A 72,089-nucleotide genomic window follows, 5' to 3' on the forward strand; every position below is an offset into this window, starting at 1 on the left:
CAAGTTAAAAAAAAAAAGAACCCAGCCAAAATGAACCTCAAGGATAAGATTTATATAATACCAAAACAAACAAACAAACAAACAACAAACAAACAAAATACACAGAAACACTGACTGAAGAAAAAGATGGGAGGGTAGTTATAAATCCTCATTGTGGGCGAGGAAGGTTATATTGATTCTTTCTGGGTGTATCTTGTTAAAGGACTCAACTTTCCAGAGATAAAGGGAGATTAAAACTGGTTTATATAAAGGGGTAATATTGATTAGGGAAAGAGGATTACCTTGAAGTTTGTATCTATATGTATATTAAAAAAATAGGAAAGAAAAAGAAAAACACAGATATATGTATGAAAAAAGTTCAAGTTAAAAGGTTATTGGAATATGTTGTATTAAACCTCTAGTTGTAATGGTAAGTAGGTTTAAAAAATTAAAAAGATTAAGAATAGTGAGAATGAATTAAAAATAAAATTTGTATTTATGAAATATACAGGTTTTTGTTTTCCCCTGATACTGGGGTTTTACAGTTTTATGGGGACCCTGTGGTGGTTATCATCTGGTTCTTTTGGTTGGCTTTCTGAGGAAGGGGCCTGCTGCGTTGTTTTGAATTCAGTCAGTCTTACTTGGGTTGAGTCCTCCTGCCCCCTATTGAGGGGATGGGCTCTGTGCAAACTGGTTTTTCAGGCTTTTGTTCTCTGGAGGTTGTTGTTTTTTGTTTTTTGTTTGTTTGTTTTCCTTTGGTGACTTTTTGCGTTTTTTCAGAGGTTTAGTGGAAAGCAAACTGCACCCAGACCTCCATCTCAGAGAGAAGCTTCAATCTGCTCCCCTCTGGGTGGTCCAGAACACAGACTCCCTCTCTGCAAACTCCGCTGAGCTGTGCAACCTCCCACAGGCAGAGCATGTCCCCAGCCACCGTCTCAGGGGTCGCTCAAAGCTCCCACTTGTCTCTGCACCCCCGATTCACTAAAACCATGAGCAATATTGGTCCAGCGAGCCCGCTTCCGGTGACTGCCTTTGCCAGGACTGCAGTTGGGGTCCAAGTTGCCACTGCGGGATTGTGACTCGGCGGGTCCTAGGGATAGAAAGAATACCCCCAAGATCAACAAATCTAGAAAGATCTCGAGGCACTTGATTGTGAGACTGATGAATCATAATTTCAGAAAAGAGCTTTTGAGAGCATCAAGGGGGAAGAGATTCCTTATGCACAGAGGAAGGTCCATCAGAATAACATCAGACCTGTCTACAGAAACCTGGCAAGTCAGAAAAGGCTGGCAAGACATATTCAGGGCACTAAATGAGAAGAACATACAGCCAAGAATACTTTATCCAGCAAGGCTGACTTCAAAATGGATGGAGAGATAAAGAGCTTCCAAGACCAACAAGGTTTAAAAGAGTATGTGACCACCAAGCTGGCATTATAAGAAATATTAAGGTGTGTTATACAAAGGAAGAAAAAACCCAAGAGTGTCATAGAACAGAAAATTACAGAGACAATCTATAGAAACAAGAACTTCACAGGCAACATTGTGTTAATAAAAACATCTTTCAATAATCACTCTCAACGTGAATGGCCTAAACACTCCCATAAAACAGCACAGGGTTGCAGATTGGATAAAACGACAGTACCCATCCGTATGTTGTCTACCTATTTTAAACCTAAGGATATATTCAGACTGAAAGTGAAGGGATGGTGAAGCATCTTTCATGCCAATGGACCTCAAAATAAAGCTGGGGTAGCAATTCTCATATCATATAAATTAGATTTTAAACTAAAGACTGTAGTCAGAGATAAAGAAGGATACTACATCATTCTTAAAGGGTTTATCCACCAGGAAGATCAAAAAATTGTAAATATTTATGCCCCCAATATGGGACCACCAACTACATAAGACAACTGTTAACCAAGATAAAGAGTTGTATTGAGTATGGAGAGGGTGGTTGGGTTATGGACATTGGGGAGGGTATGTGCTATGGTAAGTGCTGTGAAGTGTGTAGGCCTGGCAATTCACTAACTTGTACCCCTGGGGCAAATAATACATTATATGTTAATATAAAAAAGTCATATTGATATGAAAACATTAATAATAGGGGATCTTAACATGCCACTCTCAGTTATAGACAGATCATCTAAACAGAAAATCAATAAAGAAACAAGAGCATTGAATGATACATTGGACCAGATGAACCTCATAGGTATATACAGAACATCCCTAAAATAACAGAATACTCATTCTTCTTGAGTGCACATGGAACTTTCTCCAGAATAGACCACATACTGGGTCACAAATCAAGGCTCAACCAATACCAAAAGATTGAGATTATTCCCTGCATATTCTCAGACCACAATGCTTTGAAACTGGAACTCAACCACAAGAAAAAGTTTGGAAGGAATTCAAACACTTGGAAGCTAAAGACCACCCTGCTTAAGATGTTTGGATCAACCAGGAAATCAAAGAAGAACTTAAAATTCATGGAAATCAATGAGAATGAAGACAGTTTGGTCCAAAACCTATAGGATACTGCAAAGGTGTCCTAAGGGAGAAATACATAGCCAACCAAGCCTCCCTCAAAAAAATTGAAAAATCCAGAATGCACCAGCTCTCTCTACACCTTAAATAACTGGAGAATCCACAACAAATTAAGGCAACCCCACACATAAGAAAGGAAATAATCAAGATTAGAGCAGATATCAATGAGATAGAAACTAGAGATACAGTATAACTCATCAACAAACCTACAAGCTGGTTTTTTTTTTAAAGAATCAATAAGATAGACAAACCATTGGCCAAACTAATCCAAAAGAAAGGATAAAGGACCCAACTTAATAAAATTATGAATGAAAAGGGAGAGATCTCTACTAACACCAAGGAAAGAGAAACAATCATCAGAAATTATTATCAATAGTTATATGCCAATAAGTTAAGCAACCTAGATGAAATTGATGCATTCCTGGAAACCTATAAACTTCCAAAACTGAATCAGGAAGAAATTGACAACCTGACAGACCAATATCTAGAAACGAGATTGAAGCAGTGGTCAAAAACCTCCCCAAAAACAAGAGCCCGGGGCTCGACAGATTCCCTGGAGAATTCTACCAATTATTCAAAGAAGAAATAATACTTATTGTCCTGAAGCTCTTTCAAAAATAGAAACAGAAGGAAAACTTCCAGACTCTTTTTATGAAGTCAGCATTACCCTGATCTCCAAACCAAGCAAAAACCCCACCAAAAAGGAGAATTTCAGACCAATATCCCTGATGAATATGGATGCCAAGATTCTAAACAAGATCCTAGCTAATAGGATCTAACAGCACATTAAAAAGATTATCCACCATGACCCAGTGGGATTTATCCATGGGATGCAAGGGTGGTTCAATATTTGCAAATCAACCAATGTGATAGAACAAATCAATAAGAGAAGAGAGAAGAACCACATGGTCCTCTCAATTGATGCAGAAAAAAAATTTGACAAGGTATGGCATCCGTTCCTGATTAACACAATTCAAAGTATAGGGATAGAGGGAACATTCCTCAACTTCATAATATCTATCTATGAAAAACCCACAGAGAATATCATCCTCAATGGAGAAAAGCTGACAGCTTTCCCTTTGAGATCAGGAATACGACGAGGACGTCCACTCTCACCACTGCTGTTCAACATAGTACAAGAAGTCCTAGCAACAGCAATGAGACAACAAAAAGAAATAAAATGTATTCAAACTGACAAAGAAGAAGTCAAACTCTCTCTCTTCACAGATGACATGATACTTTATATGGAAAACCCACAAGACTCCACCTCCAAACTACTAGAACCCATACAGCAATCAGCAGGATACAAAATCAATGTACAGAAATCAGTTACTTTCTTATAACTAACAATGAAAATATAGAAAGGGAAATTAGAGAATTGATTCCATTTACTATAGCACCAAGAACCATAAGATACCTGGGAATAAGCCTAACTAAAGAGGAAAAGGATCTGTACTCAAGAAACTTCAGAACACTCATGAAAGAAATTGAAGAACACACAAGAAGATGGAAGAGCATTCCATGCTCATGGTTCAGAAGAATAAATATTATTAAAATGTCTATACTGCCTAGAGCCATCTATAGTTTCAATACCATCTTGATCAAAATTCCACTGGCATTTTTCAAAGAGCTGGAACAAACAATCCTAAAATTTTATGGAACCAGAAGAGACACTGAATTGCTAAGGAAATGTTGAAAAAGTAAAACAAAGCTGGGGGCAGCACATTGCCTGATTTCAAACTTTAGTACAAAGCTGTGATCACCAAAACAGCATGGTATTGGCAAATAACAGACCCACAGATCCAGTGGAACAGAGTAGAGAGCTCAGATATAGACCCTCAACTCTATGGTCAAATAATCTTTGACAAAGCAGGAAAAAATATACAGAGGAAAAAAGATAGTCTCTTCAATAAATGGTGCTGGGAAAATTGGACAGGTATGTGTAGAAGAATGAAACTCAACCATTCTCTTACACTGTACAGAAAGATAAACTCAATGTGAGGCAGGAATCTATCAAAATCTAAGAGGAGAACATAGGCAGTAACCTCTTCGACATTGGCCACAGCCACTTCTTTTGAGACATGTCTCTCCAAAGGCAAAAGAAACAAAAGTGAAAATGAACTTTTGGGACTTCATCAACACCAAAAGCTTCTGCACAGCAAAGGAAACAGTCAACAAAACAAAGAGGCAAGCTACAGAATGGGAGATGATATTTGCAAATGACACTACAGATAAAGGGCTGATATCCAAGATCTATAAAGAACTCCTCAAACTCAACACACAAAAATAGATAATCATGTCAAAAAATGGACAGAAGACATGAACAGACACTTCTCTAAAGAAGATATGCAAATGGCTAACAGACACATGAAAAAAGGATCATCATTATTAGCCATCAGGGAGATTCAAATTATAACCACATTGAGATACCACCTCACACCAGATAGAATGGCCAAAATTAACAAGAGAGTAAACAACATGTGTTGGAGAGGATGTGGAGAAAGGGGAAAACTCTTACAATGTTGGTGAGAATGCAAGTTGGTGTAGCCACTTAGGAAAAGAGTGTGGAGACTCCCTAAGAAATTAAAAATAGAGCTTCCCTATGACCCTGCAATTGCACTACTGGGTATTTACCCCAAAGATACAGATATAGTGAAAAGAAGGGCCAGCAATGGCCACAGTCGCCAAACAGTGGAAAGAACCACCATGATGCCCTTCAATGGATGAATGGATAGAGAAGATATGGTCCATATATACAATAGAGTATTAAGCCTCCATCAGAAAGGGTGAATACCCAACTTTTGTATCAACATGGATGGGACTGGAAGAGATTATGCAGAGTGAAATAAGTCAAGCAGAGAGAGTCAGGTATCATATGGTTTCACTTACTTGTGGAGCATAAGAGTAACATGGAGGACATTGGCAGATGGAGAGGAGAAGTGAGTTAGAGGAAATTGGAGGGGGAGACAAACCATGAGAGACTGTGGACTCTGAGAAACAAACTGAGGGTTTTGGAAGGGAGGGGGTGGGGTGTTGGGTGAGCCTGGTGGTGGGTATTATGGAGGGTACATATTGCGTGGAGCACTGGGTGTGTTGCATAAACAAGAATTTTGGAACACTGAAAATCAAGTCAAATTAAATTAAATTTTTAAAAAAGCATTAGGATCAGAATGGGTCTGAAGCTCAGCTAATAGGAATTGGATACATGATATCTTCCTAGATTAGCAACTTGTCAGAATGTTAAAATATCAGGACAGAGTTTCTAAAATAATTCTAAATTTAGAAGTGGTCCTTGGGTATGAAATGGGTGGAACGTTACACATATGGGATGAAGCAGGAAACTGCTTTGGAGACAGTAAGATGAGAATATAAGAAGCCAAGCAAATTCTGAGTTCTCATGAGAAGAATTTAAATATCCATTTGTAGATATAAATAAAAATTTTTCTGTTATAGAAGTCAGTAAGGGGAAAGGAAGTATACTAGCTTAAAGGGTTAGGACTGGCTTTCCACATAAATGAGTACATAAGAGTCTTTTTCAACATGTATTGTCTTGACCAGGAGATATAATTTCATTGAAATATATGAACTGAATAGTGAACTATTTGATATTGAATGCAGATATAATTCAGTATGATTTTTGTTATTTTTTCCTTTTCATTAATATGGATGGCCTAATATAATTGATAACACTATTCGAGTCATACTAACTCAAAAGATTGAGAATCATCCTGGATTCACTCTCCTTCACCTCTTATATCATCAGTTACCAGATCTCACAAATTCTACCTAATATATTTCTAAAATGTCTATGGCCAAATGTCTTTTTCTAAATTACTATGTGCATTTATGCATCTTTATATGTTCCTGACCTATTTTAGTTATATTCTAGGTAAAGCCATTTATGACAGGTCCCGCATATTCTGATTACTTTTGGTCACAAGAAGAGAACTCATTTTACTAATTAAGTTCCAGCCAATATAATATATGACTTCTGATCTCTTACCATTTAAGTCTCCAGCTCTGGTTGGAAGCCTCAAATGGTGGTTTTAGGGTTAGGGAGGCATAGGGTTAGTATCTTCACTAGTCTTAGTCCATGACCTTCTCAGTTTCCTAAATTAGCCATAATCCCTGACCTGTCCCCGTTGGACCTGGGGTAGGGAAAGAGCAGTAAAAAGAAAAGATTCTACTTGACTGGTATACTTGTAATCTGATCCAGATGGCTTATGATGATTACAATTTCAGGCTCATTATATTAGGGGGCACTTTTTTAGGTTCCTTATAGAACCTTCTACTCGAAAACCTCAATGGACAATCATTTGCTATGAGTAAGGTCCTTCTTCTGGCTGTGCCCACTGTTGATTCCCCACACTCCCAGACTCAGGATGGTGTCTTCGCCTCTCCAGATAGTCCTCTTATGTGGGATTATTTTTTAGAAACACATCAGGCCAGTTGGCTCTGATGGAATTGGCCATCCCCATGCAATACTCTTTTTATTTCCTCTACCTCAAACTATTCTAGACTCTGCCATGCACCATTAGAATTTTCTTAGTAAAATTAGACCCTATTTTTTTGCCACCAAAGACCCTGTGCTCATGTTAAGTTCTCTAACTATTTTGGATGAAGACCCTCAACTTTAGCTTATGTTGGAAAGAAAGTACCCCCTATTCTTTCATTAGAGAACATAGAGCCTACTGACAACACTCTCCAAAGGAACACTACTTTTCATTTAGCTCAGCCTTTTTTTCAAACTTCAAAGGCAGATAAAGAGCTAATGATGGTATAACTATTTCCATAATCTTGTAGCATGTTCTATATAAGCAATCTGGCACTTTCCTCTATTTGTTGCATTGTTCTTGCACTTTGCTCAGAACTCATCAGAGAAATAATCTCATTTTAATATCTGACTACAAATATGTCTCTCTCGCTAAGTAGATTAAACACTTAAAGTAAAAAACCAAGGCAATATGGAGTGCTAGTTAGAGCACAAAGATTGGGGCCAGATGTGCTATGGTTGAGATCGCTGTTCCATTACTTATAAATGGGAGACCTTGACCACATTATTTACTTTCTCTTGGATGTGGTTTCTTCATCTGTAAAATGGGGCTGAGAAACCTACCTTATAGTAACAAATGTCCTTTATTGAGCTTTTGCTTTCATATCATTTATTTAGCCTTGTGTGAAAATCAAAACAAAATCAAGTATGCAGATTCCTTTACATCTATTGTCTCATTTTTATGAGATGGGATTTGTTATTTTCCCCCATTTATTGGATGAGGCATATATGTTAATTAACATGACAAATTTTTATAGTTATTAATTATTCAGAAATAACAGCTGGGAATCTAGAAATGCAGTAGATGCTCAGTTAATACTTAATAAAATAAATATTTCTTACCATTTTACAGATAAGGAAATTGCTGTACATAAATATTTAATTAATTACCATATTTCACAAATCCAGTAAATGTTGTTTCAGACTTGCACAGCTAGGTTTCTTAAAGTCTATTCTGTTTGAGTCAATGACTGACTCCAAACTCCATTGCACTTGCAAACTCATTAGCACATGTACACATTTAAATATATAATGAGTTACTTCCTAGGTTTTTGAAGCAGGAAATATAAATTCATTTATTCAGTTATTTTACTAATGTATGGGATAAAGTAAAGTTATAATACAGCCTTTATAATAAATTTTACATAGTTTTTAGAACAGGATGTAATAAAAACTAATATGGATGGTTGAGTTTACTTAGTTTACTCACAATGTCCATTAGTATCACATGGCCAATATTGTTTAGGGGGCATGCCCTGATAGAATGTTTTTGTATGGTTTAATTTATAATATTCTCAAAGAAAACAAAAACAGCCTCATATTTATCCTATTCAATTAACTTGTGTGGACTTATAAATTATGTCTTGTTAAGTTTCTGGCTTGAAGAATAGAGAGGCCAGGGGATTGATCTAAAAAAAAATAACAATATACTCAATGAGGAATCTTAAATAATAAATATCAAATAATTAAGCTATTGAATTATTAGCTTCATTCAATAATATATATTAGGTAAATAGTATATAGCAGGCACTTTTCTAATCCCCAATTTAGTACAAGAGTATATTAGATTTTCCTAGTTTTATTTTTTTCCTAGTTTTATATAAGTGAGCTAAGAAGACAAAATTACTGGATATATGGAGCATAATTTCTACTAGAAAAAATAAAACCCCAACAAAATAAGTAAAAAGAAACAAGGTGCAGGGGTTTTGATTATGGATATAGGTTGTCCTATTTTTAAGAGGGTAGCTAAGGAAAGCTTTCAAAGAAAAAAAAAAGGTGATATTCAAATAATGAGCTAAAGGAAGTGAGAGAGAAATTCCATCAAGTAGTTGGGGAGGGGAGAGTGTCTCAAGCAGTTTGAAAAATAAAAATAAATAGTCAACATTGCACCAAGACTGGTGTTGGGAGAATAGCAAGGGAGCTGCTGAGCAGAATTCTCCAAGGAAGCAGGATGGCAGAAAGAGAAAATGGTCAGAAATGTGGGAAAAAACGTGACAGGAAGAGAGAAAATGATAATGGGCTTCACAAAGACATAAAGATTTTAGCTTTTGCTTGGAGTGAGATTGAAAGATATTAGAGGGTTCTTAGCAGAGTAAGCCCATTATGTAATATGGGTTTATAAGTTGACTCTGACTGTCATGATAAGAGATGAATGAAAAGGGCTAAGGGCAGAAGCATCAAGGATGGTGGAAGGCTACTGCAAGATTGAATGGAGGAGGGGCGCCTGGGTGGCTCAGTGGGTTAGGCCGCTGCCTTCGGCTCAGGTCATGATCCCAGGTCCTGGGTTCGGGCCCCGCATCGGGCTTTCTGCTCAGCGGGGAGCCTGCTTCCTCCTCTCTCTCTGCCTGCCTCTCTGCCTACTTCTGATTTCTCTCTGTCAAATAAATAAATAAAATCTTTAAAAAAAAAAAAAAGATTGAATGGAGGAATGATCTGATGGATCACTGTGGTCGACGGATTTACATTAGTTCATCTAAGCAGCTGTGGAGTTATTAAAAAGTAGTCAAATTCTGGACATTTAAGATAAAGCTGGTGGAATTTGCCAAACTATTAGAAGCAGAGACTAAGAGAACGAGAAGAGTTGAAGATGGTTCAAGGATCTCTCACAGTATGAAAGTCTGGCATTACTATTATACTAAATGGGATAGATTGGAAGGAGAACAAGTTTGGGCAAAGAACTAAAGCAAGGATTTGGATAGGTTAATGTGATATACCCATTAAAAAATACAGTGGAAAACTCCAGTTGGCTAGTGGAGATTGAATCTGGAATTCCAGAAAAAGTGCACACTACAGCAAATTATATTCGAGAAACCAAAGCATATTGATAATATTTAAATTCATGGGACTTGCACACTGTATTCCATACTATTATACAATTAAGATCTTTACTTTTGCAGACAAGCATACTTATAATTCATCTATTTAATACATATATTAGATACATAGTATATACCTAAATATAGACATATATTTATATATGTGTGTGTTTATGTGTATACACATGCACACACACACACACACACACACACTCTACTCCTAGTTATACATCAGTTAAAATACTTATAACTTTTCACAAAAAGCACATTCAAGACTGCTTATAACAACACTAGTTATAATATCCCAGACTAGAAGCAACTCATATGTCCAACATAGATAGAAAAGATAAACAAATTCTGGTATATGTGTACAATGAAATATAAAGAGTAATGGTAATGAATGAGCTACAACTGTTTACAATAATGTAGATAAATATCACCCACCATGTTGAGCCAAAAAAGCCAGAATAAAAAAAAAAGCATATATTGTACTTTTCCATTTGAATAGGATGGAAAAAAGTGTGAGAAGTCAACTGGTGATTAACATTGGTGGGTTGTGACTTGAGGCGGGGTGCAAGGGGAACTTCTTAGGTGCTGATTTTGGTCTTTTTCTTCAACTCAGTGCTGATTACATCATAGTATTCACTTCTTAAAAATCACCAATGTGTACATTTATGATTTGTGTACTTTTTATTTTAATGTTAAATTTCAAGTAACATTTACTTAAACTACCTTTATTGACCCCATTTCTCCTTCCAGCTACTATGTTGGAAAAGACATGATAGAGACGGAAAACCTGACACGGCAAGTGAAAGAAAGCATTATTAGGGGAATGTCCTTGAGTAGATGAAAAGAGATGGAAAACAGTACACAAGAAGACAATTTGTCCATTGCTAAGTATATGGATAGATTGTGTCTGGAAAAGTGACATTGCGTGGGCACAGATGAAGGTAGGAAGTGGATACCTGTTGTTGTAAGAGCATTCAAATATCTGTATTTATTGGTTATATCTTTCCCATGAAATCAGAACCATGATGAAATCAGGTGAAAGAATGGGAAAAGAAGTGTTGGAAGTTTAAGGAGAGTGAAGGTAAAATGTAATCACTTAGGAGAGTAGGAGATTCACTTACTGGAGAAATAGTACAAGAATGTTGGACCCATATGATTTCAGTGTTCGAGAAACTGAAGTGAGCCAGACAGCGTGTGTGTGTGTGTGTGTGTGTGTGTGTGTGCGTGCATGCATGTGTGGGGGGGGCATGGACATATGTGGCAGTGTGTGTATATTATTTTCCAACCATATTCAACTCTAACTGATATGAGAGCTAGAAAAATGGATTTAACCAGCATTATTGTTTAGCTTAGTGGATAAGATAGTGTGAGAGAAGGACAAAAGAACGGAGTATATATGCAGATGAGTAAATTTAATGATTAACCATAGAATTTAATCTACATAAAGTTAGATATGAAGACATGAATAAAGTCAGTGATAGTGAAAGGTTACTAAGATCATAGATTATGAATGCAAATGGCATTGAAGGTTTTTAAGGCTTGAGGTATAAGAGGCAGTGAGATAAAAGGATAAGAAGTGATAGCAAATTAAAATTTAAAATATGGAGTGTTGGTACTTAACGTTAGAATGATAAGGTCAAGTGTAATGTGGGAGTAAGAGCAAAAAAGATGACATCATAGGAAAGAAAGAAAAAAAAGTTGGAGACCAGAATTTTGCTAAAATCATCTATGTTTATTATAATTTGATAACATTATGCATTTATAATATTGAAATTACCATGAATGATGAGATAAGTAGAGTAAAAAAAATACCAATGACCTGAGAGTTAACTATTGAATATTAACTTTTAAAAGTGGACATACATGATGGATATGTATGTGGACTTAGCATTTTGTATTTTGTAGTAGTGGAGTGAGAAGCAACAATATATATCTCAACTTATTTTTTAACTAGTGTGGGCATTTGGTTTAGAACCCGAAAATTTTTATACTGTGTTAAGCTTAAGTTTTTTTTCTTTGATTATATTTATGAGGGAAATTTCATTTCAATTGAGTATGACACGTTTATATAAATGTGAAGTTCATGGAACAAGGGTTGCTTAGAAATGTACAGAATATATTTTTATTTTTATTTTTTTTATTTTTTATTTTTTTAAAATTTTTTTTAAGATTTTATTTATTTATTTGACAGAGAGAGATGACAAGTAGGCAGAGAGGCAGGCAGAGAGAGGGAGAGGAGGAAGGAGGCTCCCCGCTGAGCAGAAAGCCTGCTGTGGGGTTCGATCCCAGAACCCTGGGATCATCACCTGAGATGAAGGCAGAGGCTTTAATCCACTGAGCCACCCAGGCACCCCCAGAATATATATATTTTTTTTTTCTTTTTTTTTTTCTTTTTTTTTTTTTTTTAAACAATGATGTTTTTTTTTTTTTTAAAGATTTTTTTTATTTATTTATTTGACAGACAGAAATCACAAGTAGGCAGAGAGGCAGGCAGAGAGAGAGAGGGAGAAGCAGGCTTCCCGCTGAGGAGAGAGCCCGATGCGGGGCTTGATCCCAGGACCCTGGGATCATGACCTGAGCCGAAGGCAGAGGCTTTAACCCACTGAGCCACCCAGGCGCCCCACCCCCAGAATATATTTTTAAATGAAGACAATAGTTGATTTAATTTTCTCCCAGAACAGAAAGAATACAAAGATAATGCATAAAAAAAAAATCAGATAAATATGTTGGAATATAGTTTGCTTCTCTGATCTCACCAAAACAATGAAGAATACCTTCAAAATGTCCTTAATAATATTTAGATATTTTTCCTTAGCATATATTTGATTTTGGTGGCTTAGTTTTATGAATTTTTGTGAAATAATTAAATAGACTTAAATAGACTTAGTTGCTTCATCTGATCATAATATCCTTGTAAATATACATGTTCAAACAGTATTCCAACATTTTTACATATTATACTGAGATGTGCAAATTTATATAAAATGTAGACTCCTTCAGAACAGTTGAAATGTAGTACTTATTTATTCCTAAGGTCTTTCATTAAGAAACAATGAAAGACTTCTGTGCATGTTTAATGAATTTAAAATGACTTCAACTTTTTACAAAGTTTAAGTCCTCTTTCCATTTTAGTTATGGTACAAAAGTCATTTCAAGGTTCTTTGGTGATCTAAAGCAGTAGCTCCAGAATCCTGCAGGTTGATGAAGAGCAAAACTGGACAGTACAATTCTTGGCTTTCATTTTAGACAGGGAAGCCCCACTTTCATCTGTTTTATATACTAGGATTCTGCTTAAGGTTATGTTGGAAACAATAGTTTTTACTGATGAAAAGAATAATGATGACAAATACATGATAGACAGAAAGAGTCACTAGATCCCAGGATATGTTTTGTCTATATAACTATTCTACATACAGCACAAATAACATAATTTTAATAATTTATTTATTTTTATTTCCTCCTCATTATATGACAAACTTCAAAGGGCAAAGATTTTAGTCTGTTCTTTTTTGTTTTGTTTTGTTTTGTTTTTTATAGGTTATCATAGCACCTGAAAATGTTTCTGATGTATATTAGCTGCTTCATGAATATTTGTTCAATAAAGGGATGTGGAGACAGAAGCCTATGCAATTCTTAATCTTTCAACATTTGCCTTGCTTCTTTGAGAAAAAAAAATAGGGGAAAAAACTGTTACCTCAGTTGAGAAGAACAAAGGACATGATGTGTGTAGAAATACTCTATACACTGCTGAGCATTCTCTCTATTAAGCGTAAAGTATAAGGCACAATTACTAGATAAAATAAATTGTTTTCATTAGCTCAGCAATCAAAGGCACAAAAATAATAAACCAATAAAGTTGTTGATATTTTTTCCAGTAACCTCAATCACCATGATAATTTGAGGTGAGGGGTAATCACAAAGAGATAGGACAAAAAACTTGCAATGGACATTGGCAGATAAAGGTGCTATAGTTTTACAAGGGAAACAGAATGTCCTGGTAATAAGGCAAAAGCAAAAATTAACCCAAATTCTCTCATGACCTCAGCTATCATCTGGGGTATATTGTTCCAATCAACTGGAATGATTTTTTAAAAAAATATTTTATTTATTTGAGAGAAAGAGGGAGAGAAAGTGGGTAGGAGGAGGGACAGAGGAGAGAGAGTCTTAAGCAGAGTTGGCCCTGTGGCCCTGAGCCTGGAGCCCAACAGAGGGCTCAATCCCATGACCCCAATATCTCAATAAGAGCCAAAACCAAGGCTCAGAGGCTTAACCTACTGTGCTACCCAGGCACCACTGGAGTAAATCTTAATAACCCTAATGTTACCATAGATAAAACAGTAATTTTATAGAATACAATAATACCCATGGAATGTTCTTTCTAAAGGAAAGCAGACTGTTAGACCATGATTATTAATTTAATAATTACATACTGTCTATCAGAATCTGTATTATGCATTTTATATACATTATCTGATTTAACTGTCATAACAGTTCTAGGAGTTTCAAATTATTTTCCTCATCAAGCTGCACAGAAATGAATGGGTTTGTGCACTGACCTAAGCAAAATGTAGATTTGAATTTTCAATTTCACTTTCTCTAGCTCTAAATGTGTATTCATTCCATTTTGGAAAATGAAGCCATACCCCAGTAAAAAGTAGGTGGAAAAATTTGGTGAAGCAATAAAAATGAATTTATAAAAAAAAAAAGCTACTACAAATAAAGCCCCTGTTACAAAGAAGCAACATTTTCACACACAATGAGATGGTCAGAATACCACTAGAATTCAGATGAACTCAGAAAAATAGGATTTGAAAACATAGATTATCATTAACAAAGTACTAAAAATATATAGAATCCCAATCCAATGTTTACAATTATTGTCCATATCTGTGCAATTATACTTATGTTGACAGTTTTGTTTACTTAAAATATGTATTTTCCTATACTGTATGTCAACCATATTTAACTCATACTTTTATCAACTTCATAAAGTTTCAATTAAATAAAAACATCCTGAATTGCTGGATAAATACAGTAAAGCCATAGTAGATTTATCCTCTCTTTCATTCTAGAAACAATACAAAATTAACAAGGAAAATTAATTCCTAAATCTGCTATAATAAAAAGTAACTGACTGAGAAAAACCACATAGTTAAAAATGTATATTTTTAAAAATAGTCAATATTAGATAAAATTCACCTTCAAAATAAGAGGCCAATTCAGGAAACATTAGCAAAAGTATTGACTTGGAGTGCAGGGATAGTGTCCTTATTCATATAACCTAACTGTTGAGACAGAATTAGAAGAAAAACTTTTCCTGGGCCTGATTCAGTTCAGAGAAACACAAAGAAATACAGAGTGCCATATGTGAAGGGAGCAGTCTGTCTCTGTGGATTCTTTGAATTTTAAAGTCTAAGAAACTACCACTTCATCCATTATTGGAAAATATTGCAAATGGCTAGTTGAGAAAAGTTATTCATTCAATTATGAATAATGTAAAGAAGAGGACACAACCTCCATACAAAACTCAAAATAATTGAAAAAGTAGAAGTAACCCTTCCCAATAGATAAAAACAAAACAAAACAAAACACCTCTATGGAAAGATGTTGCCACACAGCAGATCAAACTAAATAAAAATTTCACTGTTAATGCTGTTCAAGATATCCAATCAACCAGACCACTTAATGATTTAGTGTCAATAGTGATAAAATTTATCTCACTGTTCATAAACAGTCATACAGTGGTATTTTTCTCTAAAGTGTTTCATCTGAGCACCTGATGCATTCTTCTTGTACTAGATCTGAGAAATACACACACTGGGATTTTGGGACAGAGCTCAAATGTAGATCTCAGTTTATGTCATGTAAGTAAAGCACCTCACTCTGAATTTCCCCCATCATTTTTAAAGCTAGGAACAAAACCAGCTGTTTTGCTTAGATGGCAATCATTTACATGGTTATTGGGTGTTCTCGAGCAAATTTTTCACAGTGGGAGACTTTTTACAGATAAGTAATTCATCAGTGATAGAGAGAAAGATTGCAGAAACAGTCTAGTTAAATGTTATTATGGGGAAATTGCACATTTTGCCTATTTAAACAGTATTGCTTTGTTTTGGAGTGTAGGTTCAAATAAGCTTTAGAATATAAAATTTCCAAGAAGTCATTTTCTTTAAGAAACTAGCTAGGTTAAAAATAAACTTTTGTCAGCAGAAAAACTGTTTAGCTAACTGTTTGTAATCCTTAGCTGGAGAAGAGCAGAGGGAATCAAACTCCATCAGTTGTGTGATGAATAGCCTGGACTGTAGAACTTTCAAGCAGAGGGTAATCATGTGAGAGAAGCACACACACTAGACAATATTTTTATCCCTTAAATTAAAGTCATGGGATTGCAGGGTAGAGAGGTTGAAGTAGAGGGCACAGTTGTTGAGTTTGTTTGTTTGTTTTTTTTCTTTTTGTTTCAGTTTTATTTTGATCCAGGCAGTGAATATATTAAAAAAAGCTCCTCTTACCCAATCTGCATGGGTTTAAATACCTGAATCCTAGGGAGATGAGTTCAGTTTGGCAGCTTAGCTAATTGAAAAACATTGACACCCAAATTGACCTGCTTATGTCTTACCTCTGAGGCCATAAGCCTCATATTGGCAGGAGCAGCTGGGGCAGCATAGAGAACACATCAAGACATGTCTGAGCATAAGTAGCTTTTAGAAAAATGGAAGGGTTATAACCATGGATAGATAATTAGCAAATGGTATCATGTAAGATGGTCAGTGGTACTTCAAAGTACTGATAGTACTACTTTTCTTTGGTACTTGTATTAAAGTAGCTTCTGGTTCTAAATAATTTAAATAACTTGCATATATATATGTATATATGTACATTAAGCTGTAATTTTGACAAAATAGGCCATGAGCTTTTGACATATTGTTACTTTTAATAAATCTGGTTAACTTAAATGTTAACATATTTTCTAGATTTTAAGTCTTCTCTATTTAGTTTTTGTCATATATATTGCCATTTTTAATAGTTAACTAAATTTTTTTAAGGACTTCCATTTCAGTCAATTTAAAATTCTAAAAAAAAATACAATAAAGTTTATATTTGAGATGAAATAATACTGGTGATTATCTTTGTGAAGAGTGAAAAAAGATAGGACAAGATGTAAGAAAAAAGAGAAGGAGATAGTGAAAATAAATGCAGCAGAGAGAGATAGAAATACATCAAAATAGAAAGATGCAGAGAGGTTTCATTCTTAACATAGATACCACAAATTTTACTTTCATTATATTCTCCTCCAATCAGTGAAATACACTTTACCACTGTGAAATGTCTCTCATTTTAAAAAGAAATATTAACTGTAGACAGAGATATGGAATTTTTTTTTATCAACTCTCTCTTACTTATTTCTTACTTTTGAGTTTTCTTTTATGTAGGTCAGGCATTTTTTCTCCATCTCTCTCCAGAGCAAAATACTTTAAATTAGTGAAATACACTCATTTTCCTGATTCCTCTTCTGTGGTTGTTTCTTGAAGCTATTACAATCAGGCCTTCATTCCTATCATACCACCCAATCTATGCTCATAAAAGTTACCAGTAACCTCCAGTTAAATTAATACACTGGTAATTTCTCAGCTTTTATCTTTCTTAATTCATTTGCAGTATTTGACAAAATAGATAACCTCCTTTTTCTAGAAAACATATACCTCATTTGCCTTCTGGGCTCACACTACCACTATCTCACAAGTCTTTTTTACTCAGTTCCTTTCCACTTTTCTTCCATCTACTATTTTCTGTGGGATGGATTATTTCTCCCACAGTTCAATTTTCTGTCATTAGAATAGTTAGTACGTTTATATTTAGTGTACTATTTATATAGCTGTACTTTATTTTCTGCACTTGGTTAGTTAAATATTTTCTAGTATTCCATTTGATTTTTTCTACTGGCTTTCGTCATACTTTTATATGTATGAATATGTGTATATGTACTTATGTATGTAGATGTGTGTTGTATATTGTAATTTCTAATTCTTAACTTATCTTCCTCTACTTTTTTTTTTTTTAATTTATTTGTCAGAGAGAGAGAGATTCCACAAGTAGGCCAAGAGGCAGGCAGAGGCAGAGGGAGAAGCAGGTTCCCTGCCGAGCAAGGAGCCCGATGCGGGACTCGATCCCAGGACGCTGGGATCATGACCTGAGCCGAAGGCAGCTGCTTAACCAACTGAGCCACCCAGGCGTCCCCCTCTACTTATTTTTAATATTAAACCACTTCATATAAGATGTAAGAAGTTTGCAAGAGTACAGTTCTATTAAATCTCCCATTCCTAATTTGTTGCATATTTGTATATTCTACGTACATTCATTCAGATTTTCTATTTGCTATCATTTTCCTGCAATCTAAAGAACTTCTTATGGCATTACCTTCTGTCATTACTTTTAGTACAATTTTTCTGTTGACAAATGTTCTCTTTTTTTCCCTTTATATGAAAATACATTTTATCAAATAAGTGCTATTTTGGTGGGATGTAAGATTCTGGAGAATAGCTAATATAAATATATTTTTAGCACTTTAAAGATTTTATTTATTTATTTGAAAGAGAAAAAGAGCACAAGTAGCAGAGAGGCAGGTGGTGAGGAAGGAAGCAGGCTCCCTGCTGAGCAGAGAGCCCGATGTGGGGCTCAATCCCAGGACCCTGGGATCATGACCAGAGCAGAAGGCAGATGCTCAACCGACTGAGCCACCTAGGTGCCCCTATTTTTAGCACTTTAAAGATGTGGTCTTCTTGTCTACATTTCTGTATGATCAGAAGTCAACCATAAGTTTTATTTTTGTTTCCCCACATAGAAGTGTTCTTTCTTGTGCTGCCTTCAAAATATACTTTGGTATTGCAAAGTTTGATTCTGATATTCTTATGGATGACTTTATTTTATTCAACTTGAGGTTGAATAAACTTCTAGTATATGCATTAATAAACATTAATACTTTTCATAAATTTGGTGATATTTCTTTGGATATTTTTTCTCCTCTATTCTCTCTGTTTTCTCATCTTTGACTTCATTACATCTGTGTTGGACCACTTTTCATTGTCCCACAAATCCCTGAATGTTTTTTCAATGTTTCCAATATTTTCTATTTTTTCATTGAATTAGATATTACTTTATTGATCTATTTTCAAGTTCACTGACCCTTTATTTTGCAGTATCTGATTTCCATTAACTTTTTCTAGTCATATCACATATATTTTTTGTGGTTTTAAAATTTAATATAGTTTCTTTTCCCTGCTGAAGGTCTCCATTTATTTACTCATTGTGTCTATCTTTTCCTTTAAATCATTAACTGTATTTATAATGGCTGTTAAAAAGTTCTTATTTATTAATGTTAACATCTGCAGTCACCTCAAATTTTATGTTTAGTGACTCTTTATTAACTTCTAATGGGTTGTATTTTCCTCCTTCTTCAAGTCAAGTATGTTATGCTTGACATTGTGCGTTATACTTCATAGGGTATATGAATGATGTTCACTTCCTAAAAGATTATTGACTTTTGTTTTGTTAAGAAGCTTGATCTAGTAAAATTTGGTTTTATTCTTTGCAGCAGTATGTCTACTTCTTTTCTTCTCTCTTTTCTTCCTTCCTTCCTAATTCTGTGCTTTGTCTTCAATCATGAACATTGTACTGATTTTGATGACATGGCCTTTCGGAATTTCAGATGAATGATCAGCTGCCTAGATCTAATTTTCATTGACAAAGTAAGATTACCATCATTTTTAATATGTCATGACCTCTGAAATCTCTGTTCTGATCTTAGTCCCCTAACAGCTGCTTTCTATTAGATCTCCTTAGAATCTGACCCTATACATGTGCAACCCAACCCTCAGACAAATAGCCCCAGGGAAGCCCTCTGCATATTTCTGTGTCTGCCTTCTGTGAAACTCCCTACTGTCCACTAATCTGCCCCACAAATTTTAGCTACTTCAGCAAACCTTGATTTTACTTTCTCTGTTCACCAAGACTGTGATCTCATTAGGCTATAATTCAGAACATACCCTCAGGCAGAAAGGTTGGGTGAACATAAGGTTCACAGTAGTTATACTTTTCTCATGGATCACAGTTCTGCGATGCCTACTGCTCAATACTTGAAAACAGATTCACATGTTTTCCCCATTTTCATATAGTTTTCTTATGAGGACAAGTCTGATTCCAAGGTTAGAAACCAAAGTCTGCACTTCTCACATATCTTGACTAGCAATTGTTTTCCCAGTTAATTTGAGTTACTAACCATCACTTATAAATGTAGGCATTTTTCTCAAGTTAAAGCAATGCTTTATTTCTAGTAGCTTGACAAAATCTTGAAGTTATGCTTGACTCTTCTCTTTGATTCTGTAATTCAATCCATTAGTAAACTCTAGTTTTACCTTCAAAATATAGGCATAATATTTATCCATGGCATGGATTAACCATCCAATGTTTCCACAATATTCCAGCCTCTTTTTTGGACAGAATTACTTCAATAGGTTTCAAGTTAGTTCTTCCTTCTATCTTTGAACTCTCAGGGTTGTCATTATCTTATACAGCATTTTTGTGCTTCTTTGGAAGAGACGTCCCTATGATCAAAAACTTTCAGTCGTTTTTTTGTCTTACTCAGAAAGAGTTCACAAGTTTTTGCAGCAGCCTGATAGGATATAGGATTTCACTCCTTATTATCTTCATCTTCTATCACTCTTCCTTTTTTTACTCTTCTATAATGCTGGCCTCTTTATTATACTTGTGGTGGATGAAGTTTATACCTACCTCAGAGCCTCTGCACAGGCTTTCCCTTTGACTGGGACACTTTTCTGCAAATGTGTACATTGGCTTCCAACTAAATATCACTTTTTCAATGAGGCTATCTCTGACCTTTTAATTTAAAGCAGTTTTTTCTCCTACCTGGGAGAATAACCCTACCTGGGAATCACTATCTTTCACAATCTGTCTATTGAATCGAGGGACAAAAATTATTTAAATAGACCAACAAATAAATGATATTTACAATAGATTTTTGTCACTATTGCCATAGTATCTTTTTTGTGGGGGGTGGTACGAAAACTGAACCTTCACTTTCAGAGAACAACTTTTCATAAGCTGCAAATTGTCAATTCTGGATCCATGTCCAGTGCAATAAACTATTTAATAGTGTCTTGTAGTTAGTATACCATTAGGTCTACTTTAAAGCCATCATTTTGGGGACACCTGGTTGTTAAGTGTCTGTCTTTAGCTCAGGTCATGATCCCAGCATTCTGGGATCAAGCAGCATTTTGGGCTCCCTGATCAACAGGAAGCCTGCTTCACCTTCTCCAGCTCTCCTGTGCTTGTGTTCCCTCTCCTGCTAGCCCTTTCTGTCATAAGTAAATAAAATCTTTAAAAAATAATAAATAAAACCATCATTTTCTTATTCTCCCAATTCTCAAGTTCTATAATTGATTTTAATAACTAGAAACCCCATAAGCCTAAATTAAATATATTTATATAGAAATACTCATTGCTTTACCATTATGAAGTGACTCCTGTCTGTATAGGTTAAAGTAGGCTCCTTTTTTAACATCATGTTTTGATAAGGAGAGCCAAATATCTAAAATATGTATCAATATTAATAATATGTAGACATGCAGAAGCATTAAATTAAGAATTTATTGAGTTCAAATATTAACTATGATTAAACATTGTGGACATTATAAATCTTAATGTAATTTATCTTCTACATTTCTGGTTTTCCACATATAATCTAATTCCTCAAGGGCACATCTAATCTAATCACAGTGTCTGGCACATAGTATGTTTGGCCTGCAAAAATATATTGAGATACCCACAGGAAGATTGCAAGATCTGGGTTTGATTGTTAGGAGAAAGGATGATGATAGATTGAGGAATTTAAGGGTATATTTGCCCATGGCATGGCTTAGATAAAAATGTTTCTAAAAGAATAAATTGCTGTTTAATGGGAAATTAAAATAAAATAAAATAATAATAAAATTAAATTAAATTAAAAAGTGTGTGGCTTAATAGTGTTTTAATAGTAGAGAGATGCAAAATGTACAGCGTCATTTAAGGATACTGAAAAATAGATTACCTGAACGGCAACTGTTGTCAGCAATATATGATAGAAATGAAACACCTAGTCATTTTATATTTTAGAGATATGATAATGGCCAGCTGCTGTCATAGACTACCCTCAATTCTTTAGGATATGGGCCTGTCCAACTTGGCCCTTGCTTCATCAAAGCATGCACTCTGTGAGGGAAAAGAGTAGTCTCTCACAAGAAGGACGTTACAATTTTAGGTAATCTAATCATTTAAGTGACATCCTTTGCCATGGCCATGGCCATGTCCACAGGTCTTTCTGAAGAGCAGGGGCAACACAGGAATGAAAGCCAGGGCATAAGGATTATTGGGGTGCCAAACTGGAGACTGCCTGCCACAGTTATTCACAGTGTGTTCTTGGTTGCTGGAATCATTTGTGTACTCTTTTTTGTTACTGTCAATTATCTGAATTCTCTTAATATTTCTTAAGTTAACTTGCGTAGCCTAAAATGTTGTACTTAGCCTTTGTTGGTGTGAATATTTGGAAGGCTCCTTCTATCAACATTTGCTGAGACTTAAGATATACTCCCTTTGTCCTTTATACGGAGATGCCAAGTCAAATTTGAAGTTTAATTATGATATCTTTGTTAATCTTGGTAGTTAACCTATTTGACTTTTTCCTCTTTTCCAAGTCTCTGTTTACATAATTTTATTTTAATAGTAATATAAGAAGGTCATAACTATCTTAAGTATATAAAACTTGTTTTGTTACCTAATAATTCTGGATTGAAGACATAACTATATCTTCATGTATGCATGTTTGTGTGTGTATAACATGTACAGATAATTAGATAGATGAGTAGATTGATAGATCAATCTTTAGGTATTAAAACATAATAAAATTACCCTGTTCAATAGTTAGATTTTCTTTAAAATTCCAAGTCATTTCTGACTGTCCTTTTCTCTTATAGATTTTTAAAGCACAGCTGCTCTCTAATATTTTTTTTGATGGTGAAGCATAGTGTATTTTATGTATTAATAATTTCTAAGTTCCTGACTCAGTGGCTGAGATAAATCAATGGTAATTCCAATCACTTACATAGTTGACTCAAGAGTATGAGCAGTGTGGCTTGGAAAGGATCAAACATTGAGGTCAGTTTCACATATTCTGAATATGATGTGCCTTGAATTACGAGACTGAGATATATGGTTTATTATGCTCTTTAATATTTTATTCTTTACAAACAGTGTTATTTGCCTCTATGTGGATTCTAGTTTTCAGTTATAGGGACATCTGTCATATTTCTAAAAGATTGTTCTGAAAGCTATCTGAGATGTCTAAACAACAAAAATTCAGTATGCCTAGGTCTTAAAATTAAAGATACTGTTTCATATACCAGAACATTCTTTTTGATTCTTATTTGAATAAGAGTTCCAAAGGGCTTTTTCACTCTTTTTACTATGTCTGGGTTTATAGACTTTGAGGGCGAATGCTGTCATATTTCTAGATGATAAAGCTTTCTGACTATTTTCTTGGTAACTACTTATGGTAACAGCAGAAAGGCTAGTACCTCCCTCTTGAATCTCTTTCTTAAATTATTCAAAAACTATGAGAAAGCATACTTAGTCTGACAGGGGTCACCAATCCTACTCTGAGAACCAGGATAAAACACCACAGGAAATCAGATTGGTTTCACTGATTTATCAGTCAAGGATCCTCCTGAGAGCTGGCTCATACAATTTTAGGGACTGGCAAATCTAGGCTAGCCTGCTAGCCTAGAAATTCAGGCAAGAGTTGAGAGTATAGTCTTGAGGAAGAATTCCTTCTCTGGAAAATGTTTTTGTCTAAGCTCTTCAGTAGATCAAATTGGGTGTACTCAGATTATTAAGGGTAATCTTTATTTAAAGTCGACTGTTTGTAAATGTTAATCTTGTTGATATAACACCTTCACAACAACATTTAGACTGGCATTTCACTGAACAACTGGGCACCATAGCCTGACCAAATAGACCATAAAATTTAACCATCACTCTTCTGAAATACAGTTTTAAAATTGGTCCTTCACATTGTGGCAAACTGAGTATTTTAGTGATCATATATCTAGTTTTAGATTCCCTGCCAGCTATGTGGTATTACTGCATTATAGTAGAGCTCTAACATTGCCATACAATTTGTAACAATTCTTTCCTCAAAGTATAACCAGAGTGCTAGGATGGTGGGATCCATTTGCATTTCTAGTCACAGAAATTGCGACAACCAGCCTTCTTACATAGCACTCATTCTATGTGTTTACCACTTTCTGTCTATATATGTTAATGGAAATTTTATTTCAAGGATCACTTTGGGGTGCATAGGTGATACAGTCAGTTAAGTATCTGACTGTTGGTCAGCTCAGGTCATGATCTCAGGATCATGAGATCAAGCCCTGCATCAGGCTCCATGCATTGTGCTGGGTCCATTTAAATTTCTCTCCCCCTTTCCTCCGCCCCACCGCAATCTCTGTCTCTGCCTCACTCTCTCTCTCCCAAATAAACAAATCTTTAAAAAAAAAAAAAAAAGATTCCTTTGTTCTTTGATCCCACTCATTCTTGGTCAGGAAAACCCTTGATGTATCATGGCCAATTTGCTAAACTTCAAATTAATTCTTTCAAATAAGGAAGGTCATTTCCTCTCCTCTCCTTTCCACAGAATGCTTTTTGTTTTATTTTTTTCCCTTTCCATAGACTAATTTCCCTACCTGGAGCAATGGCCCTTTCTCTTATGCCCCATTTTTTTTTTACTTGTTTAATTTCTCACATCTCTCAACTGTTAATTTGCTATGGAAGCTTTCCTGACTACCCAGTTTAAGGTAAATTGTACTCTCTGCGCCCATCATTTTATATTCTGTATTTCTTACTTATCACACTATTTATAAGTTTTTGTTTTGTTTTGTACTGTTTTATGGATTTTGAGGAGTGTGTTTCTGCTTTTAGGTAATGATTTTTTTGGCCTCTGTCTTCCATGCGCAGTACCCCCTTTTGATTCAGGTAAGAGAGTTCTCTACTAGACCTGTGCTTTAGAGGGCTCCATTCAGGTCTTTCCATGTCTGCCCTTTATCCCATAAATTGAAGAGTCTGTTGGAGCAAAGGGATCCACCTACACTTTGCCATTTTCTTGTCCTCTGACTACACTCTAGGAACCCAGCAACTTTAGAAGTTCCTGCTCAAATGGCTTAAAGTTCTCTTGTCCTAAAGATGGGCCTTTAAACTAGAGTGGCCAGAGGAAAGTGTGGGTGTGGACGAAGCTTGAAAATGTGATTTGGAATGTCCACATATGTGTTGCAAAGAAATATCATAGTGTGGTTCCAAGGGGAATTTTAGAGAGGAGATGGTCTAAGGGAACCTGTCAGGGGGAAGTTTGAGAGTTGGACACCTAAAGCCAGGGGCTGATTGCAGACAACCAGCATATTCTCAGCTGGAACTCAGTGATCCAACAATTATATTTTCTTTAAATACTTTGTGTTTTTAAACACTGTATTTACCCATTTAAGGCAGAGAGAGAGAGAGAGAGAGAGAGCACACAGGCAGGGAGAGAGGGAGAGAGAGAAGTAGGCTCCCTACTGAGCCCAATGTGGGACTCTATCCCAGGGCCTGAGCAGAAGTCAGATGCTTAACCAACTGAGCCACCCAGGCTCCCCTATGATCCAACAGTTCTATATTCAGAACTGGCCTTCCTCTTGTTATGAAAATACATTTGGCAAAGCAAAAGGACAGAGTATATTTTACTTAACACTGATTTATAATTTTTAAATATTCTGACATATGGTACTTTGTTTTATCTATTGTAGATTGTGTGCTTAATGAGAAAAAGGGACCTCTTTATCCTGCTTTCTCCTTTCCCTAGATTTTGATACATGTCCTTCAGTGAAGATTTGCCTTAAAAAAATTAAATAGGTGAAAAATTCTAGATTAGAAGTTAGGAAGACCAAGTTTTTGGTCCTAGGCTGCTTCTAAACTGCTATTTGGCTTTATACAAATCATTTGGTCTCTTGGCTTTCAACTGTAAAATATGAGAATTTAAATTTGATTATTGCTGAGCTATATTCCAGATATAAAACCCATTTACAGAGGCTTCATTAATATGAACTGATATATATTTAACAACAAAGAAGAAAAAGGTAGAGCAGAGAGATATAATTATCGTAGTTAAAAACGAAACTGATCAAATTCAACACACATGGACACCAATCCTTATAATACCTTGTACATCTCTGCTGTACTGTATAGCTTTTAATCTTTATTTCTCTGAAGAATCCAAGGAAGGGTGGTGAATGAAGTTTAGTTCTCCCATTTTACAGATGCAGACGAAAGACAAGAGAAGATTGACTGTCAGCATGCTTACCTGGAGAACAAAACTTGTTTTTTCTGTAAAATCTCGATTCTCCTGGGGACCCATTGCAGGTTATGAACTGAATTAGTACACATAGCTGGGACTGAAGGAGAGCTAACACGGGTGGGCTCTACATAATGCTTTTTTCCCCCTATCCGCACATGAGTCAATTTGGATGATTATTTCCCAAAAAGCCAAAGAAATATGATAAATGGCATCTTCATCTTAAAAACATATGGCCTTTACTTTTTCTCTGTTCTGCTCAACTGTATGTTAATATCTCCATTTGTCTTTTACTTGCTTGTGAGATATACACCTTTAATGTGTTAGGTATCTATAATCATCTAAAAAGCTTGTATTTTTCTTTGGGCAGTACAGTTTCTCTTTTAGACGTGTTAATATCTCCATTTACTATCCCAGAGCAGAAAGAAATAATATTTTATTTTACAGAAAAACAAATTGTTCTTTCATCTTTCATCTTACAACTTTCATCAAGTTGGCCAGTTTTAATTTCCCTAAACCTAAAGTATCCTTCATCTTATTTATAGTTTTCTCTTTTGTGTGTGTGTTAAAATTGTCAAAACACAAAATGTAAGAATATTACTGAGCTCTAGCATGGACTAGAATTACATAATTAATCTGTAGAAATTTATAGGAAATATTTATAAATATTTCTGAATTGTCAATTCTTTTTAATTTTTTATAAAACTGTGTATATGCTTTTAAACTATTTTTATACTGATAAATTTGTAATGCTAAAAAGAGTTTTCAACCCAGATTTACATTTGATTTTTAGCTAAGTGAAAGAATGTTAGATGTCTGAAGATATATGTGAAATCTTGAAGTATGTTCAAATTAGAATTTTGTTAAATTAATAAATATGTCAATCAAATAATAGATATTAAATTCTTACTATATAAAATGTTTGCTAAAGGTCAAATATGCACAAGATAATGCCCCAGATTTATGGAACTTTAATAGAAAGTAACTGAAAAACCATGGGAATTACCATTTTTTCCAACGTCCAGATATTGATTAAGATGATTTTCTAAATTTATAATTAAATATCCTTTAATATTTATAGCTGTAAGATTTCTCATTTAAATACGGTTATAAATCATTTATATGAGAGAGACAGGTAGAAAAGAGAGAAAGGGAAATGTTTATTTATAGGGAAGTAAAAATTTAGAATTCAATGAAAGAAATATTTAATAGTGAACAGAAGTGACTAAGAAGGTTTTTAGTTTTGTTTTGTTTTGTTTGTTTGTTTGTTTTTTGTTTTTGTCTTGAAACTATCAGTATCTGTATTCATTGACTTATTTTCAATTAGTTAATTGTGGGATTACATTACACAAATGAGTAATTTTTACTTTTTGTTCTTTTTAACTGATGCCTAGAGGCTTTTTCCCATTCCTTCCTTGAATTCTCTTCAAATGCCAAAACCAAACTTGTGAAACCAAATTATAAGATCAGTTTTTGTACTTTATGCAATTCCAAGATATTCTGGTAGTAATAAATGGAAATTTGATACTCTAGTCTTCTTTCAATTTTATGTCTTATTCAGTATATCGGCTCCTCAAGACATTGCATTTTTTTTGCATCACTTACTTTTTAATTTTTATTAATTATTTTTATTAACATATAATGTATTATTTGCCCCAGGGGTACAGGTCTGTGAATCATCAGTCTTTTTTTTTTTTTTTTGAATCACCAGTCTTAACACACTTCACAGTACTCACCATATCATATAACCATCCCAATGTCCATAACCCAACCACACTCTCCACACCTCCCATCCCCGCAGCCCTGAGTTTGTTTGGTAAGATTAAGAGTTTCTTATGGTTTGTCTCCCTCCCGATCCCATTTTGTTTCATCTTTTCCTTCCCTACCCCACAAACCCTCCACTCGGCCTCTCAAATTCCTCATATCAGGGAGATCATATGATAATTGTCTTTCTCTGATTGACTTCTTTCACTCAACATAATACCCTCTACTTCCATCCATGTCATTGCAAATGGCAAGATTTCATTTCTTTTGATAGCTGCATAGTATTCCATCATATATATATATATATATATATATATATATATATATATATATTTATATTTATATTGATCATCTTCTTTATCCATTCATCTAGTTGATGGACATCTAGGTTGTTTCCGTAGTTTGGTTATTGTAGACATTGCTGCTATAAACACTCAGGTACACGTGCCCCTTTGGATCACCACATTTGTATCTTTAGGGTAAATACCCAGTGATGCAATTGCTGGGTTGTAGGGTAGCTCTATTTTCAACTTTTTGAGGAAGCTCCATGCTGTTTTCCAGAGTGGTTGCACCAGCTTTCATTCCTACTAACAGTGTAGGAGGGTTCCTCTATGCATCCTCTCCAACACCTGTTGTTTCCTGATTTTTTAATTTTAGCCATTTGACTGGTGTGAGGTAGTATCTTATTGTGGTTTTGATTTGTATTTCCCTGATGCCAAGTGATGTTGAGCACTTTTCATGTGTCGCTTGGCCATCAGGATGTTTTCTTTGCAGAAATGTCTGTTCGTGTCCTCTTCCCATTTCCTGATTAGAATATTTATTTTGGGGTGTTGAGTTTGATAAGTTCTTTATAGATTTTGGATACTATCCCTTTATCTGATATGTCATTTGTGAATATCTTCTCCCATTCTGTCAGCTGTCTTTTGGTTTTGTTGACTGTTTCCTTTGCTGTGCAAAATCTTTTGATCTTGATGAAGTCCCAATAGTTCATTGTTGCTCTTGCTTCCCTTGCTTTTGGTGATGTTTATAGGAAGAAGTTGCTGCAACTAAGGTTGAAGAGGTTGCTGCCTGTGTTCTCCTCAAGGATTTTGATGGATTCCTGTATCACATTGAGGTATTTCATCCATTTTCAGTCTATTTTTGTGTGTGGTGTAAGGAAATGGTCCAGTTTCATTCTTTTGCATGCAGATGTCCAATTTTCCTAACACCATTTGTTGAAGAGACTATCTTTTTTCCATTGGACATTCTTTCCTACTTTGTTGGAGAGTAGTTGACCATAGAGTTGAAGGTGTATTTCTGGGCTCTCTCTTCTGTTGCACTGATCTTTGTGTCTGTTTTTGTGCCAGTACCACACTGTCTTGATGATTACAGCTTTGTAATAGAGCTTGAAGTCTGGAATTGTGATGACACCAACTTTGGCTTTCTTTTTCAACATTCCCCTCTCTATTCGGTGTCTTTTCTGGTTCCATATAAATTTGAGGATTGTTTGTTCCATTTCTGAAAAAAAAAAATTGATGGTATTTTGTTAGGGATTGCATTAAATGTGTAGATTGCTTTAGGTAGCATAGACTTTTTTACAATATTTGTTCTTCCAATCCATGAGCGTGGAATGTTTTTCCATTTCTTTGTGTCTTCCTTAATTTCTTTCATGAGTACTTTATACTTGTCTGAGTACACATTTTTTACCTTTTTGGTTAGGTTTATTCCTAGGTATCCTGCAGGTTTGGGCGCAATTATAAGTGGGATTGACTCCTTAATTTCTCTTTCTTCTATCTTGCTATTGGTGTATAGAAATGCAACTGATTTCTGTGCATTGATTTTATATCCCGACACTACTGAATTCCTGTATGAGTTCTAGCAGTTTTGGAAAGGAGTCTTTTAGGCTTTAGCATCCTACAAAAGAATGAATGGGTCAACCAGGAAATTAAAGAAGAATTGAAAAAATTCATGGAAACAAATGAAAATGAAATTACAACTGTTCAAAATCTGTGGGACACAGCAAAGGCCGTCCTGAAAGGAAAGTATATAGCAACATAAGACTTTCTCAAGAAACAAGAAAGTCTCAAGTACACAACCTAACCCTACACCTAAAGGAACTGGAGAAAGAACAGCAAAGAAAGCCTAAAGCCAGCAGGAGAAGAGAAATAATAAAGATCGGAGCAGAAATCTCTGCTTCTTTCAGAGCAGAAATATCTGAAATAGGAAAAAAAAAAAAAAACAGTAGAAGAGATCAATGAACCTAGGAGCTGGTTCTTTGAAAGAATTAATAATATTGATAAACACCTATCCAGACTTATCAAAAAGAAAAGAGAAAGGACCCAAACAAATAAATAAAATAAATAAAATCATGAATGGAAGAGGAAAGATCATAACCAACACCAAAAGATACAATTATAAGAACATATTATGAGCAACTATGCACCAACAAATTTGACAATCTGGAAGAAATGGATGCATTCCTAGAGATGTACAAACTATCAAAACTGAACCAGGAAGAAACAGAAAACCTAAACAGACCCATAGCCAGTAAGGAGATTGAAGCAGTCATCAAAAATCTCTCAACAAACAAGAGCCCAGGGCCAGATGGCTTCCCAGGGGAATTCTACCAAACATTTAAGAAAGAATTAATGTCTATTATCCTGAAACTGTTCAAAAAAATAGAAATGGAAGGAAAACTTTGAAACTCACTTTATGAGGCCAGCATTACCTTGATCCCAAAACCAGACAAAGACCTCACCTGAAAGGAGAATTAGAGATCAATATCCTTGATGAACACAGATGTGAAAATTCTCACCAAAATACTAACCTGTAGGATCCAAGAGTACATTAAAAGGATTATTCACCACAACCAAGTGGGATTTTTTTCCTGGGCTGCAAGTTTGTTTCAACATCTCAAATCAGTCAATGTGATACAATACATTAATAAAAGAAAGGACAAGAACCATATGATCCTCTCAATAGATGCTTAAAAAGCATTTGACAAAGTACAACATCCTTTCTTGATCAAAACTTTTCAAAGTGTAGGGATAGAGGGTACATACCTCAATATCATCAAAGCCATCTATGAAAAAAACTACAGTGAATATCATTCTCGATGGGGAAAAACTGAGAGCTCTTCCCCTAAGGTCAGGAACATGGCAGGGATGTCCACTATCACCACTGCTATTCAATGTACTACTATCCTTAGCAATCAGACAACAAAAAGAAATAAAAGGCATCCAAATTGGCAAAGAAGTCAAACTCTCACTCTTTGCATCATTTACTTTTAAATGAAATAGATGCAATAGTGATTAAGATTGAGGGTTGAAGTGGAAAGTATAAGAAACAAGTTTATGATAATCCCTTCTCCTGGGACTCTAAACTTATTTTGTTAACAAGTGGACTTTTGCCTAATTAAAATTATCATTTAAAAATGATAAGCAAGTAGATATATTACTATAAAGATATATATTAAAGTGTTATTTTTTAATCTTTTTTTGGCTTTTTTGATGAAAGGAATTTCAGATGAGTGAGAAAGACATGTTTTACCAACATAAACTTATATTAATATAGTTACCTTCACATAATTTTACTTATGTCAAGTAACCCTTAGAAAACTTCACTAATTAAGCACAGGTTACATTATTAGATATTTTTATTTGTTATTACAAAATATTATCTACTTTGAATCTTGACAATGTCCTAAAATCCTAGAGTAGCATTACTCCTCACATATAGCTTTTCTTCCTGGTCTAGAGAACTCTCTTGAGACCTTCAAATTTTCTCACCAAACCTACTAACCTTTTGCACTCTTTATAATTATAAAACCTTTCCCTGTATGCTAATCATTTTAAACCTGACTGAATGATTGATTAGATAATACATTAGGGATTATTTTCATTAAAGATTAAGTATTAGTTAGTTGGTCAAAAATGTAACTATTACTTTGGGAGATCAGTGAAATCTTTAATACTAATGGCAAGAACAACAAACTACACATATGAATGGTATTCTAGTTGATCAAGTACTTTTCCATGAGAATATGGGTTAACAATTTGAGATTAAAATACACATATAAATTGGGATTAAGCAAATAAGTAAATGGACGGTGGTGATGAGAACCAGGTTTATCACTGTTAGGAGTTTACAGCTAAATAAGGGAGGGAAGACTAAACTTTTCCCTGAGTTTATGGATTTAGAGTTGGAGAAATTAGTATGTTCTCATAATTAGTTTAATATAGATACAAATGGGAGTATATTAAAATATTTATAGATAGGCATATATGCATATGTTGGTATACCCACATATATATCCCTGCTGTGTCAGCTTAGAGTCCCTAGATGTATGGACACTCCATACCAATGAGCACACCTAGTGCTTTGATCTTGGTTTCTAGTACCTTCTTTAAGACAAGGAACCAGAAATTCTTGGAGAAATAACTGATACTAGGACTAAGGCAGGAATTACATAAGATGTGACTGGAAGATCTTCTGGTGCTAAAAGATGAAGCAAGGAAGTACTCAACAAAAATATAATGGTTCTATGTACAAAGACACAGAACCAACCAAAAGAATTTCCAGTGGATAACAAAATAAAGGATATTGGATTGTAAACAAGAGTATGAAATACATAACTATGGCCTAATAGAAATAAATGGTTGTATTTTAAAAGGGAGAATGGGCATATCTACTGTGCTCCAAATTGTCTATGTAGATATTCTGTGTTCAAGGAAATAGAGGATGACTCCTTGCTCCCTAAGGATGTGCTTCACATAGTGATTTCCTTCTAAAAAGTAAAGACTGAAGGGGGGGGGACCTTAATTCTGGTGAAAACTGACTTACATGACCTCAACTAGGTGATGGAGTTTGACATCAATAGTGGTAAATTATGTGGATAATATACATGCTTGATATGAACTGAAAAGAATGGCTCTTTAACTCCATTTGTCTTCTTCCAAAATGAAATAAAACAAACCAAAAAAAAAAAAAAAAAGTATAACCCTTGTCTAACCATAAGAAAAACATCAGAGAAATCCCAATAGAGAGCGATCCTACAAAATACTTAACTAATACTCTTAAAAAGTATCAAGGTCATTGAAAACCAGGAAGGTCTGAGAACTATTACAGCTCAGGGGACTCTAAGGAGACATGCTCGCTAAATGTAATAATGTATTTTGGAACAGAAAAAAATGACATTAGATGAAAGCTACAGAAATCTGACAGAACATATACAATGATTTATAATAATATAGCAATAATGGTTCATTAGTTATGATAAATGTATCACACTAAATTAAGTAAGATGTTAGTAACACGAAAAATTGGGTATGAATATATGAGAATTCTCAGGGCTATTTTTATAGATTTTCTGTAAATGTAAAACTATTATGAAATTAAGTTCATTTTGCCAAAATCTACATCAAAATAAAAATTTTTAAAAATCAACTTACTATTTTTAGGAACAAATAAGTTTTGATTTACAAAACTCCTCTATTTATATTCACTTTCCAAACAGGCATTTGCATGGCTTTCAGAATGGTTTATTCCAAACTCCTAACAAACTATAAACTCTTCTTTTTTTTAAGATTTTATTTATTTATTTGAGAGAGTGTGAGAATGCATGAGCAGTGGGGGTAGGGGGAGGAGGCAGAGGGAGAGCTAGATCTCATGACCCATGAGATCATGACCTGAGCTGAAGGCAGATACTTGACTTACTAAGCCACCCAGTCACCTCCAAACTATAAATTCTTGAAAGAAAGCCTACAATCACCTTCACAAGGAGAAAAACATGAGAGGAAAAACTTGTTATTATATTTTTATTATAAAATTCAGATCCCAGTGTTAGCAGTTTAATGTTTCATTAATGTTTTAATCTTTTATGAATATATAATCGAGCTTATTAATAATATAATGCTTAGACATAATGTTTGAGAAATATGTACTTTTGATTCATAAGAAATGGGAACTACGCTTTTATTGCAAACTCTATCATGAAGAAGAGTATATATCACTTATATATAGTTTAAATAATAATAATAATAAATATGCTTGTATTTTTACAATCAAGATTTTAAAAGTAGAAAACTGTTAGCTTCTTAGCATTCCTCTAGTCTCTTGATTACATTTCTACTATCTTTTTATGTTAATCATTCTCCCTGACTTTCTTTTAAGTTGTATCTATCATGCAAGTATATTTCTAACAACATATTGTTTAGTTTTGTAAAACTAAGTACCGGACAGGCACTTCTCTATTAAAGGAAAGCTTAATATTGTTGATATTGATTGAAGTTTCCCAGCAAACATGAGCTGAATGGAGACTTTGGTACACATTCCAAGGGTTGTGAAAGCTTATAGGGGTCGTTTCTGCATAATTCAGTGGGAAAAACATGAGTTATTTGAGACATAGGGCTCATCCTAATTGGGATGTGTGGGAGTGCAGCAGTATGGGCTGTGAACTGGATGTCCAACAACACAGTCAGAGTGAGCTAACTTCTGTTTTCCACCTCTAATGCCCCCATGAGCCATATCTAGCTCTCAGGAGAAGTCAAAACAAAAATTTCTCTGGGACTCTCTTCAGGTTACCCAACACAGAAGATCATGGAAGAGAGAGCAAAAGTTTAATCAATCCATTGTAAAGACAATGTAATGACAGAAAATAATCTGTGCTTGGTGTTTTCCAGAAGAGACCCTATATTTTACACCTCCAGGGATAACGGTCCACACTAAGAGTGTGGGAGAGGAGGAAATGGGGAAATGGCCCAGTGCTGTGATGGTGAGAAAGGCATGCAGAGTCCTAAACATTTTCTAAGCAATACTTACCCAGTCTTCAACACTTTCCACTCCACTCCTGTTGCTATGGGTTTATGGCATGTGAGTTCTGAAGAATTTTGAGGATTTTACTCTGTCACTTAAGTTCTTTTCTTTTCTTTTTTTTTTTTATTTGATAGAGAGATCACATGCAGGCAAAGAGGCAGGCAGAGAGAGAGGAGGAAGCAGGCTCCCCGAGAGAGCAGAGAGCCTGATGCGGGGCTCGATCCCAGGACTCCGAGATCATGACCTGAGCCGAAGGCAGCGGCCTAACCCACTGAGCCACCCAGGCGCCCCTTAAGTTCTTTTTCAATGTTCTCTTGCGCTAGGTGGGGATTTAACTTTCTGGGTTGTACTAAGTCAGTTTCCATTCAAACATCTGTTTTGCAGAATTCAAAAATTTTGCTGTGATAGCCTTTCCTATCCTCTTCATTCTTGTGATACACACACACACATACATAGGCACACACAATCACACACACACACATACACACACACACACATATTTTAATTCGATCCTTTAACAATAGTGTTTTTGGGGTTTCAGACCAAAACTAAACTGAATATAGGAGTTCAGTTTGTCATTTTAAACTAGAACTTCAGAGCTGAAATTTCTCTGTAAAATGATGAAGTCGCAATTGACATAATCTTTTGATTTCAGTGTCAGCAAAGTGTATACTATGATTGACCAGACAGTAGTATTAAAACTGCTGAAATAGCTGATGTCCATTTGCTTATATCACTCTCTCCCACTCCCTTCTAGACATAACTTAAATGTAGAACCAAATCCCAATTATAGATACATGACTACTTGGGATAGTAAAGATTAATAATTGGATCTTTATGAATCAGATTATCAACAACCTCTCATTACCAATGAACAAATCTCAATAATTCATTACAGTTGTAAACTGAGAAGATAAACATCACACTGATCCCAACCAAGATCTTGAAAAACAAAAAAGCACATTTATTTTTCTAAATAACTATATCAACATTAACTGGTATTCAAAATGAGCCATTAGTGTACTGACAAGGGATTTAAATTTGCCTAAGTTATGGCATTAGCACTATTTAAAATTTAACAAAAAAGTTAAAGAAAGTTATACATATCAGATAACAAATGCTTTAGGGAAATGTTATATTACCTGACTTCTGTGACTTGGTTATATAGAACCACTTTATCCTGAGTTTTCATGTATTGTGCCATTTATTTTTCTTCTACAAACAAAAGAGAATGGCAAGTGAGCACATGATTTTAACAGTCTATGATAAGTGCTGTGGTATCGGTATGCACTGTATGCTGTCTATATACAAGAAGAGGGCTAGACTGGGGGGATGCAGGTGTCATGGAAGCTACGGAGAAGGGGCAAAACCTGAACTGAGTACTAAAGTATTAGTACAAGTTAGGCAGCTAAAGCAGAAAAGAAGGAGCATTCCAAACAGAATAAATTAAACAAAAACAAAGGAGCAACATTCGTATGTCTAGGTAGGCTACCTAAATCCATTGGAATTTATGGAATTTAAAATGGGAAATAGAAAGAGATGATGCTAGAGGAACATGTAAGGGAGAGATTAAGAGCATCTTGCATGTCACGCTGTGGAGGACGGCCTTATCACAAATACATGGTGAGTTATTGAACAGCTTGAAACACAAAGGTACAATGGTTAAATTGCAAATTATATGCATCACTTTGGAGGTCAGAGTAAAGGATGGTTTGTGCATCTTTTAAATATACAACTTTGAACCACTTTCATCTCTTCACAAATGAACACATGTAATTTTCCATTGCCAAATACTCCTTACTGTGAAACACATTTTCTCCTTAGAATATCCCTTTGGGCCTAATTCTATGAACGTTAGAACTAAAACCCATATTTGTTGATTCTGAGACCAGAAATTGTTAGTCTGAAAACTTTTTTTTTTTTTCCCCCTAGATTTTATTTACTTATTTTAGAGAGAGAGAGAGGGAGTCCAGCAGGGGGCAGAGGGTGATGCAGGAAGAGAGGGAGAGAGAATCCCAAGTGGATTCTGCACTGAGCACTACTTGGGGCTTCTTCCCACCACCCTGAGTTCATAGCCTAAGTCAAAATCAAGAGTTAGATGCTTAACCAGCTGAACCACTCTGGCTTCTGTAATGTCTGAAATCTTGCTATTAAGTTGATAATAAAACTGATTAGTGAAATGATTTAAGGATAGAGAGGGAGTCAATATCCAAAATGGGAGTTTAGAGAAGAGAGAGAATGAATAATTCTGGAAAGTCAGATCTTAATACGGTTTAACTCTATAATATTAGTGATGGCAAAAGGATGCATTTCCTTTTTGGTTTTCATATTTGAAACAAGAAATTGTCATTATCAGTTATCTACTGCTTCTTCACAAACCATCCCCAGATTAGTGGCTAAATAGAGGTACATTAGATATTACTCTGTAAGTTGCCTACTTAGCTCCTTTCTTCCACATCATATTGGTTGGGATCACATACACAACTTCCTTTATTTAGGTACTCAGCTGGGGCTACTGATGCAGAATGGCTGTAGTGAATAACATGTCTAGAGGCTTCCATGTGTAAACTTCTAGACCAGGACTAACTCATTTAGGATTCTAGCCCATGCTTTATATGGAGGCTGGATCCCAGGAAGGTAAAAAACAAAAACTTCCTTGGTCTAGAAATTAGGTAGTGCCACTTCCATTACATTCTACTGGTACAAGAGAATTACATGGAAAACCCCAAATCAAAGAGTGGAGCAATAAATTTTGTCTCCTATGGAGAACAGCATGAATGTACAGGAGGGATTGCAGACAGACACGAATGCAAATAAGCCATCCTATTGCCTTTTTTAAATTCTAAGAAAATGGAAATACATTTTGGTAGATACTGAAGCAATCAACACACACAACTAAAATATCTCACATTTCAAAAGGAAAAAGCCATTACCATTTTGTCCAAATTTTGCAATGTTACCTATTGTATCTTCTGAGAAAATTTGATTTAAATATGGATCACAGCATAGAGTCTCACAAATATCTGAAATTCTTTTGTGGTAGGATTAATCAATGTACAGTGTATAAAAATGAGTCTATTAAATAAATGTATATCATATACATGACATTTCCACTGAATATATACGTTTTTAGCATTCATATTTACCCTTTTTTATCAGGAATTTCAGCCATAAGAGACAAAGAAAGACACACTAAAGAGGTTAATACCAATTATAAATTTACAGCTTATTACACACTGTTCAAACTAATACAGATACAGCATCATTTAAGGTTGGAAACTGTGGCTAAAGGAATTAATCTGCTCTGCATGGAACTGGGTTTATTTAATCAATGTTACTTCCACTAGAAAAGTGGATTAGTTTTTTCTTTAAGACAGAGTTAAAAGTTTTGCAGCTAATTTATTTTAATAAGCGTTCTCACTGACGGCTCCAAAAAAAAAAAAAAAAAAAAATGGGGGAAGGGGGCAGGGCACACTAAGCCATAATGAAGCACCAGGAAAGAAAGCATGACTTAATTATTTTTCTACGGTGGATAATGAATAAATTAGCCACACTGCCAGCTTGCCATTTGTATAGAATTTATTACTTTTTCTTTAAGAACCATATCATGACAAAGTCAATTTTTCTCCTGACTGCAAGCTGATTGAGGGGGCAATGTCTGGCTGTGAAAGACTTCCTCTACATCATTGTTTTGGTGATGTTGATATCCTAAGGAGAGTTTGAAGTTTTCTTGACTTCATGATCTCCTATATAATTACACATGACAAGTATGTTAACTCTTTTTTACAAGCTGTCTAATCATGTAAACTACAAAGTGAATAATTTATATGTGACCGAATGCGTATATGATTTTGGAGGCCAATACTTATTATTATTTTTCTTGGAAGATTGCTATAGTTATTCTGGGAAATGATATCACCACTAGGATTAGAGGTGAGTGGACCTTGTGTGGTATTACTTTTTTTTTTTTTAAAGATTTTATTTATTTATTTGACAGAGAGAGATCACAAGCAAGTAGAGAGGCAGGTAGAGAGAGAGGAGGAAGCAGGCTCCCTGCTGAGCAGAGAGCCCGATGCGGGGCTCGATCCCAGGACCCTGAGATCATGACCTGAGCCGAAGGCAGCGGCTTAACCCACTGAGCCACCCAGGCGCCCCTGTGGTATTACTTTTTTTATGTGAGATGTGACAAATCAAGTTTCTAGGCTGGAGGCATTGATTATTTTTAATTTTTTTATCATGCTAGTGACATAAATTGAAAATGAGCATGCATGCCTCTTGTTATTGCTAAAATATTCTGTATTTTGTCCATTAAAAATAGTTACGTGAATAATAAGATAGATATACCTATATATTGAAATTGTTTTTATTAATAGATTTAACCTGGCTGTCTGCTTACCCTTAAATATCAGCTTCTGTGTTGGGTGGGTGGAAGGTATGCATAACATTGAAACAGCAAATGAAAAATGAAAATAAACAGTGATCTAAACTCAATGTTGCAAAATGCAGAACTAAGCAATAAAAATATATATTTTGCCTTCTTGCAACTGTACTTTATTTTTTTCTTCCAAGTTTTTATTTAAATTCCAGTTAGTTAATAGATGATGTAATATTAGTTTCAGGTGTAGAATTTAGTGACTCATCACTTACATACAACACCCAGTGCTCATTACAAGTGCACTCCTTAATCCCCATCACCTATTTAACCCATCCCCAACCTACCTCCCTTCTGGTAACCATCAGTCTGTTCTCTATAGCTAAAAGTCTGTTTGCAAAGGTGCTCGGGTAGTGCAGTTGGTTAAGTGTCTGACTCTTGGTTTCAGCTTAGATCCTGATCTCAGGGTTATAAGAGTAAGCCCCACATAAGCCTTCACACCCAATATAGTGTCTGCTTGAGACTCTCCCTCTGCCCCTCCATGCATGTACTATCTCTCTTTATTTATTAAATAAATAAAATCTTAAAAAAAATTGACTCTATTTCTTGGCTTTCCTCTCTCCCTCCCCACCATGTTCGTTAGTTTTGTTTCTTAAATTCCACATATGAGTGAAGTCATATGGTATTTGTCTTTCTCTAACTTATTGTACCTAGATAGGAGTATTATAACCAAGCAATATTTTTAAGCACTCAAAAGGTCCTGATGGTTAAGAATAAGAAAGTCTTGGGGTGCCTGGGTGGCTCAGTTGGTTAAGCAGCTGCCTTCGGCTCAGGTCATGATTCCAGGGTCTTGGGATCGAACCCCGCATCGGGCTCCCTGCTTAGCGGAGCGCCTGCTTCTGTCTCTCCCTCTGCCTGCCTCTCTGCTTACTTGTGCTCTCTATCTCTCTGTCAAATAAATAAATAAAATCTTAAAAAAAAAAAAGAATAAGAAAGTCTAGGAAGGAGATACACAGATAACTCTGTCTTCCCTATTTATTTATTTTTAAACAATCTCCTAAGTAGTACTTTTAATCAATTAAAATTAGAGGATACAAAAGGCTGTCTCATTAGAAAGGGATCTTACTCAGGATGCCTGGATGCCTCAGAGGTTAAGCACCTACCTTTGGCTCAGGTCATGATCCCAGCCAGGGCCCTGAGATTGAGTCCTGCATCAGACTCCCTGCTCAGCAGTGAGCCTGCTTTTCCTTCTGCCTGCTGCTCCCTCTGCTTGTACTCTCACACTCTCTCACTCTGTCGTTCTCTCTGGCAAATAAATAAATAAAATATAAAAAAAAAAAAAGAAAAGAAAGTGATCTTCCTCAACTCTTTTGTCTTACAAGGGCAAACTACTGGTGAGTGTGCAATAAACCAGCTGCTAAAACTCTTTGACATGATAGAATTCTTATTAAATTTAAGAAATCTAAATCTTTTAATCCTCATAGTTATCCAAACTTTTTAAGCAAATTTATTATCTCATAAAAATATTCTGTAAAGCAATATATTTGTAAAATTTAAATTCCGAAGAAATGCACATTTTCTGTTTGTAGTTGAAAATCAGCTGCATTATTAGAGCTCTTCCATCTTACTCCATAACAGGTAAACTATTTGGAGGTTTCTTTGATCATAAAAAAGCAATTACATATATACATACCATTTTATACACACACACACACACACACCAAATACATACAATCACACACACAAAATTGCATTGTAAAAGTTTACTATGTGTCCATTTCTTTGTTTCCACTGTACTTTGTATTAACAGCAAAGCCTAATATGCTTGCTTTAATTGAATACTATTGATTGAGCTGCCTTTCTCTGATAATTTTGCCTTACATACAGTGATTTTCAAGTTACCTAGAAATGTAATATCCTCTTTGACAATAGTAATCTCTGATGGTGTGGAAAATCTATATTAAAAATAAGCAGAGATGATAAAGACATGATGGGCACTTCTAGGCCCATGTCTAATATTGGGAGCTAGACTAAGATCAATGATGTCACCAGTACCTCAAATAACTCAATAACTAAATTCAGTCCTTAGGAGCATCTCCATATGAGCATGGGTACCAAGAATTAAAGTCGTTCTTTGAGGGTTAGGGAATCATTTGTAGTTCTCTCCAATATACTGTATCCTTACAACCCAGTTCATTCCCAAGTATCTGAAGTGCTATAATGTGTTAGGTTGCTTCGGTAATATTTTATTGGATTGTAGTTCTCAGGGTGAATATTCCATGGTCCTTGATTTTCTCTCTCCAATATGCATTCTTCTTTAAAAGAAATGCCTCCACCGTCAGGTTTACATTTGAATTTTTCTTTGTTCTCAGATTTGTTTTCCTTTATTTTCTTTATTCTTTCAGGAAGCTAATTCCCTGCCCTGAGAAGACAAAAAGTTAGGAGAAATGAGCAAGTCAACACAAAAATCTAAGAAGAAAATCAATTTTTAAATGCTAAGTGCCAAGTTTATAAAATTAAAGGTGAAAAACTGTCTCATTACAATTTAATGTAGACAAAGTGCCTATTTGATAATGAACTAAATATCTGATCACAGATGGTGACCAGGAGTAAGACTGAAAATACGAGGCACAGCTGATGATATAAGGGACGAAAGGATAAAAATTAGGACGGATAACATAACATGTGCATTACAGTGCAAAATGAAAATACACTGCCCATTTTTCATAAAATATTAAAAAGTTTGAAACAGTGATATTGCAATATTCAGTCAAGCATTGGTCCTAAGTGCAGTGTCCTTTGTCACTGCAGAAATTGGATATATGTGAAACTGGCCCTGATTTAAAAACCTATCCCAGGGTGCCTGGGTGGCTCAGTCAGTTAAACGTTTGCTTTCAGCTCAGGTCATGATCCCAGGATCCCAGGATAGAGGCCCACATCAGGCTCCCTGCTCAACGGGAAATCTGCTTCTCCCTCTCCTCCCCCATCTCATTCTCTCTCTTTCTCTCTATCAAATAAATAAATAAAAACCTTAAAAAAAAACCATCCTGTATAACTCATAATTTTTTTGTTTTGATTAGTCAGAAATGACTATGTAAAAGAGTGTTAATGCAGTAGTTAAAATAATATGGAGGCCTTAAGTCTACTAGCTAGTAACATGAAGAAAAAAATAGTAAGTTTGATTTTCTTTTCTAAAACCTCTCATGGAAATCTGTTTTATTTTATTTAACACTGGGTCTTTGCCCACAGCTTTCTCTGTGGACTAAATCTATTTTTGCCGTTTCTTTCGTGGAACGGATACCTTTTCTTATCCATTTTCCTTCACATGGAGGCACTCCTTTGGCTTCAGTGAGGAGTATAAAAAGCCTTAAATAACTTTGGCTACCTCCAGGAAAATGAGACTCCCCTTAGTGCTTAAATTAGAAAGTTATGGCTTTTTATATCTCAAGATCACCCACAAAAATTTGACTTTCTTTTTAGCTTCAAACTTTGGAATCAAAAAGTATAAACACACTTTCTTACATTCTAGGTAAAGGAAAAATAATTCTCTTGTCATTTAAACTATACCATGGCCTTTAAAATGTATATTTCCTGAAATCGTAACATATTTTCTTGAAGAAAAGAAATTCCAATAATAATAATCAAGGAGATTTAGGGGCACCTGGGTGGCTCAGTGGGTTAAGCCACTGCCTTCGGCTCAGGTCATGATCTCAGGGTCCTGGGATCAAGCCCCGCATCGGGCTCTCTGCTCAGCAGGGAGCCTGCTTCCTCCCCTCTCTCTGCCTGCCTCTCTGCCTACTTGTGATCTCTCTCTGTCAAATAAATAAATAAAATCTTAAAAAAAAATAATCAAGGAGATTTATAATTAAACCAATAATGCAATTCTTATTTTAAATTCCTACAACCTACAAGAACTGGCATGGATTTGATTTTATGAATATATTTATTTATTTATTTATTTTTAAAGATTTTTTTTATTTATTTGACAGAGAGGGAGATCACAAGTAGGTAGAGAGGCAGGCAGAGAGAGGGGAGGAAGCAGGCTCCCTGCCGAGCAGAGAGCTGGAAGGCCTTGCGGGGCTTGATCCCAGGACCCTGAGATCAAAACCTATGCTGAAGGCAGTCTTACCCACTGAACCACCCAGGCGCCCCGAATATATTTATTTTTTAACATCAAATTAGGTAAGCTAAAATGCTAGGACATTCTGTCTGAATTTAAAATTGTTTAATTACTAAATAACATATCTTTTTTGTTAGGAAATTCATTTAGGAAGAGATTATACCATAATCATTAAATTGTGTCATTTACTGAGACTTGGTTTGTTAAGGAACTCAACTAAATTTTAGGATTAATAGAAAAATAATGCTATTTACTTATTTATTGTAATTTTTTAAAAGATAATATCTACTTAAGATGTCTGCTATCTATAAACAAATACTTTCTGGTACTAGAAAGCCATAATTTTAAAGGTAAGCCATCATCTTCTTTAGAAAAATAAGACTACAAATATCATTTTTGTGATAATTTTTATTACATTTCAATATCAAACATATAAACATTGTAAGAACAGTAAAAACTACTGCTATAAGTTGTTCATCACTTCACATACCACAAAACAAGGATCACAATCAGAAAATTTAATATTGGTAAAATTTGGTTATATAACTCCCAGTCCATGTTCATTTTATCAATTGCTTTAATAATGTCCTCTTATAGATATTTTATTTCTGAAATCCAATCCAGGATCAAGCATTGCATGTAATTTTTGTGTCTAATTTATTCTTTCCCGTTTCTGAAATATTTTTTCAGTCCTTCTTTATCTTCTTTGATCTTGACTCTTTGAAAACAATGCAGACCATTTTTTTTTTTTTCTATAGAATGCCCTCACCTGGTGTTTAGGTGGTGTTTTCTAGTGAATAAATTCAGGGGTTTTGGCAGAAATACTACAGAGTGGAATATCTTTCTTAGAACATCATATCAGGAGTGGCAGGATGGTGATTTGTATCATTGTTGGTGATGATAATTTTGATCCCTTGATTAAAGTGGCAATGGTTAGGTTTCTCCACTATAGAATTATCACTTTTTTGGTAGTTAATAAGCAATTTATGAGTAAATACTTGGGGGTCCTATAAATAATCTGTTTCTAATCAAACATTCACTTACAGTTTTAGCTTCCATTTATGATTTTCAAAATTTATATTTCATCAAGATTTTTTGGTGTTTTATCATTAGGGATTTTCTTTTCCCGTTTTTTGTGTATGTATAATTTATGTACCTAACAAATTACGAAAAGAGAACATTGTTAACATAATGCAATATAATTAATTGGGTAGCTCAGCAAGCATTTATTTAATATTATCACCCTAATTTAACAAACAGTATTAACAACACAATCTATTTTAAAGCTATAACAGTTTTTGTGTATAATGATAAGAAGTTATAGCCATGGACAACACTGAAAATAGAGAAGAGGAGGATGAGGCATAAGATAGAGAGAGAGGTAGAGAAAGAGAAAGGTAAAGGGAGGAAGAACGAAGGCTAAAACAAGGAGACAATGAGGGGAGTGGGAGAGGAGGAAAAAGAGGTTAGAAAACTAGATAAAAGATGGTGAATGAAGCCAACTCTTTAATGTAGTTAAAATTGAAGCTGTCATTGAATCATATCACTATAATATCTTGTCCAATAGTGGTACTTATTAATATTCTTGGGATAACTATTAAAAAAACAAAAACAACAACAAAAAAAACCTTTCCTCTGTTTTAGTGCACTCACCTTTGAGAAGACTACCACCACCCTTTCTACCCTGTGAACCAGCCTAAATCTCTGGAGATTACAAAGGATTGAAGAGGTAGTAGACATGGATTAATTCCATGTTTTGCCCAGTTAGAAACTACCCCTGCATCAAATTTTTGAGTGATTGACAATTATTTTTAAGAGCACAAAAATTAAGAACATACTGGGTAAAGAATCAAATTAAGAGTTAGTCATTTTAGCATCTGATTGAAGAATGTGTGGAAAATTGTGAGTTAATTGAGTAAGTTAGGAGTCATCTCAATCTACACTCAATTGACATGACTTTTCGAAGTGAGATAAATCACAGCATATTTACACAATTCAAACCACCTAATGAACAGGAACATAGGCCATCTGTTTATTTTTTGTTGTTGTTAGTACCTTTTGTAATCTTTAAAATCTATCAGAATAGAAATTTGCATATCACTGATACAGTAAGAATAAACTCTCTACATTATTTTTTTTAAAATTTCAAAGAGGAGAGATTAGTGAAACAGTTTGGAAAATTCTCCTTTGTAGCTTCCACCCCTCAACACCCTTCAGTCCACCTTTATAGACATCTATTCCTTGAACATACTTTTAAGAAAAAGTATTCATTCACATTCTATCAATTATTATATATTTAATTGCCCTGTCTTGCACCATTTTGTTTTTTGTATTGTTAATTTATTTTTTCATTAAAGAGTAATATTTATGCATTGAAGAGAAAGTAGAAAATGCACATCAAGTAGAAAGTGTAAAAAAACCCAAAACACTGAAATATCAGTATCCATATTAAGCACAGTTTAATATATTAGATTGATTTTTAGTATATGTTTCCTAAGGCTCCATTTCATTCATGAATTCATTATTATTCTCCATATTCTTATTATAATTTTTTTCATTTATCAATCATCTATTTATCAATATCTTCCTATTCCTACCTAAATAACTAATATAGGCTATTTACTTTTATTTTTAATTTTGATATGTATTTTCTTTAAATTATATTTTTGTTCTCAATAATATATCAAGTAACATTTCCCTTCAGAATGGAATAATGTTTAAAATGTGTGACATCAGTGAATTTATATTTATTTTATGAAAATACCTCAATTTAGTTTTTTTTGATATCTACATGTGTTTTACTTTTCACTAGTATAAAGATAGAACTACAAAATGGTCAATTGTATAAAAATCTTGCATATATCTATGGTTATTTCCTTATAATTAAGTTATTATAATATCTATTGTAATAACTAAGAGTTAAAAATTGATGGGGTGTTGGGTGGCTCAGTTATTAAGGGTCTGCCTTTGGCTCAGTTCATGATCTCAGAGTCCTGGGATCCAGACCTGCATTGGCATTCGACTCCCTGCTCAGCGGGAAACCTGCTTCTCTCTCTCCCACTCCCTTTGGTTGTATTGTCTCTCTTGCTCTCTCTCTCTCTGTCAACTAAATAAATAAATAATCTTAAAAAAAAAAACAGCTAATAGTTTAAAATTGTTCAAAAATACTGGTTTTACTTTTTTTTTTCAAGTTTCTATTCAGAAAATGAACTGATAATGCGTGGTATGAATAGTTTAGAATACATGGAGATGTCAGTATTTTAAGATTTTATTTTTTTAAGTAATCTCTACACCTACAACTCTGAGATCAAGAGTTGCACACTCAACTGACAGAGTCAGCCAGGTGCCCCAGAGATGTCAGTATTTTAGAAAAACTTTGATTCATACAAAAAGCAGTCAGTATGTTTAAATTTAATGTCATAATATAACTTTACTAACTTTACTAAATGTAATACATATAATACCTCATTTAGTTCTTTAGTAACTAAAATAGGTATGTTCTATTTATCTGTAATCAATTTCTTTTATGTCTTTATGCCTTGATTCTTACAAATAATTTCGTTAACCTATTTGCTATGAATTTGCAAACATATGATACGATCCTGGCTTTTATTTTACTATCAAATGTCCTGCAACTACATTACCAAATTTTCAACTTTCTTAATTTTTGTATTTTTTATATATAATGTCTTTTCTTTCTTGGTAGTCAAATCTGCCAATCATTTAATTCATATTTTTTCTTTTCCTTTTGTTTTTGGAAAGCATTTGGTTTCCCTGAGATGAGTTGAGTATCAGTCTGTTTCTTTCTGTTTATGACTTTATTTTTATGTACTCCTCAATGTAATATAATTAAATTTTATTTTTCCAAAAGTGTAGTTTAGTGTGCCTCCAGTATTTGAAATGTCCTTCGTCGAAACTAAAATTGTTATCAATGTGGTTCCTTTAGCTTTATATTCCATTTATTTCACTGTTATTGTTCCAGGATCACAGTGTTTTGATTAATGCTGTTAATAGTATAAGCTCATAGGTCAAAGGGAAAGCCCTTGCTTATCCATACTTCAGTAAGTATTCATTTAGAGTTTGTTATGGGCTAGGCACTCATGTAGGAAGCTAGTAATATATACTAACAAAACAGTTATGCTTTCTGCTTTTGAAGTTGATATTTAATTGGAGAGACTATGCTGCTGATAGCTGGGGAGAAACTGACCATCCACAATTATATAAATCGAATAAGTCTAGAACAAGACAAATCTGGAAGGCAGTGAAGGAGGAGGGGGAAGCAGCCTCCTGAAAGGTGAATCACTGAATCCTTTCAGTAGGTGAATCCTTTCAGTAGGATAATCAGGGACCCCTCTTTAAGGAGAGATGCATCTTTGGGGATCCTAGGATCCCAGCAACAGCAACCAATTTGGTGAACTTTATCAGAAAAGGGAATACATTTGTATAGCTAACAGAATTGATGTGAATTCTGAAGAGCCGGTAATGGAGAATGGTAAGATGAAAAGAGACAAGAAAGCAGGAGATACTCCCTTCCTCTCTCTCTGCCTTCCTCTCTGCCTGCTTGTCATCTCTGTCTGTCAAATAAATAAATAAAAATCTTAAAAAAAAAAAAAAAAGAAAGAAAGAAAGAAAGCAAGCAGGAGATACTGCTTAAGTCCCACTGCAGGTCTGTCTGTGGCTAGGAGGCACTGCTGATAGGTAACATGGCTGTTGGATGCTTGATTCCATCTCTGCACTACTGGCACTGCAACAAATAATCTCTAATTATTCCTCCATCTTTGTGTAACTTCTTCAGACTCAAAGTCTTAATTGCCATCTAAGTTTAATGCCCATACCCATGCTATCAGTGAGCAGAGAAAAGAATTATTTGTTGCTTTCATCTTTCCCTCCATTGTGTACATTGGAGCCCAGTCACCAATCAAGATACAATATGAGATTTTGCCAAATTGAGAGTTCTCATATTGGCAGCTAAAACAAAAACATCATTTGTTGACACTTGAGCTATAACTTGGATATAGAAAACATCATGCAGAAATTAGGAACAAACAGGAAGGCAGGAATGAGACTGAAGTATTTGAAAACAAAAATGGAGAGTTTATGGAGCAATGAATGATGTATGCTATTTTTGAGATGTTTTTAATCATACAATAGGAAATCTTCCTAGAGCTAACATTGAAAGAGTATTTTAAATAAGAATTATGTGAATGCTTGGATTAGCTTAAAGAATTATTACATTAGCTTTTTATTTATATCAACTGCAATCATCTGTTTTCACCTTTTGCCCAACAAATATGGTGATATCCATAAAATTTATTAATATTAAATTCATTTTAATATACTCAATTTGATTCCCCATCATTTTATTCATGGATTTAAAATCTATAGTCAAAAGAAAATTTGAACTTTAATTATGTTATTTCTCTATCACTTTTTCAGAATAATCTAGATTTGTGGAATCTTTTGAAAATATTTTTCTTTTGATCTGGAACAAATCATATAGCATGATATATATGTGTATACACACACACACATATACACACACATATATGAATATATATTTTTTAATTTAAAAACAGTATCTCATAAAACTATCTGTGCAGCTTCCATATTTTAATTCACATGTCTCATTGATTACCGACTGGGAATGATTGACAAGTGTGAGCTCTGGTGACACCTTCCTACATCCCTCCAGGCAGAGCTTAAGGGAGCTTCAGATGCCTGTAGGAGTCATAGAATAAGTTTGGGAATCTCCAAACTTTCTCTACTTTTACTAATACTATTATTGCTATTGTATCAGGATTTGAATTTTTTAGAAATGGCCATATGTCTTGCTTGACCTGGATCTTTTCACTTACTTAACTTAGGTCCTTGAGAGGATTACTGCCAGCTAGATGAACTTGCTGACAACCTATTCCAAAGTTATTAGACATTTGATTGATTCATCACTTCCTTCATTGATTGATATAATAATTCAACAACAATTTATGAAACTTTCTCCCTACTACATGAGCATAAGTCATAGGGTCTGACTATAACAGATTGTTTCCTCTCCCTGAATGCTTACTAGTTCTGTGCCCTTGGGAAAATTACTTCATTTCACTGCATCTCAGTTTCTATATCATGAAATGATGATAATAATTTTGTCAAAACTAAAGACTTTTATTTTATTTTTTAAACTAACATATGGCAAATTATACTTCTTTTGGTGTATAGTTCTGGGATTCTTAGGACATGTATAACAACCATGAAGAACAGAATATAGGTCAGTCCCACAACTCAGAAACACTTGCTGTTATCCATTTCTATTCATACCTCCCCCACCACAATGAACTCTTGACAACCATTGATCTTTTTCATAACCCTGTACTTTTGAGAACACTGTACAAATGGAATGATACAGTACATAAACTTTTGAGACCACCTTTTTCTTTTCACCTAGCATTTAGCCTTTGAGTTTCATGCAAGTTGTTGTGTGCATCAGTAGTTCACTCTTTTTCATTTATAAATGTATTCCATTGCTTGGATGTACTACTTTTTTTTCTTTTTCATTCATTCGTCCAAGCCCATTTCATTGCTTCCATCTTTAGGTGATTTTCAATAGTCATCCTATAAATGTTCTTGCTCAGGTTTTTGTGTGAACAGGTTTACATTTTTCCAGGGAAAATATGTCTAAGAATGGGATTATTGGGTCTTATAGTATGTGTGTAATTATTGAAACTCCAAAAGTTGTTTTCTGGAGAAACTATGCCATTTTTGCATTCCTCAATGTATAGGGGAGTTGCCTTCTATTCTTGTTGGTCTTCGATATTGTCTTTTTTTTTTGCCATTCTAATAATTATAGTGATAAACTTATCAAGACTTTATTTGTATTAACTCAATGGCTAATGTTATTGAACACTTTTTCATGCAGTTATTTATTATCCATATGTCCCCATTGGTGAAGTGTCTGTTCAAGTCCTTTACTCATTTTTATTGGGGTTCTATTTTCTATTTTTTTACTGCTGACATTTTTTTGTTTTTGTTTTTATTAAACTTTATTTTTGAAAGTAGTTTTAAATTTACAGAAAAAAATTGAGTGGAAAGAACAGAAAGTCCCCAAGTACCACATATCCCACACACATACCACCTCTCCCACTATCAGTACTCCCCACCACAGTGGTGCATTTATTACATTTATTAAATTATTTCTATTATTAATGAACCTGTACACACACAGCATTATCACCAATGTCCACAATACACCTTAGGGTTCATTCTTGGTGTTGTACATTCTTTGAGTTTTGGCAAATATATAATGACATGTATCTACCATTGTGATATCATACAGAATATTTTCAGTGTGTTAAAAATCTGTGTTCTGCCTGTTCATCTCTCCCTCTTCACTAACCCTGAAAACCACTAATCTTTTTATTGACTTCATAATTTTGCCTTTTCCAAAATGTCATATGGTTGGAATCATACAGAATGTACCCTTTTCAGATTGGTTTCATTTAATTAGTAATATGCTTTTAATTTTCCTCTGTGTCTTTTCCTGGCTTGGCAACTCATTTCTTTTTGGTATTGAATAATATTCCATTGACTGAATGAACCACAGTTTATTTGTATATTCTTTCATCTACTGAAGGACATTTTGGTTGCATTTTACATTAATGTATGATACATTTTACATTAATCTTGTGAAGGGTAAAGTCTATGTCTACATTAATTTTTTTCACATGTGGATATCTAGTTGTTCCAGCATTCTGTGTTAAAAAGAATATCTGTTCTTGATTGTATTGCATTTGCAATTTTATCAAATATTAACTGCATTTATATAGACTCTCTGTTCTGTTTCATTGATCTATGGGTACATTCTTTCACCAATAGTACAGTATTGATTACTACTGCTTTATTAGGTTTTAAAAATCAAATAATGTCAATCCTCTAAATTTGTTATTCTCCTTCCATATTAAGTTGTCTATCCTGAGTCTTTTGTCTCTTTAGATTTAGTTTGTCAATTAGTGTTGAATTTTGAGGGTTCTTTATATATGTAGATACAGATCCATTTTTTTATTATATAATATATAAACATTTTCTCCCAGTCTATAGCTTGTCTTTCCATTATTGTAACAGTGCATTCCTCAGAGTAAAATATTTAATTTTGGTGAAATAAAGTTTATCAGTATTTGCTTTTATGGATCATGCTTATAATGTTATGTATAGCTTTTTCTCCTATGTTTTCTACTAACATTTACTGTTTTTTGATCTATAATTCATTTAGACTGAATGTCTCATAGGTTGTGAGAATTCGGTTAAGGTCCATTATTTTGCATTTCAATTTCAGTTTTCCCTACATTATTTGTTGAAAAGATTATCCTTTACTTATTAAAATTTTCTGGCACTTTTGTTAAAAATCAGTCTTTTCTATTAGTGTCAGTTTATTTCTGGACTCTCTTTCTGTCCTACTGATCTGTATATCTTTCTTTTACCAATACTACACTGGCAAAAGTGCAATACATTGTGAAATCATGTGGTGGTAATTCTCCCATTTTATTTTGTTGTTGTTGTTGCTTATTTTAAAAATTGTAGGTATGCTAGATTCTTTGCTTTTTCATATTAATTTAATTTTATTTTATTTTATTTTTAATATTTTATTTATTTATTTGACAGAGAGAGATCACAAGTAGACGGAGAGGCAGGCAGAGAGAGAGAGAGGGAAGCAGGCTTCTTGCTGAGCAGAGAGCCCGATGTGGGACTCGATCCCAGGACCCTGAGATCATGACCTGAGCCGAAGGCAGCGGCTTAACCCACTGAGCCACCCAGGCGCCCCTTCATATTAATTTTAGAATAAGATTGTCCATATTCACAAAAATCTTGCAGGGTCTTTTAAATTGAATTGCATTAAATTTGTACATCAATATGGGTTTAATTAACATATTTACTATGTTGAGTTTTCCAATTCATGAGCATAGTATGTCTCTTACTTTATTTTAGTCTTCTAAAAAATTACTTCATTAGGTTTTGTTATATCTTGTTCTGTATTTTTCAGAATATAGATGCTGTGCATCATCTGTTAGACTTTTACCTAAGCATTTTATTTCTAAGGCTATTGTAAATGTTTTTACTTATTAATTTCAGTTTCCAATTGTTCTTTGCTAGTATATAAAAGCACAATTGATTATTGTATGTTGAACTTGTATCCTAAAACCTTGTGAAATTTACTTATTAGTTTAAGGAGGATTGTTGTTGTTTGTTTGCTTGTTTGTTTTTTTTAACTACTGGGGATTTTTTATGTAGTTATCACATCATCTGTGCATAGATATATTTTCTGAATTTTATGCCATTTATTTTTCTTTCCTTTATGCACAGGCTAGGGCTACATGCATGATTTTAAATGGGAGTGTTGAAATTGAATATTTTTGCATTGTTCCCAATTGTTCCCCAATCTGGGGAAAATTTTATTGTTAAGTATGATTTTTTTTTTTTTTTTTGGTAGATGTAAGTAAGGTAAGGTTTTTTTGTAGATGTTCTTTATTAAAACAAGGAAGCTCCCTTCTATTCTAAGTTTATTGAGCTTACCAGTTTTGGTAGCAGCATTATGCTGGCCTCATAAAATAAGTTGAGCAGTGCTGCCTCCTTCTACTTTCTAGAAGAGATTATACAGGACCAATGGCACATTTTTTTAAGCATATTTCATAGAATTCATCAGTAAATATTTGGCCTATAAATTTCTTTGTTTAGAAAGCTCTTAAGTATGAATTCAAGTCCTTTAATAGTAAGACGACTATAGATTCTCCTGATATACTCCATGTCCGTTCCAATGGCCATATCTGAATTTAGAACTGTACTGATTCTAAGCCAGGGGGCAGAGAGGGGGGAAATAAGGTAAAATCACCATAAGTTTAGTTGTAACTGAAATTTTGGTCTTCTTCCCTAGTTGGCCTACTACTGTTAATTTCCCAGAGTCCATAAAGAGTTACTCCATGAATTCTGCCTAGGTTTCACAGCTGCATTTAATGGAGAGACCAGGTGAATGTACTTACTTCTCCTTACCTGATCCTGGAATCAAAATTATAGCACATTAGGAGACAGTATGTTAATACGAAATCTCTTTGACTAGTGCCTGAAACACAGTTAAGACTCAATAAATGGCAATTATCATCATTATCACTACAGTACTGCACTGACCTAAGGACTGGGATAAGTTCTCTGTCTTCATGGCATTTATAGATCAGAAAAAGAGATTGCTATGAAAAAAGAGACAATTAGTTGTGATTTTTAAAAGTGTTACAAAATGAAAGTAAACAGTGATGAGACAGCTTATCATTTTTGAGTGAACTCATTTCATGACTATGTATACATTCATATGGTTGTCGAGTATTGGGAGTCACAGCACATATTTTGGTTATTCAAGGAACTAGACACACAAGTGCTATCAGAATATTTTGGAATTATAGGTAAAGTTACAGAGCAATTGTATTTTATAAGACTTTTTAAAGTTTCATTTAATAATTAAATTAATGGCCTCATTTTAATGTCTATTCTCTGCCAGGTATTGAATTAATTTTTCATTCAGTTTATCTTAGGACTTTAATTATATCACCTGATTCTCATCTTTTATCACTCTTGTGATCAAATGGCAAGATAAGTTCCTGGAATGCATCCAGTCCACCAATATTAAACAATGTCTGCTGCCTCTCAGAGTGCTGAGCTGGGCATGTGGGAAGGAAGGATAACAGCAGGACTCCACCGTAGCTGCTTCGGGGTGCTATGAGAAAGAAGGGCCCCATACAAGCTTAGCAAAAAGAATGCTATTAGAAGACATACTTTAGGGGCACCTGGGTGGCTCAGTGGGTTAAAACCTCTGCCTTTGGCTCAGGTCATGATCCCAGGGTCCTGGGATCGAGCCCCACATTGGGCTCTCTGCTCAGTGGGGAGCCTGCTTCCTCCTCTCTCTCTCTCTGTCTGCCTCTCTGACTACTTGTGATCTGTCAAATAAATAAATAAAAATAAAAATAATTTAAAAAAAGAAGAAGACATACTTTAGGTGATATCCTGATACTGAACAAAGACAATGGCAGAAAGTTTTCTCCTCAGATATGAATGAATACACCCACAATCTGTCGACATACATCTTTTGGAAACCAAAATAGCACAATACTAGAAAGCCAAAGAGAAACTCCTCATACATGCATTGATATGCTAATACAGATTTTCGTATGGCAAAAGAGTAGGACAGAGTCTTTGTGCAGAGTTAATCCACTATAATGATTTTTGTAGGGTGAATTTTGAAAAAAATATATTTTCAATGTGCTAATATCATAGTTCCTTAAGGTAGCCATGTTTCTTTCTACTTAAGGATTTTGGACATGTTCCCACACCTTTTACCTAAGTTTTACATAAAATTGATTTTGTTACTCAAAATTCACTTCTTCAGGACAGACTTTCCTGAATGACCACCTGAGTCAGGTATTTTGCTTTCATAGATTTTTATACTTTTTAATGGTCCTTAAGCCATAATATTTCACTCACTATTGTAATCCTAGTGCCTAGCACTTACTAAATGCTTATTAAATGGTTAATAAATGGTATAATTAACCATAAATAATTATTGAGCACTTTGTAAGCACATTGTCACAAGGATGAATGGATATGGTTTATGCTGTAGTAATGTATACAATGTAATATAGAAAGATATTCATGAAAAAAATAAACACACCTGAGTTCTATCTTTGTTATCATTTAAACATATGAACTGGTCATAGTGTGACTGCAGAAAAGGTGGTGGACAAAGAGAGTAAATGAAAGAGTTTGATAAGAAAGTTATCACAGAAAAACTATCATTAAATTGAAATATGAAGAAAGACTTCCTACATGTACCAGAGATAAGTATGTTTTTCTGAGAATATATATACATACATACATATACACACACACATCTATATACTATATACAAATGCAATAATGCTTATATATTATATGCATCATGTATGTGTGCATGTAACACATGTAATAAGTGAATATCCATGTGTAATTTTTAAAGATTTATTTTATTTATTTAATTTTTTTTATTTTTAAATTTAATTTTATTTTTTCAGTATTCCAAGATTCATTGTTTAGCACCATACCCAGTGCTCCATGCAATACATGCCCTCCTTAATACCCGCCACCAGGCTCATCCATGCCCCAGAGCCCCCCTCTCCTCCAAAACCCTCAGTTTGTTTCTCAGAATCCACAGTCTCTCATGCCTCATCTCCCCCTCTGATTTCCCCCAATTCACTTTTCCTTTCCTTCACCCAATGCTCCATATTTTTCCTTAGGCTCCACAAGTAAGTGAAACCACATGATAATTGACTTTCTCTGCTTGACTTATTTCACTCAGCATAATCTCTTCCAGTCCTATCCATGTTGATAATAAAAGTTCGGTATTCATTCTTTTTTATTTTAAAGGGAGAGATAGAATGCACAACTGACAGGAGTGGGGAGGGACAGAGGAAGAGGGAGAAGGAGAGCAATCTCAAGCTGACTCTCTACTGAGTGTAGAGCCTGAAGTGGGGCTCCATCTCATGACCCTAAGATCATGACCTGAGCCCAAGTCAAGAGTCAGTCACACAGGCAACCCCATGTGTATTTTTTTTTTTAAGATTTCATGTATTTACTTGAGAGAGAGAGAGAAAGAGAGAGAGCATGGGAGGGGAGAAGGTCAGAGGGAGAAGCAGACTCCCCGTGGAGCTGGAAGCCTGATGCAGGACTTGATTCCAGGACTCCAGGATCATGACCTGAGCTGAAGGCAGTTGCTTAACCAACTGAGCTGCCCAGGTTCCCTCCATGTGTATTTTTAATATACACATATGTAATGTAATTTTAACCCTACTGGTCTGGCAGTGTTATTATAAACCACCTCCTGCTACACAGACATAATGGTATCATGTATCAATTAAAACATCTTCAATATATGCTTTCAGTATTATAGTAAGAGAAATGTCCCATGTATCATTTTGATCTTACCCCTAATCTAACCATGGTATAACCATGGCTTTTACTTACTATAGGTAAAAATTGTTATAATGAATTCTACAACTGAGAAAATTTCTATAAAATAAATCATTCCATGTTCCAGTAAATATTATTTTGGCACTATCTTTAATGTTTGTCAGTCTTCTCTATAAGATAATGTGGATCTGAACTTTTAATCCTCTCCCAGAGAAAACAGAGTACCACATTATTATTTATGATGATTATTTAGAGAAATAACCTTGCTATTAATAGGGCATATTTTGTCTTAGACTTCAATTGTCAATCAGACTCTCATGACCTTTTTCACTATTCTAGTGTCATAGTGTCTCAACCATAATCTCAAAGTTCTTTTACTGTAATTCCATTCTCTTTCATAATGATAAGGTTTATTCAACCACTTTATAACTGAACCATTTTACATAGCACCAACTGAGAATATTTTTGTTCCTGCATCTGGATATCACAGAAATGGAGTGACAGGACTGTGATTGAAGAAACAATGTATTTTATATCAATGTAGCTGGTTTTTATCCTGTTCGTATACTTAGACATTTTTATGGCTTCAGTCCTAAAATTTCACCTTTTCTTTTATAAAGATAACAGAAGAAATTAATTGTTGAAGTGAAAAAGAAAAAGTAAAAATTTTTAGAGCAGATTGTCCCAAAGGCTTTTCTCTTTTTGCCTTATTAAGCCTGAATAAATTGCAACATCTTCAAGTAAAACTGTGGGGAAGGCTGTTTGTTTGTTTGTTTGTTTGTTTCTTGTTTCGTCTGATGGTGATCCACAGGTGCAGGGAATTGCAGACACATTTAGATTGAGCTCTAGCATCACACCTGTGCTGACAGAAAATGAGCTACCAGAACAGGAAAGAGGAAAATGAAAGCTCCATTCACTAAGAGGACTTTTTTTTTTTAATTTATTTTTATTTTTATTTTTTTATTTTTTAAAATTTATTTATTTTTTTAATAAACATATAATGTATTTTTTAGAAGAATTTTTTTTTAAAGATTTTATTTATTTATTTGACAGACAGAGATCACAAGTAGGCAGAGAGGCAGAGAGAGAGAGAGGAGGAAGCAGGCTCTCTGCTGAGCAGAGAGCCCGATGTGGGGCTCGATCCCAAGACCCTGGGATCATGACCTGAGCCGAAGGCAGAGGCTTTAACCCACTGAGCCACCCAGGCGCCCCCATATAATGTATTTTTATCCCCAGGGGTACAGGTCTGTGAAACGCCAGGTTTACACACTTCACAGCACTCACCATAACACATACCCTCCCCAATGTCCATAACCCCACCCCCCTCTCCCAACCCCCCTCCCCCCAGCAACCCTCAGTTTGTTTTGTGAGATTAAGAGTCATTTATGGTTTGTCTCCCTCCCAATCCCATCTTGTTTCATTTATTCTTCTACTACTCCCTTAACCCCCATGTTGCATCTCCTCTCCCTCATATCAGGGAGATCATATGATAGTTGTCTTTCTCCGATTGACTAAGTGGACTTTTAAGCCCATGGGTTAAACTCTTTTTTCCTACTCTTCCTCTTTCTCCATTTGATGATCCGTATAAAGTCCTGAGTGATCAAAGACATAACTCCTCTTATCTTTGAATTTAAAAGGTGTTATTAAAATAAGGCTACACCTCTTGGGGACTAGATTATAAAACTATAGCTTAAAATTACCTGTTTTATATGGGAAGCATGTAGGCAGATGACTAAAAAGTTTCTCCTTCATTTCTTTTAATTACTGATAGTGTCCCAACAGTTTCCTTATCAAATTTTATAAACAATACAAAGAAACTTTAATATAGCCTGTGGATATTTCAACATGCATTTCTCTTAAGCACGTAATATTTGAATAAATTATCACATTGATATTAGCTTTATAAAAAGCTATCAACTGCTACATATTAGAGGAACCAAGAAAAGAGACCGTTTCTCAGTTTTCTGTGAAATGTCTAGAAATGCGCTTAGCTGAATGCTCAGTGCTCATCTGAGAATGATTACAGTGACTTTTATTTAGAAACTCTGGTCTCTTTTCGGGGATTATCTCTTTAAATCCATTTGTTGTTTCTTAAACCACCTTTCACTGGGCAAGATGAAAGCAAATTAAACACAACATGAAATAATAGCTTTGTATAAAGAGAATGCTTTTCAATGCCTGTTCTATAAAAATATTTTGTTTAGGGGCACCTGGGTGGCTCAGTGGGTTAAGCCTCTGCCTTTGGCTCAGGTCATGATCCCAGGGTCCTGGGATGGAGCCCCACATCAGGTTCTATGCACTATTTCCAGTTTACAGTATCTTTGTCAGGAAGAAATGTATTTTGTGAAAGCATGATTTTCTAACAGACTACTCAGTCTGAACACAAATGTAGTCACCAGAATACTATCTTGAAGTCCACTTGGTCTAGATATTTATTTAATAATATATCTAGAGGGGTGCCTGGGTGGCTCAGTCATTTAAGTGGCAAACTCTTGATTTCACTCAAATCATGATCACAGGGTCTTGAGATCAAGCCCACCCCGGGGGACTCCACGTTGAGCATGGAGTCTGCTTGAGATTCTTTCTCTGATGCTCCCTCTGCCTCCGTATCAATAAATATATAAATAAAACCTGTAAAAAATAACATACCCAGAGTATGTTTACCTTAGATTTTATAAAGAAAAAATAGGTAATTGAGAAGCGTAATATACATAATAAAATTGAAAGTGTATAGTAAGTACTAAAAATTACCTCGTGAGCTATTATAGATAATACATAGATAATATAGACTGGATTTTGTATTAGGTTCTAAATCTTCCTTTTAAAAGAGAATTAATAAAACCTTTATGCATATGAAATATCTCAATTTTGGTCTTAGCCAGATTTATTTCTTGTTATTTCTTTGCTGCCTACCCTGCTTATCCTCATCTATGATCCGTCCTTTGCTCATTTTACTACTACCCTTTTTTATTAGAAATATCCTACACAGAAGCAGAAAGTTCTGCTTAATTTGAAAACAGATGTTCAAGGTTCACACATAAGCCCATGTCTTTTTTTACTTCTACTTCTTCTACCGCGTCACAATGTTCTGGTCATACTCTATAATAAACACACATACACACACACACACACACACACACACACACACACACATATGTGTGTGTATATATATATATATATATATATATATTTAATTGTATACATTCAATGATGCAGACTTTGGTCAATATTTTGAAAAGCATGCAACTTTTTGAAAAGCATGCAATTATCCTGAAAATCACAGGTTATAATTACAAAAGTGCTTTCTTATTTTTAAAGACGTTTAACATATGGAGGTTTGAACTATTATGATTTTATTTCTGCTTTACATTCACAACCAGAAATTAATTGGTAAATTTTTTCAAAGCAAACAACTGGTTCTGTCTTACAAAAACTGCCACTGTACAGTAAAATTCTGGATCTAAACCTGCTGTTTCACATAAGTGTATTTTAATCATAGACTGTTCTTCCTTTGTGAAGATTTTGTTTCTCCTTCTTGTTGGGAATAATACAATTGATTTAGTATCAATCTGCTCTTCTCTCTAATACAGAAACAAAAGACAGATTTTGCTACATGTAACTCCCCTGCCGACAATTCCCAATGACAGAGACCTGTGTCACCTTTCTTATTTCGATACAGGAGCTTTTCTGAATACATATTGCAAATTATGGCAGTTGTGATGAATTATCTAAATTTCAGATGACATGGTGGGAGTTATAAAAAGTTTTCCTTTTTCTTGCTTTTTGCACTGTTAATCCAGCTGAAATATAACTATGTAAAATTCTACAGAAACCAGCTTGACTTTGGTTACCTGCCCATAGAGATTATATGCCATTTTTAATATTTCTATTCATACACATTTAAGAATCTCCACACATTCATAAAAATTCCTGGATGCATCTTGTATGCTCTCTTCTCTAATGACATTTCCCACCCATCTCTTTCTAAAGATTGCAGATTGTTTTCATCATAATCCTTGTCTACCTTCTACCAACATTCTGATTCTAAAATTTAATATACATAAGAATCACATGGACTTATTTAAAGCAGATTCCCATGCTATGTCTACAGACATTCAGTGTTAGTTCATCTGGTTTGGAGCTCAGGAATGGAATAAAGATGCACTCAGATTAGACCACAGGCTTCTAAAGGTAAAGAAAACATTTTATGAATATGTGTATTTCTGGTACTTGGTGCCATGTGTATCCAAGAGACACAATAATTACCTGTTGAACTCAATTAAGAGGATCAAACAAAAAAATAGCTTTGGGTTATTTGTTAATACTCCCTTTTAGAAAACTATTATCTCAGAATGTGTCAGACTTTTGAGGCTGGAACTGGTGAACAAGTGCATTGAGGGAGTATTCTCCTTGGCACTTTTCATATCCTATTATTTCATCTAATATCTATTGCATACCCATCTAACTCCTAAACTCTATGCTAGATGCTATGATATCAAATTGCATAAATTTAATTTGTCACCCTCAAGGAATGTATGTATGTATGTATGTATGTATGTATGTATTTATATTATGTTATGTTACTCACCATACAGTATCAAGGAATTTACTCATTAGAAAAGAGACAGACTGGGGAACCTGGGTGTCTCAGGTGGCTAGGCATCTGCCTTTGGCTCAGGTTATGATCCCAGGTCCTGGGATCCAACCCCGAGTCAGGCTTCCTGCTCAGTGGGGAGCTTGCTTCTCCTCTCCCACTGCTGCTCCCTCTGCTTATGTTCTCTCTCCCTCTTTTTCTCTCTCTCAAATAAATAAATAAAATCTTTAAAAGGAAAAGAAAATAGGCATCCTAAGCAGTCTTAAAATAATGTAATGATTTTTTTAAAGTAATGTAATGATTTATCATAGAGGATAAACCAAGCAGTATGGAAACATTGAGAAATGAAGGCCAAGTGCACTCAAAGACTATATATATTAAAACCTCAAGAATCAGCATACTGTCATATTGTTGATGCTAATACAAATCACTCTCTATGCCAATTCTTCAAAAAAATCTGATGGCATTAGAAATTGTCAGTGTTCTAACACTCTTTGTCATTAGAAATGAAAGCAATAAAAATGTACACTGTGTGCCACTGTCTCTTTCCCATTTACATTCTCATGTATATGCACTCATAAAAATTGTACCTTTGGTTTTAGCTTGCTCTAACTTTTCTTGTAAGGATTCAGGATTTCAGTTATTTACATATGTACTGGGTCATCAATTCTGTACACCAGTCTTCCTTTGATTAACCTCTCAGCTGCACTTCCTTCCTCCCTATCCTGCCCACTGGAACATTCCCTTTAAAACCAAGCTACTGTATATTTTGGTTAAAATGTGAATCTTCTTCCTGATCTCCTCCGTGCCTCTCCCATGGATCTCTTCTTTCTCCAGTACTTTCGTCTTTACATCATCTCAACAATAGGAAATGTTTCCAACGGCCCTTCTTGGTAACATGTCTGACCCTAATTCCCTCGTTTGATGAAGCTTCGTGGTACCTAGTTTGTGGAAGGCAGTCATCTGCCTCCTGTGGTAGAAGCCAAAGAACAAATCCTCCCTGTTTCATCTTTTGGCAGCTAAGGGACCAGCTTGTGACCTGGATTCTTCCACTTTAGAACTCAATCTCCAGTGAGTGATGCAAAGATAAAGGGAATTTATGGAGCATGTTGCCACATGGCAGCATCTTGACCAGATGACCCATTGAGCAGGAGCTTCCGGGGCATGGTCTGCTGTTCCTGCTTGTTTCAATTTTATGAGATCAGCCTCAAAAATTACTATTTTGCTTACAACAGCTAGATTAGATTGTATTATTGCACGTAAGAGCCTAAGTTGATTTCTAGCTAGTGAAAGTAAGAATGGAAGCTTCCAGATATTTTTGAAATATGTTGGATATTTCTTGGTAAAATATGCAATTTCATTGAAACTTAGCAATGGTTTCATAGTGCAACAAATGTGGATTTTTTGTTGTTGTTGCACTATGCTAATATGATATAATATAATATATATAATATATATTATTATATCAATTATTATTATTTTATATTATATATAATATATTATGTATATAAATATAAATAATTTTATATATATAATTTATATATATTATATATATATAAATAATTTATTTATAAAAATATAAATAAAGCCAACAAAGGCAGGTAAAATGGAGTATTCAGCAGCAGCAAGTGACACGAGTGGAGGTGATGAGGAAAAAGCAAAGGATTTTGCTTGACAAAGGATCGAGTACATTTTCATCACTAAGCAGGAACAGTTGGCAGAGATTTTCGTAAAATAGAGAAGGAAACAAAGTACACTTGAGAATGACTGAAAATCATGAGCTAATTCAGAGGGCTTTGGGGACACGCCTAGTAGAAATACAAAAAGACAGAGTGGGAAGAGAGATGGCATGAGTGAGGAGGAACTGTCTTCAAAAGAGCCAAACTTTGAAGGGTATTTTAGGGAGTTATTTTTGTCTTCATTAGGCAATGGGAAGTCTTTGCAGGTTCTTGAGGATGGGATGACGGATCAGCAGATGTTTTAGAAAATAACACTGCTATGAACGATGAGAAAGAGAGAGCCAAGAAATTTTAGAGGATTGGTAGTGGGGATAAAATGGAGTCAGTTGTGGATATACTGGTCACTAGATGTTTTTTATCTGCTGAGTGCCCCTTCTGGACTAAATGATGTCTTCTCAGCAAAAAACACATGGTGATCTTCTTCATCGCTGTGCTGGCAAGCTCTAAGCGATATCATCACCAAGATGATACAAAATTTTAATGATAGAATGCTATAACGGCATTTGTCAGAGGTCAGTCTCTTTAAGAGCAGGACACATTTACAATACTTATAAAACTCTTTGATTTGGGGCATAAATATCAGAAGATGACAAATCATATCTTTAGGAGAGGATGGTGTCATGATGTAGAGTATAGGAAGGTAGAATTAAGTGTAATTATTAGTGAGTAGCAAAAAGAGAGTGAATGTTTTCTCCTTGCCCTATGGTGCTCTGTGGCACCTTTTATTCACGTAGCTCTCTAAGCCACTTTCCAGACAGCAGAACCCATTAAATGCATTCATGATTTGTAATTTAAAACTACAGTTGTGCGAAATTGCAGTTTAAGCTTGTATGGATCCATACCCATTGAGTTTGAATTAAGATTTACAAATATGTATTAGGTTTGATAGGATAGTCATTGAATGAAAAATACAATTTGTGGCACCAAAATACAGCAAAAATATGAAAATTTAAAATATGTATAAAATCTTTCTCAACAATATGCTGATTAGATCTTAGGCAATGCATATAACACATCTCAGTAATCAATCAGGGTGTATATTCTGAATGCTATGATTCTAAGTTTCTTAATTTAAAAATAAATTGCAGGAACTTATTCTGGAAGTAATTATTTCAGAAAATTATCATGTCCTATAAAACTCATTCACAGTCAGAAGTCTAATAAAACAAATCAACCTTTTAAATTGTTGGTCTTAAGTGGGTATGGCTGAAAACCCAAGGTTAAAGCAATACATTTTTGTCATACTTCTCTATCTCTTCCAGCAGAAGATAGTTCTAGAATTATTCTAGCATTCATATAAACAAGTGGGTGAGGAGCAAGGTAAAGAGTTGAAAAAAAGTATTGCCATCATGACCAATAATATTAAAATCATATTTATTATCCTACCATGGGAAGAATAATGAAAAGCTGGTCCAAACCCACCATCAGTGCAGGAATTAGCTCAGCAACACTGCTTCTCAGATTGTACATTACAATAGATGTGCACAGTCATCAACTCTAGATGACCTTATTTAGTAAGTCTATTTCTTTACAACATCACCAGATCATTTTAATGTGCCATCATGGTTGAGTACCATTGCTCTCCCATAAAATATTCACTAAGATGAAACACATGATTTCCCAATTTGGGGATAATTTTGATTCTAATAAACATCTTTAATGAAGATGTGATCTGGGTTCTTAAGCTTCATTGTGAAATTACATCACACTTTTACTTCTTATAAAAATATTTCCCTATTTTTACTTATTTCATTCTTAATAACATATAGGTTATAGAGCTAATATGCTATTCAAATTGCTTTTATCACCATAAATAATGGCTGATATTTAATATTCATTTACTATGAAGCTGACACAGACTTAGGCCTTTATACACAATACTTTTAATCTTTTTTCAATTCTAGAGAGTAGATATTATGATCATTTTTATTGCAGATATAAGATACGTTAAGATATATTAAACATATATTAAACATATATATATATATACATATATATATACACATACAGATATATTAAACAGAGCAGATTTCAAAATAAACTGCAAATTGTATGACTAGAAATTACTGCAAAGGAGAATCCGGCCCCAACATGTATGTTCACAGCCTCTACTCTATGTAGGAGAAGGCTCTTTGCAGATCTTTTGAGTTAACCAAATTACATCTGAATTATTTTAATATTTATAGAAAGCTGTTGTTCCTCCCCAATGTTTTCAACAGCCCAAGAACTTTCACTTACTTCTGTATAACCTTGTTGTCTGCTAGGGTTCACTTGTCAGTAGGAAATCGTGTAGACTTGGCTTAAGCCCCAATCCTAACTTGCCAATACCGTCGCCTGTGAAATTTAAAATCATATCCCATGACCTTTAAGAATTCCTGGGCGCTTAGGCCTTCATGGTTTCCATCAACTGAATTGCCATTAAAAGTTTTCATTTTACTCTGAACATAAAACCCCTCTTTTCATAGGTTTATATACACATACCAAGGCAAAAAATCCATACTCATACTATGCATTTCATAAATTCTGTCTTGTTTATTAAAGATTCTTGAGTCAAAGAAAGCTTACTCCAAGTGGAGCAAAGCCTTCTGATATCTTCTGAGCTCCACTCTATCTGCCTCCTCTTTTTACCTCTGCATGTCATCCTTTGCTCATAACTTAAGGTCCCAAATCCATCAAATAGCTCTGTAGAAAAAAGCAAACAAATGGCCTGTCATAAGCAGGATCCATGACCTGAGAGTGCAATCGGGATTATAAATACTATCTTTTATCTTGTTAATTAAGTATCAGCTTATTGTTTCATCTCTCACTGTCCTAAGAACAATTTACTGAACTTCTTCCCATCGGATGTCTAGTTTATTTTTTAATTGGTTTGCTAACTTGTCAATAGTCTGTTTCCCAACAAATAAAAAAAAATACTGACTCTTCCTTTTTCTGTAACTGTTTAAGTGATAGTCATAATAGAGAACAGTCCTTTAATGTGCTACAGTGCTCATACTTTGAAACTATTCCAAATTCTTGCAAGTGTCTATGTACCACAGATTTTATAGCAAAATACAAGCCCCCCCCCCAAAAAAAATGGATAACCTGGCTTGAAAAAGTGGTCTCGAATTTGACACCTTGGAGGAACAATAGTTTCAAGGTTTTGTTAAGTTTTGTTGTTTTTTGTTTTTATATATTATGTTGGAGGGGCAGTCACCTTCTAGAAAAATAATTACAGGAATTTCTGGAGTTCAGTGGATAAAATATCTAAATTATGCAACAGAATAGTAAAGATCTTAGGGTAAAAGACGGAGTTTAAGCAAGGTGGACCAAATGAGCTAAGCTGCTGTGCATAGTGTTAAACAGTGGGTGAGTTATATATGCAGTTCGTGTCTTCTTTAAAAAATGTTTCTTAAAAATATTTAATCACATTCTTAGTTTTTCCCCTTGGTCAAGATGTGTGTGGGCATGTGTGTGCCTGTATGCATAAGTGCAACGCATGTAGTTTCTTCAAGCAGTTACCCAAAGTGTTATCAATGTCTGCTTTTGTGTCTTGCTTCTATGTCTTGGCTTATACAATGATCCACAAGACTGTTGGCTACTCTTGTTGGTCCTATCACTTATAAAATTTTCAACCTTGGGGAAGAGGGAGACCATTATAAGTTACTCTGGGAGGTATCAAAAAGACATTGAGTAAATTGGGCAGGGAGTGTTGTCAGAGAAGTTTCTGTGGGTGTCTTGTCTGGATTTTCACTTCCTTCACTTCTTGCCAGTGATCAGTACTCCCCACCCGTGCCAAACTACCCTCTATTACATATTCTAACCTTGGAATGATTCAGAGCTAAGTCTTAGGAAGCTATTCTTTGTTTTCTACACTTTTCTCCCTTAGGAAATTCATCCAATTCTGTGACATTAAATCTACTTGCAATCTTTATGCTATCAATAATTCTAAAATATCTATCCTCGGCTCTAAACTTTCCTTTGAACTCAAGACTAGGGGATCCAAATACAGAGATCCTAATATCTGTAATATCCATAATATCTTCTGCAGGTTTCTGCAGAAGACAGATGGAATGTTACAATTAGATAATTTGAGGAAAGTTCAACCAATGGACAATTTCAAAGGCCTGAGTAAGGTCTAAGGACACCATGGGGGAGACTGCAGGGCACTCTGCGAGACTTGAAAGAGAGAGAAGTTCCTGGAACCTGGAGTCAGAGAGGCTAGGTGCAGAGGGCTACTTTATAGGAATCATGACCTTAGTTCACAGGAGGTCAAGCGAGGGAGCCAACCCACAGGAATGCTGCAGAGAAGGAGCCCAGGGAAAACATATTCCAGCTTCACTCTCCTCCCTTCAAACTTTTGTCTGAGCTTCCTATTGGTTGAATGCTATTAGACGTCAGAGAGTAAGACATATAAAGATGTTGTTCTCAAAATTGGTCCTCAGAGTACAAAGCAAGATGGAGAAGGTAAGTGTTAGTGGTAAAGAGTCCTGTGTGTGTATGTGTGTATATATATATACACACACACACACATATGTGTGTATATATATATATATATATATATATATATATATATATATGAATGAAAGCTACAAGAAGAAATGTCTCAGGCCAGTGAATAGTTCAATATATCTGGGACAAAGAAGTCAGAATGACAATTTCTAAGGTGGAAGAGATAAGCAGCAGCCAGATTATAAAAGTCTTCTCAACTAAATCAAAGCCTTTGGACTTAAACTTTTAAAGTAGAGGAATGTCATGCTAATATTTATGTTGTAGAAGCCACATTCTAGCAGCTCTCTTGAGTCTGGATCAGACAGGGAGCAGGATCTGAGGCAGAACTCTGGTTAAAGGGTTGGTGGTGGGAAGGCGGGGAGTGGACCAGGGGAGTGATGGGACAGAAATAAAAAGACAGATTGCTGAGAGACGTAAAAGGCATAATTGATAGTATTTGGTGATTTTTTAGATGCTGTGGATCAAGTCAGGGGGAAAGAGAAGTCAAGGATGTTGTGCGCATTTCTGACATGTATTACTAAGGGGATGACAGTACCATTTCCAATGACAGGAGAGGGAGTAGAAAGAAAGAGAAGAAAATGATGAGTGAGGTTTTGCACATATTTTTAGACATTAACTTCAGGTTGCTGATGGAACATTTTAGTAGAAATGTCCAATAGAGAGGTGGACATAGAGATTAGAAGCGCAGGGAAGAGAACAGAAGCATAGACGTTTGGGATATCATTGTCATAATAAATTATTAAGGAAGTGGAATGAATGAGGAAATTACGTGACTCAGTAGAGCATCAGAGTTAGGTATGACTGATCTAAGGCTTGCATGCATTTCAATACACCCAGCTAATGACAATGGTAAAATTTTTGTTAAAAAATAAGTATTTAATGCCAATAGATATTTAATGCTATTAATAATAGCTAGTTTCTGAAGCCCACCATCTCAATTCTAATTCTCTTCCATAGAGGCTTCCTTACTTTTGTTTACTGACTGAATGCCTTACGGACTAAAACGTTTTTAAAGAAGCTGTAGAGAAAACATTCCTTCAATATTATCGAGACAGAAAATTGCAGGTATCCAAATGACACAATAGACTTCGAGTTTCAGAATTAGAAGGCATGTACTAGGTCATTGAGTGGTCCCAGAATCCTCGCATTTTGGAAGAAAAAGCAAAGGGCCAGAGAGATATATGAATTTGGGTGGCTCACTCCAAAATTACAAAGCAAGTGAAATACTTAGATCAGGTAAATACTGCTAAGTATAGGTATGTGCTAATTGAGCTTCCCCAGTAGAACTGTGTCCATGGTGTAAGGCTAATGGGGATGAGGGGAGGGCAAGAAGTTAAACAGTAGTGAGGATACATTATACATTATAGAAATTAGACTCTACTTAATATCATACTGATGATCTGAGCCTCAAAAGATCCATCTCCAATGCTCCCAAGAAACTGCATAAAATACAAACTTATTTATATTTAAAGACTGAAATATGGGAAGCTGCTAAAAACATAGATGCTGAAATTGCTAACATTTCATAAAAGACAAAAAAAAAAAAAAAAAAAAAAAGCTCCCAGCCTTAATGGAAACTGAACCAAACCCATAGAGAAGCAGATGTTTCCCTTTAGCAAACTTTCAAAGCAGCAGGAACTCGAATTCAGTCAGGAAACTGGCAGAGCCGCTGGAGCCATTTCTAAGTGGCTATGAGAGTTGAGAGACTGTCCTTGAAGACTCCTGCTCTGGGTAAAATGGAAGTGGGGGTTTTGGCAGACTGTGCTTTCGGCTGCCTGCCAGCGACTTTGAAAAGCATGACAGCTAATGTGGCTGTGCGGATAGTTCTTTGGCTGCACCTCTGACTGGAAGACATGATTCTGAAAGGACTCCATACAGGAATTCCATTTGGCAAAGTCTTGCTTTTTGGCAAGGATATGGAATGTCTTCCTGAATAAGCATTGAAGAATAAATTGTGTCTGCCCCAGGATAAAACTTCTGGGACTAGGGAAAGAATTAGGAGGTAGATTATAGAGAGGCAGAAAGTTTTCAGAATGGCAAGAGACACTAGAAATTTGCAATCAGTAAAAATGACCCGATTGCAAGGAAGAGATTGGTAGTTCTTCAAAGGATCCAGGCAAAAGGGAGCTGGCCCGGCTACTCAGTCCCTGCTCTGGGTAAGGGATCCAAATAATAAAGATCACATGCGAGTCAGAAATGAGAATATGTGCATTTAATTCAAGAAAGCGTTTATCTAAAGTATTAAAAATGTTTTGAATTATGTAAAAGACATTTCCTAGCATAGAAAGCTGGCACCACCCTAATCAGCAGTTCATACAATGCTGACCTAAATTTGCAAGCCTGCGTTCCTCTGTTACCTGCTGTCTGGACTCTTTTAGGGGACCGGCCACATTGTGGTTATTAGTGTGAATCCAACATGTAACATATAGTGTGCAGTCTTCAGTGCTGGAATCCTCCCAGAGCCTAACAGTGTCCACATGTGTCCCCAACACAGGAAATGTCATCAGGTCTTTGACTCCATCACTTTACATACTGCTTCCGATGTGCGAAAAGCAGCATAGTGTTTTGCCACCGATTAACAATAAAAAGGTTACACTGACTTCTTTCTTTTTCCCCCTCTTCAAAATATGTAATCGTGACTGTTTGCATCTTGTGAGAGCCAGATTGTTTCCCTCTGGTTGCCAGGTAAAAATATAAGATGCTTAGTTTAATTTGAATTTCAGATAAATAGCAACTCTTTTTTTTTTCAGTGTTTAAGTATCCAAATCTAACTAGTCCTATATTTTTATTTGCTAAATTGGGCAGCAAATTTTAGGGCCAGTTTTATGAGTGAGGGGGATCTCTTCAGGTATTTCCATTGCTATTAAATAGATAAATTTGCTTAGGTTGAGTCCAATACTGGTGAACCTAACAGTGCATTTTACTCTCTATAAATATTGATAGGGAAGCTCTTGGGTTTATGGGTTTATTGTGGTTTATTGTGGTTTATTATTTGTTTTTGAAGAAATGTGTTTCATGATGACCTCCAGTAGGGGTGCTGAATAGATGGCCAGAAGATATGTTGAGTGGCAAGAAGAGGGCCAGGAAAAGGGAGAAGGGCAGAAAGAGATGCATCTACATGTTTGGTGATTAAGAGCTTATACCTTAGAGAAACCTATGAGGTTCAATCCCAGTTCTGCTTATAGCCTCCTCTGGTTTAAATAAAGTAAGACCTGACAATTAAGGAGTAGGGGTTTTGGCACATAGTAGGTATACAAAAAGTATATTGTCTGTGTCCTGTTAATGATTTTACAATTATTGATATGGGAAACCTGAGAGTGAAATCCGTATCTTCTTGCCCCAAGAGCAACGCTCAAAATACACATGTATTAAACTAGTTATCGGGAAAGAGAGACATTTGATAATAATTCAATGGAAGAATCAAGGTGCAAAATGTAATTATAATTTAAAAATTAAATAGACTGCTGCTATTCTGCCTTTATAGAAAGTGCTTAATCAAAAGGCAATTTTGCCCAGTAACTTGAGGATATTTGACTTCCATGGATAATTGCCTAATGTAAACTCAAAGGACACATATTTACAGTCAGCAATTTGGAGAAACAATACCACAGAGTATTGACATCTTCCTTGTGATATCCATCCTCTTCAAGTTTAGTGTAGTGAGTATAGAGGATCATTTGGCTCAGAAGATTAAATCTATGAGATTATCTATTAGAATATTTGATAGCAACAATATCATAAAGTGATGTGTTCACCATGAATTTCTGGGGGAAAAAAGGTATTTTAAGCATCTTATTTTGGCTTAATCTAAAAATATTTTCTAAGTAAATGGTTCTTTTGTGCACACTGTTCCTAACAGTTCGTGAACATCTCAAAGTCAGGGTCTTATTTATAGGTTACACAATGTAAAATGAACACACATTACAAAAATAGTGAATTGAGGAAAATACAAGTAAATGAGTAAAACCATTAGGGAGGCAATAAAGAAAAGTCAGTTTTCAGCAACTGGAATAAAACTTATGTTGTTCATAAAAAATGTGAGGCTGAAATTGCTGAGGTATCTCTTCCACTTGCCTTGAAAACTACAAAACACATTTTTTTCCCCAAATTTGAGAGAAATTGACTATCTCCTTATCCTAACACTTCTCTGACAAAAAATGTATATTACGTATAGGAGATTAGAAATATTGAATAATTAAATTCAGAAAAATTGAATTTCCAATTTGAGTAATTAATTTATATTTCAGTGTTGGGTTTAATAGCTGTCAGCTTTAGTTTATTTGTGACAGTCCCTGACCCATATTAGTTGCTCAGGAAATATATGTTGATTGAGTAAATGAGTAAAAATACATATATATGTGTAAATATACATATATATGTCAGTTTTTTCACATTAAACTTATAACAATGAAAATATACACTTTAAAGAGTTTGAAGAGCTTGAAGCATTTCTTAAATAGTTGAAATATTTATCTTCAAACTGTAAGTTTATGGGTAAGAGAGCATATTATTTTCCAACCTGTACAATGAGAGTGATAGTAATACCTACTTCATGGAACAAAAGGAATTTATATTCAGAGCACTTAGAATAGGTCTGCTGCATAGTAAGTACAGTTATTGTTTTATGTTGGCTTTTATTACCATGTTAAACAAGTCAAGATTTTAGACTGAATATATGTGAAAAAAGAATAGTGTTGTAATCTGGAAAAAAATATCATCGAAGTTAGAGGATAGACATGAAAGAAAACTGCTACTGAGTTACATAACCATTAATTAATTAATTAATTAATAGGGTGCTTGTTTATTTGTTTCAAATCAAACATCTGTTAGGACTGTCTTGGAAAGGCAAAGAAAAACATCATAAAACAGGACGTTCGTTTTGTTTAAGCCATATTGAATGGAAACACCATGACGCATGCG

This window comes from Lutra lutra, chromosome 4, assembly GCF_902655055.1.
Source record: "Lutra lutra chromosome 4, mLutLut1.2, whole genome shotgun sequence".
Classification (NCBI taxonomy): Eukaryota; Metazoa; Chordata; class Mammalia; order Carnivora; family Mustelidae; genus Lutra; species Lutra lutra.